The 67,226-nt window shown below is 50.4% G+C and overlaps 13 protein-coding genes and 1 non-coding gene across 14 annotated transcripts; 7 read left to right on the top strand and 7 right to left on the bottom strand.

Moving 5' to 3' along the window:
* Positions 1–597: 597 nt before the first annotated feature.
* On the bottom strand, positions 598–1,981 carry VTJ83DRAFT_6203 (uncharacterized protein; the record flags this gene model as incomplete). The annotated part of the gene is made up of 5 exons (XM_071012889.1): positions 598–641; positions 739–917; positions 986–1,201; positions 1,300–1,496; positions 1,565–1,981. The coding sequence occupies 5 exons, from the start codon at positions 1,979–1,981 to the stop codon at positions 598–600; spliced, it is 1,053 nt and encodes a 350-aa protein (XP_070863830.1).
* Positions 1,982–6,733: 4,752 nt separating this feature from the next.
* On the top strand, positions 6,734–7,882 carry VTJ83DRAFT_6204 (uncharacterized protein; the record flags this gene model as incomplete). The annotated part of the gene is made up of 1 exon (XM_071012890.1): positions 6,734–7,882. One exon carries the CDS (start codon positions 6,734–6,736, stop codon positions 7,880–7,882), a length of 1,149 nt encoding a protein of 382 aa, XP_070863831.1.
* A 1,619-nt stretch (positions 7,883–9,501) lies between these two features.
* VTJ83DRAFT_6205 (uncharacterized protein) lies at positions 9,502–11,575 on the bottom strand (the record flags this gene model as incomplete). The annotated part of the gene is made up of 4 exons (XM_071012891.1): positions 9,502–9,554; positions 9,628–10,461; positions 10,536–11,139; positions 11,207–11,575. The coding sequence occupies 4 exons, from the start codon at positions 11,573–11,575 to the stop codon at positions 9,502–9,504; spliced, it is 1,860 nt and encodes a 619-aa protein (XP_070863832.1).
* Positions 11,576–14,902: 3,327 nt separating this feature from the next.
* VTJ83DRAFT_6206 (uncharacterized protein) lies at positions 14,903–15,839 on the bottom strand (the record flags this gene model as incomplete). Its single annotated transcript, XM_071012892.1, has 3 exons — positions 14,903–15,091; positions 15,168–15,299; positions 15,729–15,839. The coding sequence occupies 3 exons, from the start codon at positions 15,837–15,839 to the stop codon at positions 14,903–14,905; spliced, it is 432 nt and encodes a 143-aa protein (XP_070863833.1).
* Positions 15,840–17,737: 1,898 nt separating this feature from the next.
* VTJ83DRAFT_6207 (uncharacterized protein) lies at positions 17,738–20,595 on the top strand (the record flags this gene model as incomplete). The annotated part of the gene is made up of 3 exons (XM_071012893.1): positions 17,738–19,155; positions 19,232–19,518; positions 19,586–20,595. The coding sequence occupies 3 exons, from the start codon at positions 17,738–17,740 to the stop codon at positions 20,593–20,595; spliced, it is 2,715 nt and encodes a 904-aa protein (XP_070863834.1).
* A 939-nt stretch (positions 20,596–21,534) lies between these two features.
* VTJ83DRAFT_6208 (uncharacterized protein) lies at positions 21,535–22,996 on the top strand (the record flags this gene model as incomplete). The annotated part of the gene is made up of 3 exons (XM_071012894.1): positions 21,535–22,425; positions 22,527–22,741; positions 22,816–22,996. 3 exons carry the CDS (start codon positions 21,535–21,537, stop codon positions 22,994–22,996), a joined length of 1,287 nt encoding a protein of 428 aa, XP_070863835.1.
* Positions 22,997–23,678: 682 nt separating this feature from the next.
* VTJ83DRAFT_6209 (uncharacterized protein) lies at positions 23,679–24,236 on the top strand (the record flags this gene model as incomplete). Its single annotated transcript, XM_071012895.1, has 2 exons — positions 23,679–23,725; positions 23,795–24,236. The coding sequence occupies 2 exons, from the start codon at positions 23,679–23,681 to the stop codon at positions 24,234–24,236; spliced, it is 489 nt and encodes a 162-aa protein (XP_070863836.1).
* Positions 24,237–25,303: 1,067 nt separating this feature from the next.
* On the top strand, positions 25,304–26,568 carry VTJ83DRAFT_6210 (uncharacterized protein; the record flags this gene model as incomplete). The annotated part of the gene is made up of 2 exons (XM_071012897.1): positions 25,304–25,940; positions 26,000–26,568. 2 exons carry the CDS (start codon positions 25,304–25,306, stop codon positions 26,566–26,568), a joined length of 1,206 nt encoding a protein of 401 aa, XP_070863837.1.
* Positions 26,569–27,274: 706 nt separating this feature from the next.
* On the top strand, positions 27,275–28,900 carry VTJ83DRAFT_6211 (uncharacterized protein; the record flags this gene model as incomplete). The annotated part of the gene is made up of 1 exon (XM_071012898.1): positions 27,275–28,900. The coding sequence occupies one exon, from the start codon at positions 27,275–27,277 to the stop codon at positions 28,898–28,900; it is 1,626 nt and encodes a 541-aa protein (XP_070863838.1).
* Positions 28,901–29,014: 114 nt separating this feature from the next.
* On the bottom strand, positions 29,015–30,127 carry VTJ83DRAFT_6212 (uncharacterized protein; the record flags this gene model as incomplete). Its single annotated transcript, XM_071012899.1, has 3 exons — positions 29,015–29,268; positions 29,362–29,971; positions 30,056–30,127. 3 exons carry the CDS (start codon positions 30,125–30,127, stop codon positions 29,015–29,017), a joined length of 936 nt encoding a protein of 311 aa, XP_070863839.1.
* Positions 30,128–30,722: 595 nt separating this feature from the next.
* Positions 30,723–31,577, bottom strand: VTJ83DRAFT_6213 (uncharacterized protein; the record flags this gene model as incomplete). Its single annotated transcript, XM_071012900.1, has 1 exon — positions 30,723–31,577. One exon carries the CDS (start codon positions 31,575–31,577, stop codon positions 30,723–30,725), a length of 855 nt encoding a protein of 284 aa, XP_070863840.1.
* Positions 31,578–32,595: 1,018 nt separating this feature from the next.
* VTJ83DRAFT_6214 (uncharacterized protein) lies at positions 32,596–33,329 on the bottom strand (the record flags this gene model as incomplete). The annotated part of the gene is made up of 2 exons (XM_071012901.1): positions 32,596–32,905; positions 32,995–33,329. The coding sequence occupies 2 exons, from the start codon at positions 33,327–33,329 to the stop codon at positions 32,596–32,598; spliced, it is 645 nt and encodes a 214-aa protein (XP_070863841.1).
* A 1,924-nt stretch (positions 33,330–35,253) lies between these two features.
* Positions 35,254–39,085, top strand: VTJ83DRAFT_6215 (uncharacterized protein; the record flags this gene model as incomplete). Its single annotated transcript, XM_071012902.1, has 3 exons — positions 35,254–35,848; positions 35,915–38,600; positions 38,662–39,085. The coding sequence occupies 3 exons, from the start codon at positions 35,254–35,256 to the stop codon at positions 39,083–39,085; spliced, it is 3,705 nt and encodes a 1,234-aa protein (XP_070863842.1).
* A 3,427-nt stretch (positions 39,086–42,512) lies between these two features.
* Positions 42,513–42,584, bottom strand: VTJ83DRAFT_t153. The gene has a single exon. It is a non-coding gene; the product is annotated as a tRNA-Thr (tRNA).
* Positions 42,585–67,226: the final 24,642 nt, after the last annotated feature.

The raw sequence follows: 67,226 nt of genomic DNA on the forward strand, positions 1-67,226 counted from the left end.
AAAGCCGAAGGAAAGGGTGAGGTGCGAAAGATGAATCACGTTCAATACTAGCACGCGAATGGGGCTTGTTTCCAAGTGAAAGCGTGTGGTTGTACATGATCAAGAGAGGAGGTAATAGTAGCCGATCAGTCATTCTGAAACAGCTCCCTATTGATAGAATAGTTATGCTCTTGGTTTCTGAACCAAACTCAACACAACGGGGAGCAACGGGCACCGGGAGGGTGAAGAGACGTTTGGGCAAGCTGATCACAAATGCAGTCCGCATTCTGACCCCAAAGCGGGTTTGGTCCGGTTGATTATGGAGGACGAGGAGGAGGAGGAGGAGGATGTTGATGGCGACGCTGATGGCAAAGAGGAAACAGATTCTGATGCTAAGGCCCATCAAACGAACAAACAGCGTGTGGATGAACTTAGGTACAATGCGGTGGAAAACACAACGGACGCCAGCTGGCGGAGCGGTTTGCCATTGGATCCACGACAAGGAGAAGAGGGTCCCCGCGAAGGGGGGCTGCGGAAAGGGGGGGGCCGAGACGACGAGGGAAGCCAGCGATCTATCTCCTTCACAACCTCCAGGGGCTGGTCCCGGACGCTGGGGTATTAAGCCCGGATCGCCATCTCGCCCATGGGCATGGCCTGGAGCCCTGTGTGGTGAAGCCGTCAGCATCGCGCGCGACGTTCGCTCGAGCGGCCCGGACGCGGGGTTGGGCGCAAGGGCGGGTCTCGTCCCGAGAAACTTACAGCCGTCGACGGGCTCGGGCGCCTGCTGCTTGATGGTGCAAGCGTTGTACTTCTCGGGCGGCTGCGTGGTGAGGCCGGCCCGAGGGCAGTCGTGGTTGAGGTTGCAGCCCTGGTCCATGGCGCGCTGGAGGACGTCGCCCTCCCAGCCGAAGACGTAGTCGCCGTGGGCAGCCGAGCCGCTGGCGGCGAGAGGAATCCACGTGGTTAGCAGCCACCTGGAAGGACGGATCGGGGAAGGAAGACGTACCCAAGGTTCATGCTGTAGACGAAGGCCGGTCCGGATTCGGGCCACCAGCTCCTGTCGGTGAAGGTGGTGACGTTCCACATGAGCTCGTACATGACCTGGGGCAGGCGAACGGGGTGGCTCGACGGGCAAGCGCCGCCGCCGTTGGCGCCGGTGCCCTGGCCGTAGGCGACGTGGGACTTGTGGTCGGGGGTGTCGAGGTTCTTGCCGTCCCAGCAGCTACGATCCGTTGCGTCAGCACCCTTCCCGCCCGGGCACGCAGATGGACGGGGAGATGACGCGGAGCCGACGAGAGGAAGGGGGGGGGTGAAGCTCACTGAGGGAAGATGATGGTCTGGCGGATCATCTTGCAGCTGGGGTTCTGAGGGATGGCAACGGTATCGCTGCCGGTGCAAGGAGCACCGCCGATGAACTGATCCTCGTTGGGCGACGTCCAGCAGCGGTGGCAGATGTTGCCCCGGGAGACCTTGCTGTCGTCCGTCTCGGCGGCGTTGCCGGCAAGCATGCGGAAGCCCTAAGACGCCAAGTCAGACGGAGCATGGACGAAGAATCAAAAGGCGGGTACGAAGAGCTCCCACGTACGGGCCTGAAGGCGGTGGTCCGGCCGCTGGGGATGTAGTAGACGTCGAGGCCGCCGTTGTTGATGAGCCTGCCCTGAGGGCCGCCGTTGCCGACCTGGGGCACGCGGTGGTAGGAGCCGTTCCTGTGCTTGAAGAACATGACGGCGGTCCAGTAGTTGGACTTGTCCTGGACGAAGCTGCACGACGTGCACGTCGAGCGCGCGGCGAGGTCGAAGGTGACGGGCTCCATGGTCAGGTTGAAGCTGTTACCGCCCACGATCTGGTGAAGGTGAGGGGTGTAGCGCATGCCGGGGTTGACCAAGGGGTCGACGCGGTCGACGACCAGCTGGGAGCAGGCGAAACGCAGCATGTTGAACTGGGCAACGGCGCCGTTGGCCAGCAGCGCCGCCGCCGCGGCAAGGGAAGCCAGGTGGTGCATCTTGACCGGGTGTCTGTCTCTTGCTTCCTATCTCTCGGGCTGGGATGGCGGTTTTCGTTTCGCGCGCTTCTTGGAGAGAGGCGAGAACGGGTTAGCGGCTCTCTGGGGAGCGACGACGAGGACGCAAGGGGGAGGAAAAGGCTCTGGGAGGACGACGAGAACCAGGAATCGCAGGGCAGTCAAGGTGGTTAATACCGGCGCACTTATACATGTTGGCGCCGCCCCATCGGCGTGCAGCTCGCACGGGAGGCGTGCTTCCATCCTCCATTTCTTTTCTTTCCCTAGGTCTCTCTCTCTCTCTATCTCTCACCCGTATCCGTACGTCCCCCTTGCCACGACAATTCCATGCTCGCCGGTGACCCGGTCGTGCTATGGATGGACCATTCAGGCGGCCCAGAACCCCGCAACTGCCGATGCTACCGAACAAGCTCAAGGTTCTGTTCGGTCATTTGGGTATAATATCGACGATTGGTGTTGAGGGCCTCGTGGTGGTTTATTGGGCGCCTGGCTTCGCATCTACAGACAATTGCCGGAGCTCCGGATGCAGCGCCTTGGCTGGCGACGTACAAATAAGGTGCTCACTCTCCACCAGGCTGAGCCCTCCGGATAAAAGCAGCTCCATGCCACCCCCCCAGAGGCCCAATATCTACAAATATTGTCCCTACGGTCACGCTCCTTCGCTACTCGCCTGCCTCGTCCCGCAGGCAGCTCCATGGGCGGATTATTGGACGCCGCCGCGAGGCCCTGTCAACGGACGTGCCGGCATCCGCCGAGACGCCCGCTTTGGAACTTCTGGAAGGCTTCAAAAAAGCGGCCCATGCGCTTGGCACGGCAACGGTTTGGGAAATTCTAGGGTCGTCTGGAGCGCCCGAAAAGCGCGGGCCGTCCGGCGCCGTGCCGTTCGGGGGCCGCCGGCGTTCACAAATATGTCCCGACGGTCATCTATTAGAGTGCCTCCTGGTGTTGGCCAAGCTCCTCTCCCTTTTCGGGCCTTTCCCGAGTCCACCAATCAATCCGGAATGTTTCATGGGCCGACAGAGTGGCAATGAAAGACGCATGGTTGACAGGGAATCCAACCAAGTCGCCAGTCGGCCGAGATCCGAGAGAGACCGTTGAACCAACGCCGCAAACCAGGAAGTGCGTCTTGCCGCCGGGCACGCAACGGACGGGCACGCCGAGATGCGGCTCAAATTAAGTGACATCCCACCGAGAGCGATCATCTGTTTGTCTCGATTCATTCTCCCACCATGGCCAGGTTGGGCGCCAAAGGGTCGCTTGAGGACCCGGTCAGGCGGTCCATGGAGGTGAGAATGGGGGTCCAGGACGGGGGCCTCCTTGGGCCAGAAGGAGAACCGGAGGCGCGTTTGGCAGTTGGGCCGTCGATACGGACCTTCTCAGCAGCGGGGTCGCTGTTGGCATGCAGACGCTTGACTCTCCTGTGTCTTTGGTTATTAGATTGCATGGCGGCGGGCTGCCGGCGGTTGCCGAGGGACGGCGTTGCCGTGTCACGTCACTCAGCCACGGACTACGACGACGATGATGGCGGTGATGATGGTGATCATGATAATGATGATGACAGGAGGGCCACCTAATGCTGTCACGAATTGAGTACCAAGACAGACAGGGGTCTAAAAACACAACAGAGGGTCTATCCGAGTGACACGTAGAAAGTTCTCGTCCTAGGAGAATACATCTGCCGCCATGCTGACAGCAGGAGGAAGCTCTGCGTCCAATAACTATTATAGCGCCTCAAGGTCAAGAACGGAGGAGACGGTAGTTGTGTCCCCGGAGGATATGGCTGCAAAAAAGAGCGGTTATTGTGGCATGCTGGCGAGAGATTCACCACGAAGTCAACAACATAGTGTTTGAGATTGCGTGGGTCTCTGGTGAGCCATGTTCACGCTGCCCCCTTGTCCCCCCTTCCCGGCCTGAGAATGAAGGAAGGGGAGGTGAAAGTCTCAAGACAGACATGTGCGAGCCATAATTACGGCCTCTATATTTCGGGCCGATTTTCCTGATGGCTCTGGAGATGATGTACAGATCCAAGACGTCGTGGCGGCGCCCCTGTTTTCATGAAGCTCAGCATCTTTACAATCTACCAGGCCCAAACCACGTTTCTCGTCAAGGCCAAAACGTCGTCGCTGTGCTCTTCTGGTCCACAATTCCAACATCTATTTTCATAAAGGGCTACAGCCATCATGCCTTGATGGGCTGTGATATCATGAAGGGTATTAACCCACTCCTACGTCACCCACCCCTTTCCAACAACGCCATTGGCGATCCAGGGTATCTGGAGGCATCCCTTCATGGAATTAGGCATTGGGCTCTAGGCACCATTAATCCCTCAGGATCACGAAGCTGTTTTCTTCTTTCTCTTTTCATTGGGGTTATTAATGACGCTAGCAAGAGTGCGCCTCCTGCCCGTTCAAGTTTGGATGGGTAGGCACCTAGATAGGTGCCGTAATTAGCACCGCGTCTTGGCTGTCATTCATCTGATGAAACCACCGAGACCTCATGCAACGACAACGAAATGGCTCTCTCGTCATCGTCGAACAGGAGGACGGGACGGCAGAATGCATCCGGAACAGACCTGCTCGGGACTCCGGATGGACGATCTTCTTCCAGAAGCCTTGCGGATCTGTCGGTTCCCGAAAACGCGGGATGCAGCATGTATGCACTGGTGGCGGTCGTCATGTCAGTCAGGTCGGCATGCCCAGCTAGCAAGAGGCACAGCAATGGTACGACGTTGGTGAGTATGGGCAGCCGATCCCATCACAAACAAATTGATTCTTTGTCATTCGAGGCCCCCCGCCGCGTGCTGCGGGGGCTCGGTGTCCAACTTAGAAAAACAGAAATGGTGGCTGATGTCCCCATCCACAAGGGGGAGCGTTTGCCCCGGGGCCGCATCGAGCTCAGTGCATAAGCAGGATAGAAAACCAAAGCCAGCGGCTTGCGGGAATGGTGCGGGAGCGCTGGACAGAAAGCAAGAAGAGCCCAGCCCGCAGAAAACGCCCTCCTCAAGAGGAAACTGGATTCTCTGGTCGCTTTTCTTTTTCCAGCTCTCTTCTTACCGTGTCTACTACGTGCCTATCGACGTCGGTGAGTCTTTGAGGCTACCTTCAGCCGGAAACCGAAGCCACACATTGTTCATGCTTTGCTCCGCAGTTTGTCGAGCCCTTGCGCCATCCAGATCGACTCGGCAGAAGACGTGGCTGGGCTCTGTTCAGCCAGGAGCCAAACGTCTACGATGCTGCCGATGATTGCTGTATTCGGAGTTTCTGCATCGGTAGATTATGTTGAGCTCTGTTCAGCTCAGAGCCATTGCTGCCAACCTTGTTGATATCACGCTGCATTCGGTGATGGGCTGCTTGACGGGTGTACCCCAGCGAAGGCTTGGCCGCCACCGCGTCCTGGAGTCCCCGTGATGCTACAAGACGTATCCACGGTAGGCGGTACTTTCGGGGGAAGAGATATGTTTGTCTGCTGGAGGCTCGGGTGAAGTGCCATGGGCAATGCAACGCGGTTGGCGCGTGGTTCCGTTGGCATGAAGTAGCCTGCACGAAGCTGTATTACAGCGGGCTTGACGACAAGGGTTATCTTTGGGAAACCTCCTTTTTGATGCCAACCGGGGCGTTAAGACAGCAGAGATGCGTCGAAGGCGCTGGCCGGCTTCAATATCATATGCTCCCAATTCGCCGTCGTCCGCCTTAAGTCCGAGCTTGGGCTCTCGAGCCAGGTGCGCGTTTGTCAGTCCGACGAGCATCCCTGGACGTTTAACACCAACGTCGACTTGCGTCTGGCCCGGCTTCCTGGTTTGCACTTCGCCAACCTCCTCTAAGACGTCCAGGATGCCATCAAGAACGCCGGAGCCAACAGCTTCTCCATCCACCAGCTCCTGTTTGGCCTCGCCATCGTGGCCGTGCGCAATACGGCGCCCGAGTCGACGCTCGCGCTCACCGACCTCAACTCCGCCGTGACGAATTTCATCGACCCGGCCTCCAAACGCCCCGTCGAGAAGCTCACCAAGACCCAGGCGACGCTCAAACACGCTCGACTACCTTTTTCCGTGACCAACAACCGCTCCCACCCGAACCCGACGCGCTTCGGCTGGAAGCTCACCCCTTGCGGTCGCTCGGCTCAAGGTGGTTCCCCTCGAGGGGCCTCGGAGCTTGGCCAAGGAAGGGAGCTGTCGTCGGTGGGTTTTCAGGGAGCCGGAGGGGGGTTCATAAGCATTTGAGCCGTCGTGGTTGTAGTGAGAGCTAATCAGAATTTGGGCTAGGTACCTAGGCATTAGCTCTATTACCTATTAGTAGGCGGCGGGCTGCTGAATGAATGCCCTTCTTGCTCAAAGGTGATCAATGGGTTCCTGGTGACATGATACTACTTAGTAGCGAGTACAATGTAACCCCGCTGCCTTGTATTCCCCGGCGGGCCCCCAGATCCACCATCCACACCATGGTGCCCAGCAGAACGGGATCCTCCGCGCACCCGATCCGATTGCACACACACTCGGGCACCCTAGGTATTCACTATTGTTATTAGCCGGGAAACCCTCGTCGCCCTGCACCGAGAACCCATTTCTTTCACAGCCACCCCTTCCGCCACGCTCCGGGCCAGGTCACTCTCGGGGGGTGTGAGCAGCCTTATCGTCCTTCGCCGCTGTTACCTCAAGCCTCCTCCGGCGTCGGACCCGGACTCCCATCTCCGCTTGGAGCCGTCATCACACGCTAATTAATAGTCACCAAAACCACCATGGACAGCCCGTACCGCCGGGAGCTCGAAGTGGCCATCGCGGCCGCCCAGACAGCCTCCCGCATCAGCCGCGAAGTGCTTTTGGCCTTTGGTCGTCCCGGGAACGGCGACGCTGCTGCTGCTGCTGCTGCTGCTGCTGCCGCTGCTGCCGCGTCGGCCGGCCCGCTCGACGTGGTCAAGGACGACCTGAGCCCCGTCACCGTCGCCGACTTTGCCATCCAGGCCTTCCTCGTGCGCACCCTCGGCCGAGCGTTCCCCGAGGACGGCTTCGTCGGCGAGGAGTCGTCGGGCGAGCTGAGGAGCCACGCGGGCCTCGCGGCGCGCGTGCTCGAGGTCCTCGCGCGGTGCGCCGGCGAGGCCCTCTTTCGCGACGCGCAAGACGTCTGCGACGCCATCGACCTGTGCGTCGCCCGGCGCGAGCCCGGGGCCGCGGGCGGGCGGGTCTGGGTCTTTGACCCCATCGACGGCACCAAGACGTTCCTCCGCGGCGAGCAGTACGCCGTCAACGTGGCCCTTCTCCAAGGCGGGCGCCAGGTCCTGAGCGTCGTCGCCTGCCCGCTGCTCTCTCCCGACGCCTCCGCCGCGACGCCGGTGAGGGACGGCGACGTCGACCCGACGGGGAGGGGTTGCCTCTTGTACGCGGTGCGCGGGCACGGCGCCTTCGTCCGGCCGCTCGTCGGGAGCCCCGACGAGGCGCAGGCCCGGAGGCTTCCGCGCCACGCCGACAGCGTGGCATCCCCCGCCGACCTCCGCGCCGTGACCTGCTGGACCCGGCTCGACTCGGGCGTCGACGTGGTGCACAAGGCCGTTGCGGAGCAGCTCCAGGTGCCGTTTCCGGGGTCCGACCTTCTCGGCTGGGTCCTGAGATGGGTCGTCTTGGCCATGGGGGTCGCCAACATGACCGTCTGGGTGTACAAGAGGAGAGATCGGTACGCCAAGGTGTGGGACCATGCCGGCGCCATGCTGCTGTTTGAGGAGGTGGGCGGCAAGATCACCGATGTCCACGGCAAAGACATCGATTTGACGGCAGGACGGACCCTCAAGGACAACTTTGGGTTTGTGGCCGCCCCTCCGAGTCTCCATCGTGTCGTGCTCGACGCGTTGCACAGCGAGCTCAAGGCCCAGGGCAAGCACGAGCTTCTCCGCTAAGCACCCGGGACGACGCGACAAGGACAGGAGGGCCGGGGCTTTGCGTGCCATCCGCGAGCTGGACGGGCGTGGGTTGAGCACTTAGCTCCATGCGACATAGACAGCTTCGTCGGTGGGTAAGCGAGCTCTGTCACCCGTCATGGAAGACATGAGAAAACCCAACCCGAGCAGCTGCGCCGGGGTACGTGGTTACGCAGGCGAAGAAGCAGTTCAGAGTGCACTAGTTATCGGCAATTTCCATGGGCCCTTGGGCGTGTGTTCTAACGAGAAAAGAGAGAAGGCTTGGAAACAGCAGATACATTAAACGTTGACGAACCGCTCCAACGTGTCGGCGGATACCTTCCAAGTCCGCAACACGGCACCCTCCTATCCAATCCAAGATAGAAACTTTTTCTTCTCATCTCTCGCCAAACATTACCTCGTCCACCGCCAGCCCACAGTCAAGGAAAAGGGGTAAAACAAAGCATGGCACAAAAAAAAAAAAACAACTCTGAACAAAACCGACAACCCATCTCTTTGAGGAACAAACGAAAGGATGAGAATGGCGAGGCGGCAGGGCGGTGGTATTAAAGCGGAGTCGGGCTTCGTTTCCCGCTGCGTCTTTTTCCCTCTATCGCAGCAGGGCAAACATATGGAATGCCAGCCAAGGGCAAGTTTGTCGTAGCTCTCTCTAAGACGTGACATCGTAGCACCGTAACGTTCATAAAACCTGGCGTGTTGCCGACGAGATCTGTGTGCGCTGGACGCTGAGCCAAGCGGGTCGTGGTGGGAGGGCAGACGAGGCCCCATGGTCGGGGCTTGGATTGGAACGGACGTTGGCGATATCCCGTCATCGGCCTCGCGGCCCCGATCGCTGGTCAGGACGTTTTTGCCGAACTTCGTCCAAGTCGTCGGGTAGATGGTTGCCCATGAAATGTTGTAAAAAAAAAAAAATCTCATCTTTCCCCAACCACTCTCTCTCCTCCTTGCGTGCCTTGTCTCCCGGAAGCCCGTCATGTGTCATCAACGTGAGTGAGGGTGAAACCAGAGAGGAAAAATACCGGACCATCATCATCGTGCCCCAAAGCAGGGGTGGCGGTTGAGAGGGTCCGGAGTCCCAAGACGCAGAGATTCGAGGGCTTGGCTCAAGGGACAAACATGAACTCGTGGCGGGAGGTTGAGGTCCAAAAAAAAAGTGTTCAGGAACAACAAAAATATTACAAGGCCTTTATTATGTCTTTGGGGTTTTCTTTTTTTGAATGAGACAGGCGAACGAGCAGGCGGCTGAAGCGATCAATTGGCATGGATCGGGACTGCATGGCATCGGGTCCGAATGGTTGGGTCCACGACTCGACCAGCGGAAAGTGCCCCGAGCCCAAGGGAAAGGTGGACGCAATCCGTCCGCCGGTGGTCGTCGGGCCCCGTTGAGGACGGATGCATGAGCGCGGTAATTGTGTGCGAGCAAGGCGACGAGGGCGAGTGACGGCTTGGAATTGGCGGAACAACCCTGGGTTTCTTCTTTCGAATCGATCGGATCGAAAGCTGCGGTGATGATGATGGTGGTGGTGGTGGTGGCGGCGGAGGTGGTGATGGTGGTGGTAGCCGCAGCAATGAATGGGGTTGTGTGTCGTGTACGCCCGTTAAAACCTCGATGCCGACGAAGAAGTTGTCCGCACTCCGTTGTCAGAAGAGTCTAAACGAAAACACGGGGGTATGTCAGTAAGCTGCTGCTCTTTGCGTCTTGGGGTGGCGCGATCAAGTCCTACCGCTGCTCCGCTGGATGTGGCCATTGGACCGATTGCGTGCCGCAAAGCCCATATTGTCACCCCAATCGCCGTTGGGGCCGTGAGGCTGGCGTTCGGGGCCGTTGCGAGTGCTGGAACCGTTCAGACCGGGTCGCTGGCTGCCGATGGCACCGGGGGTCTCGCGAGGGCGAAGGCGGTTGTTGTTAAAGGACTCCCCCAGGCTGAGGGACCCGAGATCGTTGATCAGCAAGGACGGGTCGTTCGGGGAGGACGTTGCCGGCGTCGTGGGGGTCGTCAGGGCGCTCGGCTGCCCGAGGCTCGCGCTATACTCGCCGAACTGGGCCACGTTTGGGGCGTGAATGCTGGTTCCCTGGGGGTATCCCGACGCCGTGGAAAGCGACGGGCTCGGCGTGTACGACCGCAGGTCGGCGAACGACTTGACGCCGCGCAGGGCGTTCAAACCGCCGTCGGGGCTGTCGGGGAGCTCCAGCGTAGGGCCGTGACGCTGCCTGCCCAGGGCGCTGTACTGGTTGGGGGCGCCAGCCCTGGTCTCGGCGAAATCGATGGTGGCAGCGCGGCTCAAGCCGCGGCGGTGGGCATCCGCCGACACCCCCGGAGGCATGTGAATGGCGGGCGCGGCCGCCGTGTCCTTGAGGACGTGGATCTGCCGGTGCTGGCCCTCGCCGACGGACCGATGCTCGAGGCCCATGTTGTGAGCCAAGATGTGGACGGTGCGTCGCTGCTGCGGGGTGATGGTGCTGGGGAACACGATAATCTCGCGGTTGGGGTCGTTCTTGAAGAGCATGAGCTCGGTGTAGAAGCTCAGGGTTTCGGGGTTGTTGAGATCCACATCCCCTGCAGAATCCGCGGCTATCAGCAGGCGCGTTTCGGACAAGTCACTAGAGGCTGTTGAACAGGACACGACTTACGCAACGGCGAGTTCCGAGACCGCGACGTCTGGGCAGCGTTCAGGGAGTGCATCGAAGACTGGTGGTGCAGGGGCAGGGGCTGGTGTTGCTCCTCGAGCTGGCCTCGCTTTTCGCGCTTTTCGCGCTCGATGCGCTCGCGTTCGTGCTCGGGCAGCATCTTCTTGTACTCGACCCTCAGCTTCCTCCCCTGCACCTCGTACCCGTTCAGCTGCTCGATCACGGTCTGGGTGTCGAGGGGGCTCTGGAAGTTGGCAAAGGCGAGGCCGCGGAAGATGCCATTGTCGAAGTGGTAGTTGAAGGCGTAGGGTTGGGGGAGTCCCAGCTCCGACATGATGGAGGTGAGCATCTCCTTGCGCACGTTGAACGGGATGTTCTTGATGACGATGGCCGTCGGGATCAGATCGTTGCCCAGCGGCTTGGGCTCGTGTCGAGGCTCGTACATGGGGGTCGGGTATCCGTGGCGGTCATTCTGGAAAGCGGACGGGCCGTCCGTGTTGATGAGGTTCATGGCCGGGCTGAAGTTGGCCAGCGGCTGGTACTGGCCCTGAGGAACGGGAGGGATGGGTTGGCTGCCGAGCCCGGCCTGCTCCGGCATGGTCCATTCCTGCAGCGACGCTCGAGTCAGCGGGGAGCAGCTCTAGGGGTGGGAGGGGAGAGAAGGAGGGACCAACCTGAGGGATCGCCCGGCGAGCGCCCGGACGAAGTCTCCCCTCGCCCAGCGCTCCGCTCACGGTGTTTGCGCTGCCAGCGTTGTAGGCCCAGGCCTGAGAGTTGCCGAGGAAGCCGTCGGCCGCGAAGGGTGGCGTCGGCTGCATGCGGTTGTGACGAAACGCGCTCCCGTCGTAGGTTCCGAAGCGGTCGTCGGTCGGAAACAGCGCGGGCGCAGATGCCTGTCCGATAGGATCCATCTGGCGCTGATCGAGTCGGCCGAGGCCGGAATGCGCCGTCGTGGTGTTGTAGCCCGGTCTCGACGAGCGGGGGGAGCGGTTTGCAGAGTTCATGGCGTACGGAGGAAAGTAAAGGTCGGGCTGCTGGTTCATTTCTGCGGCCGACCGACGCGTCCAGGGGGGGGGAGGGGGGCAAGCCGCCTCGAGGCCAGCAAGCAACCGCGACAAGACGCGGGGTGGGGAAGGTGGAGGAGCGGACTCGTTCGACCTGGCCGTTGGAGGCGAGGGGCACCTCAACAACACTCGGGGTCGGTCGGGTCCAAGCTTCGGTTCAAGTTGCGTTGATCAGGACAGACGGGAACAGCGGGCCGGACAGCTTCGGACTCGGCCGTCGTTCTCCAGCCCTAGTCGTCTCTCGCTCTTTTTGTCGCAGCGTGGAGCTTTGAAAAGAGAGCTCTTTTCGGCAGAAACGGGCGCGTCTCTTTTTTTTCCGCTGTTTGTCAAAAGGGGATGCGAAGAGCGTCAAAAGGGGGGGAGAGACAGGAGGAAAAAAAAAGAAAGAAATGATTATCAAAAAACTCTCCACAGTACATACAACGTCTCCAGGGGGGGGGGGGGGGTGAAGCGAGGGAGAGAGACGAGGAAATGAAATCGGAAACGGGTTCGTATCGAAAAGATCTCTCTAAGTCATCACGTCGTCTGCAGCGTCATGGAGCGTCGTGAAAGCGGTGCACGCGCAGGGCGTCGAAGTTTTGGAGATGGCCCGGGGGGGGGGAGGGGAGGAAGATGGGGATGGGAGCAAAGTCTCGTTCGGTTTGTCGGGGAAGATGGAAAGGCGTCTGGGGCCCAAGGCCCGGGCAATGCAATGCGGCGCCCGAGAAATTGGATGGACACGGCGGGCTCCAGGTCTACACCCTGGCCTGCTCACAGCTGAACCTGGAAGCAAGGAAGGGGGGGGGAAGGCGGTCTGGTGCTGCCAGTGGGGCCCTTGGTTGCTGTCGGTCCATCCACTCGCACGCATGGAAGTCTTTTTTTGTGTGCGGGAGAGATGGGGGATCCACACTCCTCTCCCCTTCGCCAATCCGTCTTTCCTCCCCGTCCGGGGCAATGGCAACCTGGAAACTCTGTTGTTTTTTTTTTTCTTGCTTGGGATCCAATGGTGTCGCTCAAGCAACAAAACAACAAACCACCTCGGCTCCTGACGCGCTACTGCATACATACACAGTACATGGACCACCTACCTACATTAGGTACCTTACCTAAGGTACCTGAAAGTACCTACCTACATAGGTAGCCAGGTAGTGAACTATACGGCTTTGGCGCAGCAGTACGCAGTATACGTACGGTGGTAGTCTTGGACCCTTCGTCGTTGCATCCGGGTTGCTATACTGCGTACAATTGAGGCACCTTATCCATTCGAGCTCGCTTCTTATGGCAAGGCACCTTATTTACCTACCACCTGGTAGGTACCGTGCCTGCTTAGGTGCAGGTCAGATCCAATAGTTACCTTCCCGCCGCCGACTCCCCTACCTACCTACCTAGGTACATAGCTACCTGGTACCGACCTCACCTTGGCCGGCCGTAGGTAGTGAACGTTATGTGCTGTGTGCAAGTACACCTACACCGTAAGTACAAGTAGGCTCCGGCCGCCCCTCTCTCCCTCTCTCTCGGCCTTCCGCTGCCCTGTCTCCCTGTCCGTCTCCTTTCCGCGCAGCCCAGAAATTTCCAAGACAACCCTGAAAGGGGGGAGCCTATCGCCTGCGGTAACTGGAGCCGCCGTTCAGTTGGGTCCCACCGCGAGGCGGAGACCAAGCGGCCAAGAGCGGGGCGATCCGCCTGTTCGGTGGGCGTCTCTTGGATGGACCAGCATCAAGCGACCCCTGGACCTCGAGCGAACCCTCTCCGAGTTTGGACATTGGCCCGAGAAGGATGGCTCCCTCCGAACTGGCGGGTACGCAGCAACAATGCCTTCGGCATAGCCCCCTCGTCATAACTCAAGGACCTACCTACACAGTACATAGCCGGCACGCGTACTTAGTAGTACTGCGTATGTATACGTCCCTCCCTAAGCCTGCTGCCGTCCGGGCATGTGTGATGTTCCGTCCCGGGGTCAGGCAGCCCGGGGGGGCCAAGATGAACGGCACCGAGGCACCCGGCACCTAGTTATTGCACAATTCCAAGGCCCCTCGATCCCTAGTTAACGTTATTGCTCCCCCCCATCGATTCCCGGTTTCTCATCTCTGCAAGGCAAAGCACGTGGACGGCCGTTGGGCATGGCCTATGTATTACAAGTAAGGCGGCAGGGGTTCGGAAGATTGACCTGACATCAATGAAAGATGACATGTTGAATGGCCCCAAACTAGGTACCGTAGCTTCCAGGGTTTCCATCTTGCGCGGTGGGTTGCATCTCGCTTGAGCGAACACAAGAGGACCACACAGGGGCTTGTTTAGTGTGTGTATACGTAATAGTACACAGTACACAGCAAGGCCGGACAATCAACCCCCACCCCAATAGAGCAGCTTGGGAACCTGATGGGAATTCCGAAAAGCGTCGTGGCCGTTGAGCAGCTTGAGGTCCTTGGCCCATAGCTACTCTATTTGTCCTGTGTTCTTTTCGAAGCCCCAGCAGCTGAGATGCCATACCTAGGCTCCCCCTCTTCATGCTTTCCGTCCTTCCCTGAACATGAACGTACTATGTAGATGCCAAAATCAGGTACCGAACCAGGGTCAGACGGCTGTGATGATGGCTGTTGATGTCATCGTGACGTCTCCCTTGGGCAATCGGCCTCACCCCCCCTCCCTCCCTTTTTTTTTTCTTATTATTTTTTGACAGCACCAGCATCCTCACAAGGGGTTTGACAACATCCAAGTTCCTTGGCCGCTTCCTGACGCCGCCGACCGCTCTCTAACCAACACTCAAATATTGGGATATTGCTCTGATTCTGCCAACCAGGATAGCCGCCAGTGTACATCCAACGTCTCAAAGATCCCGCCGTCGTCCTGCCCGGGGGTTCCATCCATAAGAACCCCAAGGGTAGGGGGAAAAAAACACACAACTAGTGACAGAAATGTACAGTAGATGAATGAACCGAGAACCCCCCCTTGGCATAAGAAGGCGCGAGAACCCGGGCCCATCAACTGTCACCCACCCTTCTCCCCTTGTCGCACCCCCATCATCATCATCGTCATCATCTGACTCCCCGCGTGATCCATATGGTCTCGGCTACTCTCGCGTCTGCCCGTAGGCGCCGCGAGCGCCCCTTCATCGCACACGGCCAGTTCCGGGTGCCTATCTGAATCTGAGCTCAGTCCCCCGACGGTCACGAGAGAAAGAAAAAAAAATTAAGCGCCAAGCGGGAGCGGGGCCTGTGAGCTGTCGCAACAAGCAAGCGTGAACCAAGACAGTCCCGCCAGCATCGCACCCATGAGAAAAATCCTCCTTCAATCTTCCAAATGCCCAACAGCACCGGCTTTGACAGCTTACGCCTCAGCAGACTTGGCCTTCTTCTTCTGTTCCACCTTGAGCAGAAGGGCGCGGTTGATGTGCGGAAGGACACCGCCGAAGGCGATGGTGGCGCGAATCAAAGTGTCCAGTTCTTCGTCGCCGCGAATGGCAAGCTGAAGGTGGCGAGGGGTGATACGCTTGACCTTGAGGTCCTTGGCCGCATTCTGAATGGCGAAAAGCGTCAGCAAGCGTCCACGAAAAGGTTCGGAAACGGCGGGATCCAGATGCAAGGTGACCTACCCCAGCCAGTTCGAGCACTTCGGCGGTGAGGTACTCAAGGACTGCCGTCACGTAGACGGCCGCCTTGGCACCAACGCGCATCTTGTTCTGGGTATTTTGCTTGAGGAAGCGCTTGACACGGCCGCAAGGGAACTGAAAGAGAAGTGATTAGCGAAAGCCGAGCGACGGGAAACAAAAAAAAAAAGCAGGACGGAAACGCGTGTGCGGAGATGGGACGTCGGCAAGCGCGGGGTTGCCTTCTCCCCCCCCCCCCCCTCCCTCCCTCTCCAAAAAAAAAAAGAAAAAATCATGGCCATGACGGGCGAGCAGGTTTGTAAAGGGTTATAGGATCGGGGGTTGTGCGCAAACATCCACGAGGCGGCGGCGCGCAGTTTGGCGACGCCGACATGAGTGAAGTAGGTAGGTAGGAGGTGAGGTGAGCGAGAGCGAGGGATGTGTTGAGGAGGCGCGTCGCGGCGGGGGGGGTGGCCATGGATGCGACGACTCGGTCCCGGAGGACAACGATGCGATCCGACACGGCGGCAGGGCGCAAGGACAAGAGATAAAACATGGGCGACGTACCTGCAGACCGGCGCGGGCCGAGTGGCTCTGCTGCTTCTTGGGACCCTCGACACCCGAAGTCTTGCCGCCGGAGCTCTTCCCGCCCGACGACTTGCCCTTTCCGCCGGCCATGGTGGATTGGTGGATATGCAGACGGAATCAAATGCGCGGGGCGTGCGGTTTGGAGGCGTTGAGGGGAAAAGAAAGCGGCAAGCAAGAAATGACGGCAGGCGGCGCGTGATCTTGATGCGAACAGGACGCGACAGCGTTGTGGGGTTGTTGGGCGGGTTTGGTGTTTGGGTTGCAGTCGCGGCGGCTGGCAATGTTGACGAGGCGAAAAATAAATTCGGGAGGCCGAACGGGTGGTTGCGCTGATGTTGCTGGTTCCAGTCCCCCAATAACTCGGTAGGTCCCCAAGCCAAACAAGAAAGCTTCCAGGTTCCATGGCCTCCTCCTCCTCTGGCCCTCCCTCCGGACCTCCAGGCACCCTGCCCGTCGGCTTGGCGCCCCACCTCTCAGGGCGGGCAGCCTCCTCGGTGCTGGGCCTTCACGGTCCCCGTCCCTCCAGAGGTGCTGGCTGCGGGCGGCCTTTGGGAGTGGTGAGCGACCAAGGTGGACGCGACAGCCTCGGCCTCGCTCGCCATCGGCGGGAATGGAAGCACCGGCGAGGTCTCAGACGGATCGCCTGGCCGCTGCAGAGGCGGAATGAGCTGGCATGGATGGCTCCAGGTGGCGGGGGTCCTGTTTGGTAGGTTCAGGCGGCCGAGCCGTTCTGCGGCGGCGGCGGGATCGAAGGGATGACAAACGGGTAGCTGCAGGCCCTCGCTGCGGTCGGCGGAGGAGGCGACCGGGAGCTATGGGGGGAAGCCCGTCAACAGGGACATGGCATGGGTAGCGTGACGAGGCATTGTCGTCAGTCGTGTTTCCCCGTGGCGGCGGCATCAAGTACGGTCAGCCATGGGGATCTGAGCCGTGGATTTTTGGATCATCCATGTTGCACGTGCACGGACCATCCTGTCCTGCCGTCCCGCCAGCCACCCGATCAAGCCATGCATCAGCCACAATTTCTCCCAAGGCTGGCCAAGTTCATGTACTGCGTATAGTAACTACTGTGTAAGTTCATGTGGCTGGCTTCCTCCCTCTCGAAAGTGGGAATATGGGTTGGGCGACAGCAAGGAGCAAAGACGCCCATGCAGCATGAGAACAATCTCCCACTTTTTTGAGCCCCGGATCCTCAGACGGTCGGTTCTGTCGGTGAACTTGGTGTGTCTGCGGGTTGCTTGAAATTGGTTTCGCTGGTGCACTACACCAGGTCGTCCAAGACAGACCCGGGCTGATAAGGACCGGCGTCCTGGCTCTTCCTCCTCTGGCGGATGGGAGAAACGCTGGACGCATCCATCAAAGGGACAACCCTACCCTACCTTACTATAGGTACCTAGCCACGGAGGAGGTGCGGGTGTTGTTGTTGGTTTCAACCGGCTCGCTGCGCACAATCAACACAAGTCAGCCGTGGCGAGCGCCGGCAGGATTTCGCCATGGTCAACAGCGCGTTGGATCGAGCCAATCATGGCCTCGTCCTCGCACGGTTGGTTCGACATAGCCATCGCCTTTGCAGGGCTTACATCGCAGCCGAGCCGCATATCGCAGAGCTGCCGTCCAACCAATCGCGGGCCACCAACCCCCCGAGCATGGCCGGCGGCAAAGCAGCCCGAGACCCGGCCTGGACGAGCTGGGAGCCTCGAGGAACAACAGGCCATAGGCAAGGTGAGGGGCTCCACGGCGCTTCACAGCAGGTCCTAGATAACTATCGGGGCCAATCTTCGTGCGTCCTTTGTGCAAGCGCGCATTGCCCGGACGCACGAAGCAGATTCACGGCCAAGTTGCGTTCTGTGTAACTCCAGCCTGACCTCTCCCCGCCCTGCCAAGATAGATCTCTACGACGTACACACGCATGCCGGTGAAGCCTTGCTGCGCAGCCGCTCATTCAGCAGTCGAGCCAACACACACCATCGGCTTTCTCGGCCGCGCGCATGGAGCACCCGTCGGCAGGAATGCCGGGCCCGGCCCGGCCCGCCCAGAAAGATGACGGCGATAGCGGCGTGGTCGAGACGCCTCGCCCGGCCGGCCTCCCGCCGGTGACGACCGGGGAAGGCGAGCTGATGATCCATAAAGAAACGGGCATGGGTGGTCTCCACCTTGGAAGACGAGACACCGACGAGAGCGGCATCTCCAGCTATACATATTACCGAACCAACACCACCTTTTCCGTTCTGTCCGCTGCCGAGTCCACGGTGACCGATTTCACCGAACTCAACAGCCCGGACGTTTCCGGGTTCCCTGGCGAGGCCGAACCCGACGTCGAGGCCGCAGCCTTGGCGTCATCTCCTCGCCGCGGCGGCTTGTTGGCGCTCGCCCTGCCGCTTCAAAAGAAACGTCTCTCGGTTCGCGGGCCGCTTGTGTCCTGGGACGACGCAGAGAAGCCCCGAAACTCCCCTTCCAGCCCTACGCCCGATACGCCAGCTTCCCATTGGCGTCGGCTCCTGGAACCAACTTCCCCGCGACCCTCAGGCCTCAGCAGATCCTTGGACCCCGGGAACGCCTCGGCACCGGAGCCGGGTCACGACGCCCGTACGGAGCCAGGCCCGTCGAAAGCTGTGGGCTCTGGAGAACCACGGGGTGTTTCATCTTCCGAGGACCATGAGGAGGCGGGAGAGGGCCACCGCCACAAGCACGATGCCGCAACCGGCGAGACCCGGTCTCCCAGCCCATCCTTTGAGCCATCTCCGCAAGGGCAAGAGGCTACCGCGGTGCAAGGCCGGAGAACAGATGATCTCCCCCGACCCAGCAGCCCTCGCTCGCCATCTCCTGGACGAGAGCTGGAAAAGCCGGCGGTTGCGGCACGAAGCCTGCGAGAGGACGACCTCGCACGAATCGGCGACGACGGCATCGTCCACGACACGTGCAAGTACGTCCTCAAGGAGGCATTTGGCGTCCGGCTCGACGAGGTGGCTCTCGCGGGAGCTGCCTCGGCGGTCCATGAGAGCGTCAGCTATTGCTTGGACGAGCTTGCCCACATCCTTCGTGCCGTCGGCCTGGGCGACGTGTCAAGCTGGAGCCGAGAGGCATCCCATACCTTTTCAGGGTGGCTGGCTCCCGCCGGAAGAGACGGGAATGGGCCCGGCTCCCACGAGGATGCGGGAGACAACAGCCTAAAGCGAGTCGGCGGCGGTGACGGCGGCGGTGACGGCGGCGACGAGAACGCCGATTCTGCCGGTGGCTCTGGAGACGGCAATGGCGGATCCAAACGGCGGAAAGCCTCGTCGGCCCAGGCCCAGCCGCCCGGTATCCGCTACAGCTGCCCGTTTCGCAAGAGAAACCCCCTGAGGTTCAACGTCCGGGACTTCCAAATCTGCGCCGTCCAGGATTTCTCAGACCTCTCTCTGGTGAAGTAGGTGTTCCTCACCCCCCCCCCCCCCCCCCCTCGTCTCACGCCCTGCTTGTCCCCGTCTTCTGACCCGTAGCAGACGTCACGTCAAGACCTTCCACAGGCAGAGCACCCTGCCCTTTACCTGCCCGCGCTGTCGGCGGTCAATGGGGTCCCCGGAGGCCCTCGACGAGCATCTCTCCGTGGATCCCGATCAGATGTGTGCTGTCCGAAAGGTTCCCGCCCCTCCGGACCCCGAGGATGGCATCACGGCCAGGATCGAGAGGGAGCTCAACGAACGCAAATCAAACAAGAAGATCGGTTCGTGGGAGGCCATGTGGAAGCTGCTCTTCCCCCGCGACGATGACCATGACATCCCTGAGCCTGGTGGGTGGCTCGACGCTTCTGTCCGAGGCGCTGGGGATTCGAAGCTGATGGCCTGTTCTTCTTTCAGATTTTATACCTCCTACAGAGCTGGAAGAGGTGTATGCTCAATTCCACGCCAAAAACCACACGGACCAGCTCCGACGGCATGTCTGGGAGGCCTTGTTGTCGACAAGCGATGCAGACAACATTCTCTCCGTGGTGGAAAGCCATATCGAGGCGGTATTTGAGGCCTCTCGAGAGGCGACGAGAAAGGCGGGTTCTAGGCGGCGCCAGCTTCGGCTTCAAACAGGATCGTTGCTTGTCCACCCCAAGCATCCGTCCTCCATGGAGCCGAGCTCCCTGCCGTTGGAAAGCAGCACGTCTCCCATCGCCGCCCCCGGCTATGCGAGTGTCAGGAGCTCCGGTCTTCCCCGCCTCAAGCATCCGGTCCCAGGGAAGCAGGGCTCGCTGCGATCAGAGAGCAGCATTTCTTCGCCCATCCTGCCCCCCGGCTGGACCCCGACCCTTGACGCCAATCGCGAGCGGCCCTCCGAGACAGGCTGGTCCACGCCAACCATGCATTCGCCGTCGGCCGTTGGCGTCTTTGGCATGGATCATGGCAGCAGTCCCCGGGGGTGCCTGGCGCCCTTCGCCAACATCCGCCGGGACGCCAGCCAGGGGAACGCAGCCGCCTCGGCCCAGGCGGCGGCCAACGCGTACGCCACCGCGCTCGGCCTTCTGGGAGAAAGCTATGCCATCCCATTCCCTGGGCAGCCGCCAGGCCAGCAGGAGATGGGAGGGGCACCCGTGATGCTGAACACGGACCTTGGAGCTTCGCAGGCACCAGCCGCCGTCCCTCCCGTGATGGGGCCTTTCGACACGCCGAGCAGCAGCCAGGCGCTGGGCGCTGGGCCGCAGATTCCGGGCCTCTTTTTGCAGCCATCCTGTCCTTGGATGCTGGGCGAGCCGAGCATGGTAGATGGGCCTGTTCATTCGCCGGCCGGCCAGAACGCGGCGTCCGCTGGCTTCTTTCAGCGCGACTCCTTGCCCTTGGACAATGGAGATTACGAGTTCGTCGGCCGAACGCCCGGCGTGTGAAGCTGGAAGCCGGCGGGCGGTGTTTGCCCTGTGGCAGGGCGAGGGGTGAAGAGATGGCAGTATTAATCATTCAAACAAAAGATGCCCGACGATCCGCTTGTTTTGCGTTTGGTGCTCATGTGGTTGTACGGTTTCAAAATCCCTCCATGGTGAATTACAAGCACGCTCCGGCCCATCACGTAAGATGTGGTATCCATGTTGCCGCCCCGATCTACAGGTGAATACCTGTACCTAGGTACGTCCCTCAGCGGAAGGCGATATGAATCAGCCCGGCCCACGTTGACCAACTGCATGGAAACGGTGCCAGATGTACGCAGTACAGCGGGTGCTTGTCAAGCATGACGTGATAGGCATTCGTTAACTCCCATCCCTGCAGGCTGCTGCTGGTCTCCGACGGAAAATATGAATAAGAGAGCACCCCGCATCGCCGCCGCCGCCGCCGCCGCTGTAAGCCCAGGCGCCCCTGTAACGTTTCATCCTTGAGGGACATAACCTGAAGGTTCGTCAAAGCTCTTGACCGCTTGGACACCCCATCATCGAAAAACACACAGTCAGGCCAGGCCTTTGCTAGGTCCTTGTCCCGGCCAGCCCAGTCCGTGGGCCCCGCAGGACCCAGCCAGAAAGCCAGTGCGGTGGCGACAAGGCCCTGTCAGCCGCAACAACCGACGCCAGGCTCCCCGCGTTCCGTCGGGCCCCTGTGTGCCTGAACATTTCCTTCCACCGATAAAACGTACCCCGGGGTTCAAATTGAGGGAGTCGGATGTGAGCAGAAACGCATCGCCTGCATACCTCTCCGTCCTCGGGACGAAAGACGGTCCCCCCCCTTTATCCGAGCCCCCCCTTGGGAGGCTTGCATCGTCTCGACCTCTTTTCCCCACCCGGAGCTTCCCCGACCACGTCCCGTCCGTCTTGGCTACGGTCGGAGCTCCAATTCTAGCCATGGCGCCTGCGTTGGTGGAGCGCTCCGCAACGCCGACGATCCCCCATCTCGCCAGCCCGGGAGCCGTCCCCGTCCCCGTCCCCGTCCCCGGCTCGGGCCCGACGACACCGGAGCTCACGGCCCAGGGAGCCAACTTTATTCACGGTCTCATCGGCCTGTCTCCCGGGGGCTTCTCTGAGACGGTCCGCCACTCCATCTCCTCTCGCGCCAAGAAAGACCATGATGCACCCTCGGCGGGCACGGCGATCTCACCGCAGCCGCCCGGGGCGGACGCCCAGTCCGGGCTCGCCGGGGTCGACAAGCCCCCGGACCCGCCGCCGCCGCCGCCGGGCCCGCGGCCGCGACATCTCCTCTCCCTCCCGCCCGAGATCTTCCTGATGATTCTCCGGCATCTCGACTTTGCCGACATTGTTCGCCTGCGCTGGACGTGCAAGCAGCTCCGCGCCCTGGCCAGCCCCAAGCAGGTCCAATCCCTCTTCGGGGCCGACCGCCTGCGCATGCAGCTCTTGTCCCACTGCAGGGTCTGCCTCCGCTACGACCCCTGCCGGTCATCGCTGCTGTCGACGAACCTGATGGACCTGGGGTACCCGCTGTCCAGCCGCTGCGTGGATTGCGCCATCGAGGCCCGCGATCCTCGCATCCGCGTCGGCAAGAAGATCGTCCTGGCCAACGCCGACTCGGTTTGGGTCTGCCGCTGGTGCGGGTTCCCCATCACCGAGGGCGCCGCGTATGGCTGTGAGCAAATGCATCGCGAGTGTTACAAGCATTACAACGACGTCCTCTTTGCCTTCTTCGTCCTCGGCTGGATCCAGCTATCCCTGGGAATCGTGGCTTCCGCCCTCGCCTGGAGATATTACCGCCACGACGTCTTGGTATTTGCGCCCACGGTGGTGAGTTGTTCCGAACCCTGGCTCCTCTCCGCCGAGGGAATGAGGTGGGCCGGAGGGGGAAGATGCTCGTCCGAGGCTGATCCCCTGTTTTCCTCTTGCAGACCAACTTTCTTCTCTTGTGGATATGTCTATCGTTTCTCGTCTTTCGCGGCCATTGGCACAGGACGTATCACTACACCCTGATCCTCGAGTCCCTCATCTTGGGGCTCTGGATCCCTCCCGTGTATCACATCGCCCGTGAAATTGCAGGTAATACGGGTCCAGGTTCCATCCCCGCAAGCGCAAAGGCGACGTTGGCCATGTTCGTCTTAAACATGTACGTTAATTTACCTACCGAGTGTCCGATCCTCTCTTTCGAGGGCCTGGCTCTTGGCTAACCGCGCGTCCCAGGCTCTTCCGATTGCTCAACCTTCTGGGTAACGTGCTCCTCGTCTCTGGCTTTGTCACCACGAAGTGGAAGCGGTCGACCATTCCCCGATGGTTGCGTCCTTTCCACGCCTTAGCAGCCGGCTTGGTGATGTGGACATACCCCCAGTCCTTGGAGCAAAAGTCGCTTGCAGACTATGAATAATAATATACCTTTCACGGCCTTGATCCTAACTGCCATGGGTCTCTTGCATTGCCACCTCAGGCCTGCTGGTGCCGGCCCAGGTCGGAGTCCGAGCTTCGTGGCTCGGTTGTATCGTAGTACCGCGGGCGTGTCGTTCGGTCTGGTGGTGCCAGCGGATGGCGTTCCCTGCCTCGATGCTTGACACCTCCGCGGCAATAATGCCACTTGTCACACGGCGGCCTCGTTCTGCAACTTCTACCACCTCGCCTGAGCATCAATACGAGATGAAAGGATGGCCCGTGGGAGGGTTGTAAACGCCAGGGTCTGTGTTGCTCGAGCTCCCCTGAGCAAACCTCGAGCCTGGCCAGTTCCCCCCGCCCGCCATCGCTGGTTGGTCAGCCAGGCGATGGTGGCCTTGGAGGTCTGCGAGGGCGCTGAATACGAGGTCTGGGGGCTTGGCCAACCACGCCCTTTTACTATATGCCGTGGCCAAAGAGGCGACAGGTCGGAGACGGCAGAACTTTGGGCCGCGTCAGCTCAGCAACTCTGTTGGCGTCGGGGTTTTCATATAACAGGCCTCGATAGTTATTAGAGTTGTTCTCATGAAAGCGGGAGCGTCTCACCGTCTTCATCCCGATTTTCTTCCATTGATCAAGAGACCAGCCTAGAGATACAAGAACAGGCGGAGAAGCAAATCGAGGCAATGAAAGCTCTCGTTCGGCTCAACATCGCCACGGCTGTGGCCATCCTGTGAGCGGCCGCCCCCAAGCGCCCTGATCTTCGTGCTTCGGCCAGGCCTGACCAACCCTTTCGCGGCAGGACGCCGTACGTCGTGGCTCAGTCATTCAACGATCACCATGGACACACCGCCACGACCATCACCGTCACCAACCTACCGACCGAAACAAGCGCTCAAACCGGCTGCCCGACCGTGACGGCAACCCGCGAGCTCTGCACGACCTGCCCTGTTCCGATGTGCCTCGGCCTGGCCACCGTCACGCAGTCATGCGGCTGCCCAACCCCAATCCCCACCGTCTATCTCGACTTCCCCTGCGCCTCGGGTTGCGCAGGCGTGCATTGCTCGACGAGCTACTCGATCGTGACGGTTACCGGCTGCGCCGAGGATGGCACGGGCTCCGGAACTACTTCTCCGCCGACCGAGTCAACGGCGACCTCGCAGCCCAGCGCAACAACGTCCACCAGGTCCGTTGTCGAGGTCAATGCCGCGGGAAGGGCAAGGGTGCCGTTCAGGCTGTGGTAGGGTTTGTTCCTCGTTTCCGCTCGGCACAAAGCTGTCTTGGTCTTTGGTAACTAGTCTTGTTTCGAGGTGGCTGTTTTTTCTTTTTCTTTTTTTTTTTTTTTTTTTGCTGCTCCTGGTTGATCTACAAGGTGAAGCTGGTGCTTGCTTGCTATGGCGCTTTTTCACCTTGTTGGCCACAGATCCTAGCAATAACAACATGGATGGCTTTCCGAGCAGCCATACCCAGAAGCCATCCGTCCATTCGTTACCCACAACTCGGTGATAATTAGCATGGCTTCTCGCCTGCTGGTTGAAATACCCACCCGAAGATCAACACAAGCCAGCCCAGCTCATTGCCTAGTTCCACTGGTCCTGATAACTAACTTGGATGCCGAACATGGGCTTCATCTTCCTTTGGCGTTCTGTATTCAGGACCTCCCATCGGCTGTACTTGGTGCCCGCTCCTCTCCTCAACAGCCTTCTTTGGACGATAAACACCCAAGTCCATCGCCCCGGGTTCTCCGGCAGGTTTAAAGGTTGACCAGGCGGTAATATGGGTCCCCTTCATCGTCAGAGGTTGCTTGCCAGGATCCCTGGCTGGAAGCTGGGGGAACGCATGTCAAGGAATCCACCAGTTGTCGGCTCCAGGCCCATGTCAATGTCGAGTCACGGCCCGAGGGACGGTTCTCGTGCATCCTGCATCCCCCACAGCCCCCGCAGCGATCCCACCGCGGCACGCTCTGGCTGAATGGAAATACCGGTCCTGGGGAAACACCTTAATTACCTACATAGACCGTCCCAACAAGGGACGCGGACAGGAGCAGGCTTGCCCCTCTGGGCGTGCATTATTGGATTAGTGTGGCATTGGTGGAATAATACCCCGCATCTATCATCGCACCTAGCGGTCCCCTGGAGCCCATAATACTGGTACTTTACATGATCCGACTGCCTCCCTTGCTTCAAGCTCCTGTCACGGTCTCTGCAGGAGGCCAGCTCTGTCCTTCTCGGTTGACCTGACTCTGTTCAAACCCATACCCAGCGCAGCACCCCTGTTTCACCACCACCCCCGATTCCTCCTCATCCTCAACATGCCGCCCTTCCGCGCCGAGCACATGGGCTCGCTCCTGCGGCCTCAGCGGCTGCTGGATGTCCGCGAGGCCATTCGCGAAAAAGGAATCAGCCCAGAAGAAGCCGGGTTGCCCGCCGTCGAGGAGGAGGCCGTCGGAAACGTGGTCAAGCTGCAGCAGGAGCTCGGCTACAAGGCGGTGACCAGCGGGGAGTTCAATCGCACCCGCTTCTGGGGCCTCATGTGGGACGAGTTTGAGGGCACCATCCGCCTCCAGGACGCCGAGGCCTCGCTGTTCCGGCTCTACCACCCTGACGTTGTCAGCTTGATCGAGGAGAAACGCCAGGTGATGCCTGGAGACTCCGTCATCGCCGGATCGAAGCTGCGCCACGACCCAGCCAAGTCGCAGTCGAACCTGCATGAGCTGCGCCTGGTGCAGAAGTTTGTTCCCCGGGAAGAATGGGGCAACATCAAGCTCACCATGATCACGCCGGCTTGGTTCCACATGCGGTACAGGCAAGGCCGTGCCTATACCAAGGAGGCGTACGCCAACGACGCCGACTACTTCAAGGACGTTGCCAAGGTCTATCAAGCCGAGCTGGACCAGCTCTACAAGGCCGGCCTGAGGAACGTCCAGTTTGATGACCCTGGACTGGCCTGTGAGTCTTGGCCGTGCGATGGCCTGCCCGGCGGAAACACAAGCTTACCGTCTCTCTAGATTTCTGCTCGGACAAGTTCCGCCAGGGGTGGGCTGAGGACACTGGGAATATCGGGACCGTCGACGATCTCCTTGACGCCTACATCGATCTGTACAACGACTGCATCAGCAAGCTGCCCGCAGACTTCCATACCGGCGTCCACCTCTGCCGTGGAAACTTCATCGGCGGGAGATTCTTCAGCGAGGGCGGCTACGACGTCATCGCGCAGAAGCTCTTCGCCAAGCTCAATGTGAACACGTTCTATCTCGAATACGATACCGAACGCGCCGGCGGGTTCGAGCCCCTGAAGTTCCTGCCCACCAACAAGTACGTGGTCATCGGCGCGATATCCACCAAGCTGCGTCAGCTGGAGGACAAGGAGGAGGTGAAGCGGCGCATCTACCAGGCTGCCGACTTCGTGGCCGAAGGGAGCGGTCAAACCCGCCAAGAGGCCCTGAAGCGCATTGCCATCAGCCCCCAGTGCGGGTTCAGCACCCACGAAAGCGGCTACCCGTTGACCGAGGAGGATCAGAGGAAGAAGCTGGCGCTGATCCGCCAAATCGCCGATGAGATCTGGGGCGAGCCTTGAAGCTGCGGCCCAATGAGCCACGAGCCTCGTTGGGTCTGACGGGTCGGGTCGGCAGCCACGAGGAAAAAAAAAGGGGGGGGAAAGGCTCTCTGGAATGTGTGGCGCGTGTAGTCAGCAGCAGCACCTTCAACACATGCTGAGCCACATCTATGTTGGATGTTCCAGAGATAGCCGGTTGTTCTCGGATCCCAGGCGTCGGATATCAACTTCCTGATATGCCTCTGGGGAAGCGAGATACATCGATAATCAACGGCAGAAAGAAGATGATCGGGCCTGGCATGACGCGGCCGCCTTGTGATGACCAGGAAAACTGCTGAGCATGCCTTGAGGAGCCCTTCCGAGTTCCCTTGGCAAATTACTCATGTTGTTGACGATCAACAAGGGTCATCTGGACTCCGCTTGACGATGTCAACCACGTTGGAACGCGGAAAAATGCTTTGCCCGTCCGAATGTAACAGCCGGCAGAAGAGCCGGGATCCACCGGATCTCCCCTCCGACGTCACCAACCCCAGATGTTCCCCGACTGCCGGCAGCCCTGCGGATTGGACCTGTGAAACACTGCTTCTCCTCCACTCCTTGTCTGCCCCCCAAGGAGGATTTAATTAGCGCAGCCCTCTCCAACGCCTAGACAGGACCAAAGCAAGCGTCCAAGACCCAAAGGTAGCCCAGCCTCAATCCCCCTACCTCTTCTTCCCAGCTCTCAGCCATGGCGGGAGACGGACCCGGCATGCTGTACGTCACCATGGAGCCCCGCGAGGGGCTCTCGCTGGACCAGTTCCACGAATGGTACAACAACGAGCATGGCCCGACACGGCTCCGGCTGCCGCACATCTTTACCAATGGCCTCAGATACCGCGCGACCGACGGCCAGAAACCGCACTTCCTGGCCATCTACGACGTGACGTCCATGTCGCACCTCCTTACGCCCACCTACACCGAGCTGCGCGCTAACCGGTCGCCGCGCGAGGCGGCCACCATCGGCCAGGTCGACGTTGATCGCAAATTCCTGGATCTGGTGGCCACGCAGCAGAGCCCGCTCTTCGCCCCCATCGAGCAGCTGACCGATGCCGAAGCGGAGGGCATCGTCCTGGTGTCTGTCGAGGTGTCTCTCAAGGCCGGCGTTGAGGGCGCCGAAAAGGCCGTGACGGACTGGTACCGTGAGGAACATCTCCCGATGCTGTCCAAGATTCCCGGGTGGCTCCGCAGCCGCATCTTCCGCACGCCGTCGGCTGTCGAGGGCGGGGGCGAAATCCGGGTGGTCACCCTGCACGAGTACGCCAAGGAGAACGGCCTGGGGGGTCCTGAGCACAAGGCAGCCATGTCCACGCCGTGGCGGGACGAGGTGTTTGCCAAGTACATTGCCAACAAGGGGCGCCGGACGTACGAGCTGTTCTACATCTTCGGGCCGGGCCCGCGGGAGCTGGGTGCGCTGTCAAGGTTGCCGCCGGCGGCGGCGTTCTCGACGACCGACGGGAAGATCTCGACCACGCCCGGCGAGAAGGACGCGGCCATCAACGCCTTCGCTACCACGAGCGACGGTCTCAACATTCCCTACCGCCTAGAGGGCAACCCTTCGCCCACCGCCCCGACCGTGGCCTTTTCCAACTCGCTCCTCACGTCGATGCACATGTGGGATCCCCTCATCGCCATCATCAAGACGAAGCGTCCTGATCTTCGCATTCTCCGGTACGACACGCGGGGTCGCCACGATGTGCCATCCCCCCCCGTCCCGGCCAATCTCGACATGTTGAGCGACGACCTGGCGACGCTCCTGTCGGCGCTGCGGATCCCCAAGCTTTACGCCCTCGTGGGCGTCTCGATGGGAGGAGCCACGACCCTCAAGTTTGCTCTCAAGTATCCCGACCTGCTGGAAAAGTTCATCGCCTGCGACTTCAACGTGGCATCCAGCGACGCCAACACCGCCGCGTGGAAGGACCGCATCACCGTGGCCGAGGGCCCCGACGGCGGCATCCGAAAGCTTGCCGTCGCCACGGTCGAGAGGTGGTTCCACCCGTACACCATGACCGAGAAGAAGGACGTTGCAAGCTGGATGACGGACATGGTGGCCGCCAACAGCGTTCAGGGGTTCCGGTATTCCTGCCAGGCCCTGTGGAACTACGACATGCGCGAGGCCATGAAGGGCAACAAGCTTCCGGGCCTGTTTGTCGTGGGTGACGGCGACGGAAAGGGCGCGCTTGTCAAGGCAATGGAGGGCTTTAAGGGGTTGCTTGGGCCAGGCGGCGCCGAGCTCAAGATCGTGCCCCAGGCCGGGCATCTCCCCATGGCTGAGTCACCAGAGGACTTCTGGAAGGCCATCGCAGATTTTCTCTAACACTCCCCCCCCCCCAATCAAGCACGAAAGGACGGGGCTACTTTATGAAAAAAAAAAAAAATATCGGTGTAAATACTTGCTCTGTAACAAAAAAAAAGCATCAATAATAATCCTTCATTTTGTTCGATATCCCCCCGCGCTCTGGTCCGACAGCTCCCCGTCAAACAAGGCTTGCTTATCCTCGTCCTGGACCGGGAGCGCGACAGCGATCTCTCCTCGCATAATCTCAATCACGGAAATGACTGGAAGCACCAGCATCAGGAGCGACAAGAGCTGCCCGAAACTCCACTGCTTTTCGCCTTCGTCGCCGAGCTTCACATCAGGCGCGCCGAATGCCTGGGAAAGCAGATAAGCTCGGGCCGTGGCGCCTAGAAGCCAGTATAGGAGGCTCGTCAGCAAGCTCCGAGAGAGAGAAAACCATGCAAAAAGAGACGGCTAATCATAGCAGGCGGTCCACTTACCGATGGCAATCCCCAGCATCAGGATCAGACCGACAACCTGGACGGCCTTGTACCATCGCTGACGGCGGCTCTGAAGGTACCACGTCGCCAACCCAAAGACCACGCAGTTTCCAGCAATGGTGACAATGGTTCCGACGTAGTCAAGGCCGCCGACGTTCGACTCGCTCGAGCTCAGCTCCCAGACGCAGCCGATGGGCAGGGTGTTGGGAAGGCCCCGGATCTTGCTCTGCAGGACGTAGATGCCGTATACGCATGACAGCACCAGGTTCACAAACATCAGGAACTGCCGCATCCACCTCAAGACCCAGTCCCGCTTGAAGTCTTGCACCAGAGCCAAGAGTGCTGCGTTGTGTGTGGCGGTGGAGAGGAGCGCCAGCATCCAGATGAGGAAGAAGTGATAGGGGACTAGCGAGCTGGATTTGACAAGGCCAACGCTCTGCAGCCCAATGCCAACCATGATCTGCTGATCGGAGTACCCGTTGAGAAGCTTCCGTCGAATCACGGATGGATTCCCGGAGGTAGGACGAGAAGACCGCCACAAATCTTGCAGCACTAGGCTGGCCGATATGCCCAACGCAAGCCCGGCGGTGATGGTAGAAGCAAGAAGGACCTGATTGCCGGCGTTTTCAGGTCAGGAACGAAACCGCGTATTGGAGAATGGGGTTTGGGGGGCTGCAAGTCCTGCGATACTTACCCCGGCGCCGGCAATACCAGCATCGCTTGGTACCGAATCGGGGGCAACGGTGCAACTTGGCTGGGCTAGCATTCCGTCTTGCCGTGACCGTGGATCGAGGTTTGGGTGACTGTGTTGGCGGAACGGCTGGGTACCCAAGGAAGACGGTGGTGAATTGAGAAGGGGCTGCAAGTATCAAAGCGCCTTGTTCTCTAGCAAAACGCACAGATGTCGCCAAACACCTGTACCCAAATAGGTATTATTATCCAGAGAATATCAGGATTCAAGACGTCGGAGAGATGTACTCCGTATGCCCCGGCATCTATCTTTTATGCGCTGGTCTGGCATGTTGGGACGTCGCGTCCTGAAACAAGGGCCATTGTCCGTCCAGGGGGCGTTCTTTGGGGCGAGTGGCTGAGATTGGACCACGCTTTGCCCACAACCGCTGGCCAAGCGGCAAAGACAAACGAATCAAAGAATGCCATTGACAAAGTTGCCATCTCCAAACATTAAGAGACACCAATGTGCCAAGAATCAGATACCTCCAGCACTTGCTCCCATGTCACTGAAGATTCGAGGTCCAAAGCGTCATTGAGAAGAGAAGAGTCCATGTTTGCCAACCTCGGAAATTTCAAGTCAAACACCAACGATGCATCCAGCGTGGTGTAATTACTTAAACTCCACGGCGTCACAGCCGAAAGGGCGATTGATCACTCTGTACTCCCCAGCATTTTGGCCATCCCTCAAGGCAGGGAGTGGTGTGTCTGACCGTGATCGCAGTCACGGCCAGGAGGACCCGGGGCAGGAGTAACGAAATCGACACACGACTCGTAGGTCTGTCCGCTACCGAACCAATACCACTGGATGACCTGTTTTTTTCGAGGCCGTTAGCACGTTTGCTGAAGTGCCTTGGGTGTGTGTTATTGAAAGAAAGGGCGAGACAGAGGAACGGGAAAAGATGTGATTCTTTGGAAGGAGGGGAATACAAGACAAAGAGCGGCTTGAGGTCATTGTCATCTAACAAAGCACTTACACAATCACCAGCCTGAATGCATTGGTTGCCCAGCTCAGGAATCGCGACGCTAAAGTTCGTCTGATCAGCCGGCGGGGGTAAGCTTGCGGCATAGTCGCTGGGCCAGGAAATCAGGGGCCCGGCGATGATGGTGTTGGTCCTGGTGTCAACGACCGACACATTGGCGTAGCCTCTATGTGCGATCCGAATAGAGACCTCAAAGTTGACCACCTGGCCGGGTGTGTAAGTCTGCACATTGTTGGCGCTTTCCTCAAACTGGTAGCCCTTGCAGAGCCAGAGGTTGCACTTCTCTGGGTCGTAGGGAGCCTTCAAGCCTCCGGGGTTGCTCCTGAGCAATGCTTCGGGGTACGAAGTTGGGTCTTTTTGGTAAAAGTCCACCAAGGTTTGGCCGCACACGGCTGCGGTGGCATCCCCAGGCGACCGAGTTGCTGGAGCCGTGACTCTGCCGTGTCCTGATGCAAGGCTGGCAAGGCTGGCAAGACCAGACAGCAAGACTAGGTTGACGCGCATGATGATGACTTTGAGCTGGACAGGAAAATACCAGGCGACGCGTGGAAGTATGGGCCCAAGTCTTCCTGTGTGGATGCAATCCGCCCCACAGGAGCGTTGTTGCTCTTTAAGTAAAGCCTCTGTTTTGATGCTGATGGAGGAACGGCGCAATAGCTGCAGGACACCGCGTCTCTTTTGCCTAATACTCCAGGTCCTGGTGGCCAATGATCGCACGAGGAATATAGATGGGCTGCTAGAGGTAATTTCTGTAAAGTGCCGGCCTCGGCAGTATGCCGTGCTATAGGATTCGCTAATAAATGCTTTGGTTGATGGTAGTTAGCAACAGTTGCGAAAAGGGGGGCTCTTTATAGGCGTTTCTTTAGGGGGGTGTCTACGACGATCGAAAGCTCCCCGGGCCAAGATCTTAGTATCCAAGACTCCCGGGTTGACCGGAAGTATGACTCGGAGCACTGAGACCTGCGTCTTGGAGTAATCGTGGGGATGCCTCTGGGCTGCCTTATTTGAATAATTCTGGCTATGATTGGGTCTCATAGGCCTACGGGACGTCCACGCCTGCCTAGAAGCTCACGGCACCTTGAACAAAAGCCGTCCCATCCGAGCAGAAGTCCTGGGACCCCTAATTATGCCGCTAGATTGGAGTTCGGAACTTGGAAGACCCGAGTGATCCAAGCGTCTCTTGCAGAGCTCAAGGTGACGGCCTATTATCTGAATGATATGTAACATCAAGTTCTGACTGGGATTATATGGTCTGAGACTGTGGAGGGAAGCTGTTTCCAGTTGTGATGCCCAGAGCGTGCACAAGCGGTCGACAACAAAAGACACACGACGCTAGGTTCTTGACAACCCCCAGAGACGCCAGTGAGATGTCACATCGAATGCCACTGGTTGAAGTAGCGCTCAGCTAACAGTATCCGGCGGACAGCGAACAGACATGATATAGAAGCTGCGACGCTCTTGCTCCGACAACCGCTGGCCCTCCATCCCATTGCCTCTTCCAACCTGTCGTTCAAACAGCTGCCTAGGCAGGGGTAAGGGCCTTCGCAACGAGCTCGGCGAAATCGGCAACCTGAGCACTCTTGAGATCGAGCATGAAGGTGTTTCTAGACGTGTGGATGTTGAAGCGGCTGGCGTTGTTGGCAGGTTGGAAGGGAGGCTGGGGAGCCTGGGCGTAGGCAAGCCTCACCGTGCTCGATGGGTCAAGCCTGGTGCTGCCCCATGAGCTAACACCCTTGGCAAGGACGCTGAGTGTCCAGTGGGTGTTGTTTGCGGTCGTGCCAGGGAGCACGGTGTAAGTTGCGCCAGCATAGGGACCAGGGTATGAGCGGGAACTAGATCCAGCAAACGAACGATTAGCACGGGGTCTACAAGACCGATTGCAACCACTATTAGCATCCCTCCCAGGGCAAGCATCACCGACCTTGCGCTCCGGCTCGATACCACCGCGGTGTTCCCGTTCGCCCAGCCCAGCGTCAGGGGGTTGTTCACCATGACACCACCCCAGGCAAGGCCGGCCCAGCCCACCGACCTGGGGGCGCTGATCTGGAGGAGAACAGAAAAGTTGCCCGGCGTGGCCGTGTCCGGAATGGCAAACCGAAATGCAATCCTCTCCGGGCTGGTCCATTCGGCATAGCATATCGTGGTGGCGGCATCACAAAACTTGGCAGGAGACACAGAACCTCCCTGGGGAACGGGGTTGGTAAGACCAACGCCCCCAAGAGCCAGGGCGCTAGCAAAGAGATGGAGAAGACCCATTGTATCGGAGGACTGAGAAGGCGCGGCGATGATGAGATGCGATGCGGTCAACGGGACGAGACAGGCATGAAGAGGAGCTGCGCTCGAGACATGCTCGTGGAGAAACCATGAGATATATCAAGTCTTGGGGCTCATCTCATCACGGTGTTTACCCGGATGCAAGATCGAGACCGCTTGCGCGTGCAATAATTATTCGGTGGCTCACCGAGTGGTAGATTTGAAGGCCGATACCTGCATGGCTACATCTCACAATACATCGGATTGATTGCTTGATTGCGGGGATGGGTGCTCGCTGCCGAATCGCTTCTCCTCAACATCATCCAGAATACAGGATAACAGGGCTCTGGTAATGAAAGACGTCCATGTTGCCTCCCCTGAATGTCGATTGTAGGGCCCATTCTTTATAACGCCGGCAGTGTTGAGAAGGTCGTCGAAACCCTGCTAGGGAGCCGATGTCATTGGAAGAGATCCAAGCCAAGAGCCCGTTTGGGAAGCGGGTGGACGGGATTACTACGCGAGCATACTTCCTGTTGATTACAAGCTCACATTTCCCCATTTCCGTCCAGTCTGGCAACAGGTTGGCCATACCCCCTTGCATGTTGCCGCTCTAGATGGGATGTTCTCTAGGCTAAAAGCCACCGGCGTCTTGCTTCCGAGGTAGCAGCCGGGCTGTGATCTGGAATTGACCAGCCATGAAGCAGTCTGGACTTGGACCAGCCAGGCAGCCAATGCGCCGGTCTTTAAAGGCTGAAGCTAGATGGCATACTATGGCACATGTGACTGCAGACTTGGTGGCCATGTTGGATGCCGGTGCGTGATTCGAGGTATAGCTTAACATCCAAACAGTCACAAGGTTCTTGGAATCTTCAAGCATGCCTCTGGGACGCTACCTAGCATCACCTGCTTGACATGGTTTGCACCCGGTGGCACTGGTGCATCGGGCTTCATCGGCATGCTGCATTTTTATGATGATGCCAAACCAGGCGGCCCTGGATAAACAGGGAGGCGTAGCAGCTCAACTTCTCACCCAATTATTTTTTTTGTTTTACAACCACTGTTGTAGTACTGGTGAACTTCTTGACAAAATGGGGAATAGAATAGACACAGCAACAAAGTTCGAATGCAGTTTCACCCTGGTATGTCAAGTCCATCACTTCAGTATTATCAGGTGCCCAAGATCGTAAATTATGGCCCGAAGCAGTGGCCCAACGGACAAACGAAATGCCGCTTTCCGATGTGTCGTTTCGGTCTGCCAATCACCTACCGTATATACCATTGACACATGTCGCCCATGGTGATCCACTGGAAATGCTCGTGTGTTGGTCATTGCGAGGAACTCGAGAAGCCCTCGTGTTGGGAAAGACTGTTCGGGTTATCTCATCTCCGACTTTCCGATTTGCTGCATTCAACCTCTGCGTGAGCAAGGCGAGTGTGGAGGGGTACGTCCAGGACGCTAGCATCTGTGGCGGGCCTCATTGCATCCTCCCAATGCCAGATCGTGGGGGTTGATAGGAACGAGAGAGCAAGAGGGGTTGCGATTATCTTCCTGCAAGGCGGGGTAGGTGGACATTGTCTGCAGCATGGGCGCAGCCTGTCCAATCCCAACGCGGATCCTCCGGGCTCCTCGGCAGCATGCATGGATCGCCCGTGTATTCCAACAACGACAGAAGGCTGGAGATGGATGATGAAAACTAAGAATGTATGTATATGGCGGCGCAGTTTTAAAACTGTTCGCCAACGGCAGAGTTTCGCGATCATTTGTCGGTCTCCGGACTACCTATCCAGGAGGGGGTCTCATGATCCAAAACCCTCCCTCGAGCAAGTCGAGACGAATCGCGAATCGGTCTGGAATTCACAGCAATCATTAATACCTACTATAGGCTTGGTTGTACACAACCAAGGTCCGCCTTTGGTCATCGCTGAGATGGAGGTGTTCTTGAGAAACCTCCCTCGCCACATTATGGACGAGGCTCTGCAGAAGCAGCTCCAGCCATATATGAACAAGCTTTCCATTGTGGACTACCAAGCCGAAAAGCAGCGCAACAAGGACTTCGGCGTTGTTACCTTTCTTCATGAAAAGGATGGCAAGGCATTTCTTCGGCATCACGGAGAGGTCCCTTTGCCCGCGACTCGGGGGCAATTGACGCTCCCTGGGCAGTCCAACCGCAAAAGATCCTCTCAGTCCACACAGGCCCGTCTCACTCTGATGGGGAGGCCCATTTACTGCAGAAAAAGTGACCGAAAACCGAATCAATACGCCTTGAAGGTTATCAAGCAAACTGCCGAGCAGCGGCACCAGGCGAATCACGAGACACCAGCCGAGGCAACGAAGGTTCTCAACGCAGTTGAGCTAAGCTGTGGCCATTATACCTTCGAAAACGGTCGCCTTATTTTCACTGCCGAGTGGACGACAGCAGAAGAGTGCCGGGTTCGGTTTACAAAGCGAAGTTTGCGCATCACAATGACAAACAAGGGGGTGGAGTTGCGCATTCCCTTCCAGGGCATTGTTGAGCTTGTGTGTAAGTCAACGTTACCTTTTTGTTTTGGACTTGAACGCCCTTCACTAACACTGCAGGTGGTTGGAGGGTGGGAGGACGGCACTGCTGCGGTGACTCTGTTCTGGGGCCCAACAATCCTAACCTCTCCACCAGGCGGTCAAGACCTTCTCGTCTCGACGTTTCAGAGGCTTGGGCTTGGTGGCTCCCCAAGTCCATTCTCGAATGGCCAGAGCAAGCGACTCCAGGCCATCGATTCACAACACGGCCGTATCTCTCCCTACTGTTTTGTCTATCATTTCAGGGTCCCCAACCCTGTTGTAAGGCATGCCGCCAGTGACTTCGAGAGCGAGATGCACCGGGCCGGTCGGAATCAGTTCTTCACCGTCACGCGCTACAACCTGGGCTTCCGTTACGCAGACGGCGTAAGCTTTGACCTCGCCCGGAAGTCGCTGTGGGACACTCTCAGCGTTTATAACACCAGAGCTGCCCTCCCATTCGGCCACCTCTTTCTGCTCCAGGCTTTGGTCACCAACGGATATCTTCACCCCACGACCGTCAGTGGCCTGGCCGCGGAATTGGTCCGACGTTTTGAGCTGGCGAAGAAAGCTGGACAGGCCGAGCTCCCCGTGTCCGTCGAGGCCTTCAAGAAACTATTCGACTGGATCGTCTGGCCAGCACCTGATGGTGACCCAAGCATGTTCGAGGTCGAGGGGATTGTCGAACGGCTGGAGGAGTTTGAACGGCAGATCAGGGAGGGGATCAACTGGGACTCTGGCCTCTCAGACAGCACGCAGGGTCGAACCCAGATCTTTAAGGCGGTGGTGACGCCCACGGCGATCACGCTGCATGGTCCAGACATTGAACCCATGAACCGCGTGCTCCGCAAATATTCCGACCACTCGTACTTCATCAAGGCACAGTTCTGCGACGAGAACGGTCAGGATCTCCACTTCAGCTCCAAGGTATCTCTCGACGTAATCTATGACCGGTTCAAGTCCATCTTGTCGAATGGCATACAAGTCGCTGGCAGGGTCTACCAATTGCTGGGTTTTTCTCACTCCTCGCTCCGGGCCCATGCAGCCTGGCTGACCGCTCCGTTTGTCTATCAAGGCGAGCTCCTTTGGCGTGACCGAATCATCAGCAACCTTGGCGACTTCAACGGCATACAGTCCCCTGCCCGACGCGCCGCCCGCATCGGACAAGCATTCTCTGAGACTCCCTACGCGGTTGACCTCGATCAGGCCAGGATCAACGTTGTGAAGATTTGTGACGTCGAGCGAAACGGCCGTGTTTTCAGCGATGGCGTCGGGACGATCTCGCCTACCGCAGCCAGTGCCATACACAAGGTCATCCCTCGTCGCAAGGGCCTGCCGACATGCTTCCAGATACGATGGGGGGGAGCAAAGGGCATGCTGAGTCTCGACCAACGTCTCGAGGGGAACAAGATATGCATCCGGCCCTCCATGACCAAGTTCCAAAGCAACGATCTCCGATATCTCGAGATTTGCGATATGGCTTCGGAGCCAGCGCCCATGGTGTTGAACCGACAGCTGATCAAGATTTTTGAGGACATGGGGGCTCCTGGAACATGGTTTCTCAACCGACAGCGCGAAGAACTCGAGCGCCTTCGCGGAATCACGGCCACGGTGTACAACACGGCGTGCTTCTTGAGGTCGCAAAAGATTGGTGAAAGCATTCAGCTATACAAGCTTCTTCGCAACATCGAGGCTATGGACTTGGACTACAGGAGAGATCGCTTTCTCCGTGGCGTCGTTGAAGTCGTGTTGCTCAAGGAGCTCCGTCTCTTGAAACACAAGGCCAGGATTCCCGTCCACCGGGGCATGACTCTCTTTGGCGTCATGGATGAGACAGGCTACCTCGACGAGGGCGAAGTTTACGTGACATACGATGCAGACGGCTGCCACTGCGAGCCTCCCAATGCAGGCCCTTGCATCATATCACGCTCGCCAGCCCTCCACCCCGGAGATGTGCAGATCGCGCACAACTTGATACCTCCCGAAGACCATCCCCTATCGCGCCTCCGGAACTGCATCGTCTTCAGCCAGAGGGGTTATCGGGACCTTCCGAGCCAGCTCTCTGGAGGCGACCTCGACGGGGACGTCTTCCATGTGATATGGGAGCCAGAGCTGGTGCGCACTGTGAGGACCTTTCAGCCTGCCGAGTACGCCCGCATCGCACCCCTCGAGCTCAGCAGGCCTGTAGAGTTGGGAGACATCGCCGCCTTCTTTGTCGACTTTATGAAGACTGACCACCTTGGGGTCATAGCCACCAGGCACATGATCTTGGCCGACCAGAAGGACAATGGCACACTTGACCCGGATTGCATCAAGCTCGCCGAGTTCCATTCGGCCGCTGTTGACTTCTCAAAGACTGGGAGGGCTGTTGAGCTGTCTCAGCTGCCCCGAGGCCTGAAATGGAGACCTGACTTTCTAGCGGGTGGTCGGCCGATAACGATACACGACAAATCCGTGGTCGACATGGAGGAGAAGTTAAAATCCCTTGGCATCGAGGACGATGAGGACGAGGGAGATGGACCTCGTCATAAGTATTACGCCTCGGACAGGATTCTCGGGCTGCTCTATCGCGCCGTGGACGAGGACCGGATTTGGGCCGATGACATCAAGACAGCGGTCCCAGAAACGGGCTCTGGCTTCTGGGAACACTTCACCAGGACTGCCGAAACCTGGGCAAGTACTTTTGGTCCGGTGGATTGGCGCCGCCGTGCGGACGAAGCTCGGCAGATCCGTTACACGTAAGTTATATCTCTCCGCGTCGTGATGCCCTTGACTGACCGCCTCCGTGACCATCCATAGATACCAAGATGCCATGAGGAGTTTGATGACAAATTTTGCCGAGCACCCAAATCAACCGCTCAGGGAACTCGAGGTGTTTGTTGGTTTCATCGTGAACAGAACCGGCGTGCAGACCCACCGCCAGCGGGATCGATCTGTCAAGCTCAAGGATGAGTTTGAGCTCCTCGCAGCATGGATTACTCGAGAATTGCGGAAACCCGCTCCCCTCGGCGGACAAGAGACCAGGCTTGATGGGCTGGAGCTCTGCCTCGCCTGTCTCTATGCAGATGCGGAAAGCGAAGTCAAACCAACCCATCCAGGTCGGTCCAGCTTGGGGCAAAATGTTGAAAGCTTCCGGGTTGTTGCAGCATCAGCGTTGGTGTGTGAGCTGAACGCTCTCGAGGGTGGTTATTTCCCCAAAGGACTACGACAAAGGGTGCGCTGAGGTGGAAGACGGGATACCGAGGGCGTTTTGGTAGGTATTCCTATAGAAATTAATAGGCCCATGACAAAATTTGGCTCATTCGGTGTAATAACTTATCTCCCGGCCCGTGGGCTTAGCAGACCGGGATGCACGCAGGTGTTAATTCGTACGAAAGCATCGTAAACTCTGTTCCTTGTAACTACTTGGGTCACTCTCCTCTTTTCCTTCTTACTTCCCATAAGCCCGGGAGCCAAGGTAAGTGGCATATTAGAGGCATTCCAGGGGACTGCTTACCGTTCCGTTGTATTTTCCATTCACACCCAACCAGGGGGTATAGCGAGTTGAGTGTTTGTCTTTGGTCAAGAAAGAGGCTTGTATTCTCCGGCAGCTCACTATAAAATTACTTAATCTAGCTCAACGCTCTGCCTCTGCTTTTGCATGGCCTCAAGACCCTCACGGCTCCGTTCCCGTTACGGCCGCTATATTCTGCACCAGACGCTTCCCGACGGCGTTCAATATAAGGGGCCAACATAATAGCACCAAAACGCTTGCACGATAAGCCCTACCGGCTGCAGCTGTCTGACCACGATCGCAGAGGCGGATATGTGATTGGTGTCAGAGTCTGGTGCCATGAAACACAGCTCTGCCATGTAGGTTTCTGAAAACAGTATCATAACAAGCCCGAAAAGCACAGGGATGTCCAATCACCCGAACCCATTACAACAATTGGCTGATAACATGCAGTGGTGTCGCCATGTTTGGCTAGGCGTCGATGTCGGCCGCACGACGGGGGGAGAGCAAGAAAACGGTCACAGAATCGATTTTCAAGTTTAGATTAAAGATCAACCCGGCCAGAATAAAACGTCTGGAATAACCTGGAAAGCTCCGTGTGGAGGCAATGTCTTCTACCAGCCTGGTGTTCCCTACACCTGAATATCAGCCGATGAAAGGTGTAGCTTCGTTCAGAGCCTCCTACGATTATTTTCATCTGTCCAGCCTCATGGCTAAGCCTAACAGTCTTATTTACTGTGCGTTCTCAATCTGTTTAAGCATTCGTTCTACAACGGCACACTGCCGAGTAGTTAAGTGGAAAAAGTTTGGATTGCCCATCTCAGCTAAGATCTCGGATATCTAAACCCTTTAACTATGCACCGTGCCCGGTATTATGTATAGTACACTACTTGCAACCCCTTCGCAAACACAAGTAGACCGAGACCCTCCAAAAACTTCCTGGTGGAATCAGCATAGCGCAGTAGCAATCAGAGCTGTTCGGATTTCTCTCACCATTTCCCCGTATAAATGTTTTTTCTGTCCGCTAATCGACATTTAGTCTGCCGATTTTGTCGCAACTGTACGGCAATACCTAATATAACTGGGATACGCGCCAAGAATATATGTATCTGTACATATATAATTCAGGGTGCGGGAGAAAAGAGCAACTTACATGCTGTATCGAATGCTTCGGATATTGTAGGAATAATGTGGGAAGTGAAAACGAATGTTACCTGACATGCTTAGGCGCAGTTATCCAGCAAGCTAGGTAGAGCGCTGTGTATATATCCCAGGCTCCCTGATAGCTACTCGGGCTTCTTATTCTCGATAGAATTAAGGATCCATTTCAACACTCAGCAAGACATAGATAGTTAATAAATACATAGTAATAAGCCTACCCACGTAAGGAAACCGCTCTAGGAATTTGTTGCGTACATGTGATAAACAAGGAAACCTAAAGCTAAAGATAAAAGTTCTCTAGAAGCAGAGGCCTAGCTAGGGAGGATGCTTAGGCTTACCTCTTGCTTCTTGTTCCACGGCCATTAACATTTGTGTACGGTATCTTTAATCGTATACAAAGCCGATAGTACTCTCTTGTAAAGGGAAGTCTAGAAAGAGTATAAATGGTTTAAGGAAAGCTCGGAGCCTCTAACAATGTTATTTGAAGTATATAACTCTATTCTAGACTAAGGGTATAGCAGAGAACTTTAAGATACTAGAATTATACGAGGAAAGAAATGGAAGAATTAACGATACATTACGCGACAAAGTAGTAAAAGCTAAAACACAGAAGATAAAAAGATAGTAGGATAAGGATACTACCTAGAAATTATATTACAATTGGGCGTTGTCTTTATAAATAGATTTTTTAAACTTTACCAAAGCTTAAATCGTATTTGTAATGTAAGCGCAGCCTTAAAGCGTATTTACTTAAACTATATAATCCTAAGACATCTATATAGACTAGATTTATAAGGAAAATTATAAGATTATTTGCAAACTATTAGCGTAAGAAATGTATAAAGACTTAATCTAAGCGCTATGTAAGGTAAAGGCTAGGCGTAGAAACGTATAAATAATAAAGCTAATAAGTTAGATATTAGCTAGCTTAAGAGTATAAGCAAGTTAAGTGTAGGGCTGTAGGAAGAAGCCTTAGAAGCGCTGTAGTATACAACCTTGACTATACTTATTTAGCAAAATTAATACGTAGGAATTCGAAAGGGCTTAAAGCCTAGGTATAGCTTTTGATAAGCTTGTAGGTATAGTATTCTAGACAAATTCAGTGTCAGGAACTGGGCCTTGCCTAGAGGTGGGTCCCGAGGGCTCCGGTCCTGAGAATATCGACGCGGACAACAGACCGGTGCCGGCCCGGCGAAGCCCCGGGAAAGTCCCGGTAAAGTGCCGGAGTCGGGCAGGATTGGGCATCAACAGGAACATCAAAAGGCAGGCCGCCGCCCTGTAGATAGGATACCTTCTTTCTTCTTCCCCCAAGGAAGTTCAATACTATTCAGTGCGCACGTCTGCAGCCGCCACGAGGCCAGCACTCAACAATTTGATAGAGAACTATATATCAACTACTAAGCTCAATCTATATATACCCTTTACTTAATAACGCTTCCCTCTTTAAAGATACAAGAGGGAATAGTAAAAATTATTACACTAAATATTTCATACACTTAGAGGAAAGCTTCGATCTATTATTAAGAGGTATATATATTATACTTACACCAATAAAACGAAATAACATCTACTATCGTTAATTAATATATATATCTTCTACCGGAGATACTTTAGTTACAGTACAATTAAAAAGGTATACTACAGTTTAACTAAAGTGTAACTAGTTTATGTAGGATATAATAATTTTTATATCCTAGATATAATAGCTTACCCAAGATTTTCTATGGTTAACTGCTAACAGTCCCGAAATAGCCTTTGTTTAAAAAGATTATAGCGCTCAACTTTAATTAAAAGTAAGATAAGAGATCTCGGAGCTTACTTTATAAAGTCTTTCAATTCAGTATAGTTATAGTACTTAGAAAGAAGGACCAGTGTAGTAGTATTAACGGAAAAAGTTAGCATAACTATAGTATATCTATATTCTTGTTCTTTTCGGCCATTTAATAATTAAAGAATATACAAAGGTAAGGAATGCAAAAACAATGCAAAAGAAAATTGCCCACAGCCAGAATCGAACTGACGACCTTGTCATTACTAGTGACACGCTCTACCACTGAGCCATGCGGGCTCGCTTCCGTTTTCGAGATTGGCTTACGTGAGCCTTTATGCACTTAGCAGAGATATTGCTTACGGAAATAAAACTATATTAATAGCTGTTGATTATACCTGCAGAGAAAGCGCAGTGCTAAGTTTTAAACTTTACCTACGAAAATAAGTAATACTTATTGTTATTTAAGATATATACTTGGCCAACCAAAATTCATTATGAGCCGTTTTCGAATTCCTACCGGAAAAGCCTATTTTAACAAGGAAAACAGCAAATAAGAAAACTAATAGTCGGTAGCATTTGGAAGATAAGACCAGCGGTTAAACGCCTACTATAATATAAGTATAAGAAAACATAAACAGATGATATAGTGCTAAGGAGCTTAGCAGCTCTACACTTTAGCATATATACAAGTCTAATAATAAGGACTCTATATTTAAAACTATCGCTTCCCCGGATATATAAATATATATACTTATAGATACCGATGCTTAAGATGTTTGCATTAACTTTTCCTAAAGTATATCTGTAAAGGAGTATTTTAAGTAGTAATGTTGTACTTTGGGATTTTAGCATAAAGGCTTTTAATGTATAGAGTATAACTGGACTTAAAGTAAGAATAAATTAAGTTAATAGCTTACATTTAAAGGCGGCAAAGTTCCGTTAGATAGAGTAAGTATATATATAGCGTATAACTATATAAGCCAAGTAGGAAGACTACTAGCTGGGTATACTAGAGGTTATAGTAGATATATCTTACAACACGTTGTTTCTAGGCTACTAACTTCTTAATTTACTATCTCTTTCTTTTAAAAAGCATTTATTTCCGGGTCCTACCAATATAAAATAACTTCTACCAAGTTAAAGCAGCTAGATATAGATTTCGGATCACAAACGCGTTGTTAGGCAACATCCTATTAGTTTGCTACCTAAGCTTAGTATACGTATTCCATAGGAATACAAAGGGATCCATATACCCAGATAAATCTTATACCGTTTCTAACGTACTATACCCGATTTACTTCTCACGCAATTACAAAGTGTATAGAGCTTCAATCACTTAAACCTTTGGTTTAGTTGTTTCCGTTTCTAAAATACCTTCGAGTTTGTCTGCCCTTTGTATCCATCGCAAGGGAATGGCAATGGAATTTTTAAATACAATATGAAATATTGTAGTTAGACAACTGTATGATTTGGAATGTAGCGATTCATACATAGTAGATAGATATAGTATTGATTAAAAATAGCTTGATTTATACTTTAATATATTCATCATTATAAACTATATATGCCTTTAATACAGAGATAAAGAATATATCGTTTGACTCGCAGGAACACTACGAATACAGTATTTACTATGTGAAAAGAGCCCGAGTCGTCTTCAGCCCTCTGGCCCATCCTTCCCTTTAGATCCCTCTATATTATACTGCTTTACCCGCTAGAATATAGTAGGTGAATATCGGCTTCGGCTATATCGTCGTTTCGGCGGCTCAGGTACATTCGAAATGTTGATAATTAATTGTATTTGCCGAGTTGTAGCTAGTTGACATCGATGTCGAAGTGTGTTGAAGGATACTGTTGGGGAGAAAACAAGGAACTGTTCCTGTTGTTAGGGAAGATGTTGATTTGGTAAGTGCTCAGGGCTAATCTAAGGCTATCCTGCGCTGGTTTAGTTGGGTGGTTAAGAACATTGGCTGGCTAAAATCCCTGTCAGAGACATTATACTCTAAGAAACAAAAGGCTATGTATTGGTTCATTAATATTTTCAGCATATTAGTATTCAGTATATTGCCTGTTGCTTCCCTTTCGACCAACGTACGTTGTGTAGCCAGGGGGGTATTAAATACACCAGCTGATATTCTCAGTTTACAGTATTATGCTCCAAAGCAGAACGTCTACCCACCGAAGGTTTACTTCGTTTCTACCCAGCGTACAAGACTTAGGGAAGCTAGGTTTTGGTATCTTATTTAGAGAAATATTCGTCGCTTTTTGTGCTCTAAACCCTCGATGAAAACAATTATCTAAGTTGTTAACCTTTACGCATTCGCAATTATTCTGTCCTGTACCTTATGGATATAAGTTCGGACTGTTCACCAGATCCTAGAAGATCTCTATGATGTTGACTCTTAATGTATTGTATCTCCATTAAGTTGTGTACAGGCTTAACCTTGGAGGGTATTGCTGTCAATGCTAAGCTTTCTTTTATAACTTCCTAATGCGTTCAGTGTTATTTATGTTAGGATGCAATTGCATCCGAGGTAATGTTGTCGCGATTACCTTAATTGCTCAGGTTAGCTAAATTGTGGTTATATAGGTACGGTTATTACAATGATGTAATCTTATTTAAACCCGTTTACAGATAACAGTTCGCGATTATTTTATCCTATATTGGATATATCTGCTTAGACTTTGCGCTCTATATATCCCTTTAAACTGTATAGAAGATTGTTCAATGATAATTCAAATCTAAGTTGTGTACTGTAATACTATAGGTCTTTTATCAGATATTTGTTTTGGTTGTAATATCGCAGGTAATTGTCTCAATAAAGGTGCGCGATACAAATGGACGGTGGCAGATAGGTTGTATTGTTGTTGTCCGGTCATTGGAGCTACGCTTATTATTAATAACGCTCTCCTAGATCAATAGGTAGAAATCAAGTCCACTAATATATCCAAAACTTAAAGTACGTTTTATCATAGTCTGGAACTCCACGTTTTGACCGTGTGTATCTATTATTGCTGGTAGGAGGGAACTGTGGATTTTGTATTTAAATCACCGATGGCCTTGTAGATCAGATCGACAAGTAGGTACCTCGTTACTCTGCAAAGCAGCATCAGCGGCAAAGTTTAAAAACTAAGCTGCCACTACTTCACGCTAATTCAATGGCTCGCAATGTCGAGAGTCACATATCAAGGCAACGCTTTTACGGGTTTTGGATGCATCCGAAGCTTCAAATGTATAACAACCCTGCAGCAAGACCTTGATATATCGAATATAGTTAAGCCTTCACAAAAACACCGAATCTTCTAATCTTTAAAGTCGCGTATATCTTTATAGTCTTCAATTTACTTTGCACGATGCTAGAGTGTTACTATATTGGATTATCCGATGATTTGACTACGTTTGGTGCATACTCTATTGTGGAATAAACGGGTCGACAAACCATTTACTAAGGTAATGGGTAGGGTTAGCATACAAGCATTGTCATTATTTCAGAAATTCTCTAGCAAGAGTAAAGCAAAGGATAACAACATAGCTATTACGCTATCCAAGTACTTGCTGAAGAAGACGTAAGTTCTTTCGGAGGGATTAGTATAAAAACTTAGTTGTGCTGTTGATTTCAAGTGATGGAGAATTAGTACCATAGTCCAAACTTGGAAGCATACTTCTGACTACGATACTGTAAGCTATAAGCTTAATCATGTCTGTACTTACCTGGAGGTATACAATCAGTCAACCTACCCACTTGAGGAACGACCTACTTTGGGAACACCTCGCAACGTCTGCTGACCTCTACACTACTGCGACAACTATTACCTGCTTACACCCTCCTCGAATCAACTACTATAGAGGAGGCAGTGGAATAAGTACTTTCTCTATCACTCTTTTCAATAGGGCTCTCTTCGACTTGGCTAGCCTCCTCTTAAGCTATAAAGATTTGCTTAATATTTGTAAAAACCTCGTCAAGATCTAAACGTACCTTCCTTCTTCTAATTGCCTCCGAAAGCCTGAATACGAGTCTTTTAGTACCTTGTTCTCCTTTTCAAAGTAAGCTAACTGGAAGTTCTTTTGTTAAGGGCCTTCTGGGTTTTACAGAATAAAAGCCTACATATAGGTAACCCGTTAATGTCGCCCCGTATTTTAACTAGACTCTTCTGCATCTTGAATCTTTTATATAATATTGAAATAATTATTAAAGAACCTGAACGAGTAGATAAAATACGTTACTAGGTTACCGAAGTATCTTTTAGGTATAGAGTTTATATATTGTACGCTAGATTATTTAGGATTTCCGATTGTAAATGGTTTATTAGAATTTTAGAAGTATAGAATAGCTATAAGCTTAATATTTACTACCTAGATTTAATATTCCGGCTCGTCAACGCCTCTGTATATATAGATATGAAGTACCAAAGTGTCATCCGTTTACTAATAATAAATAAATCGGTTTAAAATACTTAACAGTTAAACCCTTTACAATAATCCTTTTTATAAGGACAAAACATTGTTACGTTAAAAGGCTGGAGTATATAATAGGTGTACGGCGGGAGGCAAATAAGGGGGATGGTATTAATAAAGTATTATTAGATTAAGATTGCTTTGATCTGTAAGCATTATATATAGGATAAAGACCTCATTAAGCTAGTGGAGAATAATAATTTGCCCTGCCTTTCTTAATTGTACTAAAGACCCAGTCCTTGAAATCGCTGTTTTCTACCGGAAACTATTATTGTGAGAGGTGGTTACCTCTAGAGATTATAGTACGAGGAAGACATACTTTTGCTCCCGAGATATATTTAAAAATGAGGTTCAAGTCCTGATATTACGCTGCTTTCGCTAAGTAATATAGATTTTAATATTGCCGACTACTAGATTATTAGTATTAATGCCCTTTAATAAAGCTGTCTTCGTCTATATTCTAATAGTTAGCTAGTTGTATCCGGTCGATAGTTGGAAGGTTGAAGTAACGGAACTACAGCCGGATAACCTCTGCTTTAGCCCCCATAATACGAGCTGAGTTGATTATTCGAGGCCTCTGGGTTTTAAAAGCAGGACATTTGTATAAGAAGCGTTTTATCCAGCTAACGCCTACAGAATCGTTAGATCCTCCGATACGTAGTAGTCAGGTAGCACACTCCCGGAGTTGTATATAAGTCGGAGGGTAGCTAAGGGCTTATTGGCTTAGAGCTCAATATACAAGACATTTTTATTAGATCGGACTAAGGGCCTGCAACATCTGGAAGGCTTTGTGTTTCGCGAGGTACGGAGGTTGTGGTGCCGATTGTAGAGGGTTGATACTGGTATACCAAAGTCGCGGGCGATCTTACGTAAACCAGACTTTCCAGGCCGCAAAGCCTCGAGAGCTAATTGCAAATCGATTTCTGAGTAGGCTATCCGTATATCTATCCACTGTTAGATTTTTGAAGTCAAAAAGTAGTTATATTACTTGCCTTTTGGAAGTTGGAAGTGGTATAGTGAAAGTTAAGGTGTAGGCGTTGCGAGGCGTTCCCAAAGTAGGTCGTTCCCTAAGTAGGTAGGTTGACTTATACGTAACAAAGAAGTAAATAATACTGACAGGGATGGCTGAACAAAGGAATAGAGACACACTAACCGACTATTTTAATGCTGTATAGGGATGTATATCATAGCTGGTTTAACCACACAACTTTCACTGTAACTTTAATCTCGAATATATCTTCGGCGGCGAGTAGCTCTTGCAGTTTTTATTAATGCGCTGGCGGAGTTCGGTATACACTAGTATCACGTATAAATCAGTTTCAATTTATACGCGTAGTATTAGCACTCTTAAATCATATAAGGAGATTGAAAGGGGTAACTATAGAGATATCTCTATGCTTTAATACTTTCATTTCGGTACGAACTCCGTTACTAATGCCGCGTACATACACTTAATAGCCCTATACTAAATTGTATATAGTATTACTACTATTAATCGGTTGTTTTCAGTAACAATTTAAGATTAATTGAGGGTTTCCCTGTTCTTAATTGAAGGGTTATAATCTAACAGAGGCTAGTGGTTATATTATTAATGATTCAAAACACCTAGATCCTTCCGAATTTAGGAGAATTAACAACAAAGTGTACAAAGATACGTTGCTTATCGGGATCACTGCTCACTCCTTCGGTTTATATACGTAAGTTAAAACAAGAGCCAGGAGCCCTACCTCCGTTATATAGCTTACTAATAGATATATGTTGTTGGTATAAAAGAAAAAAGGACAGGTAAAGTCTTAGTATACCGTACCTATTACTATATCCAACTACTTTAAACCACTTTAACGTAGTTAAAACATAGTGAAAGAAGAGAAAATAACTACTTTAAAGCTCTAAATGTAGCCTTTAATATTTAATAGTTATGCCTGGCCTTCGCAGCCCGGACTGCCTGTAAGCGGCTAGGCGTTGAGTCTGTAAGGTTATTAACCTGGATCTATAGCATATTATCCCGAATACTGAGCAATGTGACCTTAAAATTCCGGCTATTGCCCCGGTTCTAGGCAATTGATAGAGGTTGGGGAAGTCCCAACGCAGTAAATCCTTTATAATAGCCTATATATATACAATCGGGTTGAGATAGGGGCTGTGCTTTTGGCAGTCTTAGATCTAGATACTATAAGTCGATAGCCCCCCTATATGGAACAACCTTCTTTTGAAACAGCCTAGAAGCGTACTCCAGAACACCTAACCACCCGCTTTTTGAGGATAAAAAGTACGTTTTCCATAACTCTTTTACTACAAAACTAAACCTATTAACAACCTTGCTAAAAACCTACAGAGGAGCTAATTGAAAAGCCGTAGTGTCTAGATTAAGGCCTAAATATAAAGATACCGTATGGTAGCTGCCTAGTTCAGAATTTCTCCAACTATTCTCTTTAACGACGTTAAGAACCGCTACCAAACGTAGATTAAGGCCTTTGAGCTATTCCAATCCCTCTCAGCAGTATAAAAAGAACCATCTTCCTAACTAAGGTTTAACCTAGTAAATCCTTAGCTTTCAAGCAACTTATATTTATAGTTAACTACATTATCTTATGGTAGCGGGCATCGGGTCTATAGCTAATATAAATATCAAAGCCTAGATTCAGCAGTTTATAATCAAAAACTCTAATAACGTAGATAATATAGGTTAGCTAAACACTCCCTGTATACAATAGGCACTCTTAATACTATCTGGGCTACTACTGGGCATTTAAAGGTTATTATTCTAAACGCTATCTACGGTAGTAGCCCGAGGAAGTGGCTAGTCATAAGAAATATAAAGAAGGGTTTAGATAAACCAGTCTCCAAAAAAGCCTGCCCTACAGCTAAAATCAAAGCTTTAGGAGCGTAGTTGGAAGCTATTAACTCTACTTTGAGAAAGAAGGTAGCTACGAAGACGAACGAGCTCTTCGCCAGCATTAAATACGTAAAACTTTCTGGGGAGCAGTTAACAGGGTTAAAGAAAGCTCTGATTAAAAGAGCGAGGTTCAGCCTGCAGAACTAGGAACTAAATTTATTATAGTTATATTAGCCTGTTAAGCAGTAGTATTACAAACCATAGGGGTTACACCTTTAGTGTTGGTCGTTTAGAGCATTTCACAAGAGGGTGATTGTATAAGGTAGGATGTCGACTTACTCTATATGTAGCCTTATATATATATATCGCTAACCAATTATTATAATGTCTGGTATAGTGTAATACTACACGTTTGTTACTTTATAGTTAATGTTGTATATAAATCACCAAGATCATACATAGCTAACATTATGTATTACATACTGCTAATATACGAAACGCTAAAGCCGTACTCTGTGTATAGCCTAAGGGAGTTTGCGTACAGCGACCATTGATGGCCATTGAATATACTTGTAGCCTAGTCTAATATAAATAACAGAGAAAGTGACAGCGCCGGTAGACCGCTGTCCATATAAACCGTACATTTGACAATACCGACAATACCCTACATGACAAATCATGTAAGCACTATAGAAACACCAACTGCATTACCCAGTGTTAAAAGTTGCAGATACCAGCTTTCCTAAAACGACCAAAGTTTCCTCGTCATCGGAAGCATTTGGAATACAGTACCTTGTCTGAGCATTATCCTCTGAAACAGGGCTTAAATAAAGCTAACGTAACCCGCATAGAGTTCGGCCGACCAGGAAGTTCGGCCGCCCACTATCTCGCTTGTCAGAGGGGGGAGGGCCGAGACACTACACTAAAAATAATCTATCACGATAAGCAACGGCAATAACAAATGGATGTAAATTTATTTATGCCTTAATAATACACTAAAAAGAAGAAAGTACTAATGGTTAGAGAGATCATTTAAACACATCGGGTTTCATTCGGAAACCCTACTGCTAAACGATCTTAACGAATCTGACTAGGGCAGCTACCTCTATAAAATGTTCGTTTGCTTCACGTTCCTTAGTCTCCTTAATCTCTTATTCACATATCTATTGAAAACTCAGGAGTTCTTAACGGTTAGCACGCAAGCCCCGTTGATCCCTTTCGACTTACCCCTCTTCCTAGCGTTTTTCTATTTATCGACAAGCTTTTTATTTAGATAGCTAAGATTTAGGTCATCAACGCAGAGGCTTTTAACAATTAACTTAGTAACTAGAGTATATAGCCTTACTAGGCTACTCTATATTTTATTTAAATTACAGAAAGTAAAATCGATCTTGGTAGCAGCCAATAGCTTAGTAACTATAACCTCCCTAGACTTATTTTTCGAGTCGTCGGTCGGAGCTATAGACCAAAGGGTCGGTAAGGGCAACGAGGCTAGAATCTTATTAGGGTTGCAGAGTATAAGCCCTACGCTACGCCAACCGTTCGCAATATTTTTACGTTATTATTTTCCTCGCCTAGAAATAGTATTAAAGAACTAGGTATTAGTAACCTCTTTACACCCACAAAAGCCTCCTAGTTAACAAGGGACCGGTATAAAGTCGCTGGCGGGACGTAAATTCTAATATCAAAAGACTAGGAGATATAGGGAGCATTCGAAAGGAGGTAAAGAGCTCTAGTATTGTAATAAATACAGTATTGGACGAATCTAGAGGAAATATACACACTATAGCAGTCGAAGATTTAAAACCCGGTATTTCGATAGCTTCCCGAGTATAGTATAACGGTCGAGGTATTTCAGCTACTCGATAGTAATTTTACTATCGGTCCAGCCGTTTAAAGAAGTTTGAATCACTGTTTAAAAGGTCGATAGATATATTGTTAAGGATCCAGCTTCGTTATACTGTCTTACTTTAGAAGATAATAAATAGTAGAAGAAGGAATTTGCCGTCGGAAATACACTTAATAATGAAAACATAGTCCCGATTCCCCGGTTAAGTAACATATACCTTTAAATTACAGCGGGGAATAATAACCTTTTATGCTATCCTAACGCCCTGTATATACATATCCCTTCTTATCTATATTATAGATGTCTTCGCTCGGATTATTATAAGCAAGCTGTACAATTAAAAATAAATAGAACTACTCTTTTACTGTCTTATAGCTAAGAGTATCCTTCTAGGCTTAATTTATTATACGTATATAAAGAATCGCTAAAAGGCTTAAAGTTGTTTTTTATATAAATTAGGTTTTAAATAGCTTTAATAGCGATAGGCTAGCCCTAAGTATTTCGCTAATAATAGGTTTTAACTATTGCCTCTTCTTCGGCTAGTGGAAAGCGTTGCTTATAGTTAGAAGCGTTTCTACGACTCATATGCTTACCGTTAATATAATCTTATAATATACTCCGGGGAATATTATACAGACCGGCTACCTTTTCTATAGAGAGATTTCTGTCGCTAATTACGTTAAATACGTACTATATTTAGTTCTTTAGGGTCGGTATCGTCAGCTATCTTTCAAGATCCTCGATACATTATAAAAAGGGAAACCCTACCTGTTAAAGCGAGTTATTGGTATTGATATTGTTCGAGTTGATCGAAACAATATAGCTTAGAAGAAGCAAGTTAATGCAATTCACACTTAACCGAACTCCCTTGTCGGCCGAACTCAATGCAAGTCACAATATCCTGTATTTCTACTAAAGCAAGATAGCAAATTTACTGGTGGTCCTGCTAGTAACACACGTTATTCGATTATGTGTTCTTCTATGTTGCGCGATATAGTTTCCGTTGTTGCCCTTGTTATCACTCTTATCAACTTGTTTTCCATTTAAACTGTAATTTTTAACGTTGATTGTAGGATTTATATAGCCCCGCTTGCTCCGTTAACGTCGTGTACCTATCTGTCTATACTGCAACAACCCTTACATGTGGAATTATGCTCTATAGCCAACGTATAATACACTTTAATGCCAGATCTGGATCTCCATGGAAGATAGCACTCAATGTAGTGTAATGCTGTTAGACTTTCTGCTTTCCAAACCTGTGACTAGGATATCCTGCAGTCAACTCACGAATACAACAATAGATACTAGTTTGATAATAACGGGTAAACCTGCGATAAGAAATACCTGCGTTGCAATCACCCTACTATTGCCTATCTCTGGATGTCTTCTGTATACCAACCGTAAAGTGTGTAGCAAGCTAAAATTCTCCGTTGTTTAATAGGGTGTATTTGATTCTGGATAGCAGTGAATAATATATAACTCTCGGCAGTATCTTAGCACTTTGCCAGGACAAAATCATTATAGCCAGCTGCTGTGTAATACAAGGTATCAAAATGTCATGCAGAAGTAGAGTATTCTGTTTGAGATTAATATTCCCTCTCTAGAAACTCGGTTTAACCCGATCTATTCTTTCTGGGTAGCATATAGGAACTACCATCATGCCAACTTTCTAAAGCACTACCCCTACTCACGCGTCCCACTTACCCGACGCAACGCGTTTATATCTCCTATCCATTCTCAGTAATGTATTTAAACGTCGTTCACTCGAAACTAAACGCGTAAATCTAAAGGTAATTGCTGCCCAACATCTAACTTTTCGTAGAAATCACAGAGTTGAATTTCTTTGATTAAAGGGCAGCTATTGTAGCAGATTAAAGAGCTAGTACTTTCTATATGTGTTAAATTCTAGCTTCGAAGCGACTGCAGACGAGCGCACTAAATAATATTATACTTCCTTAGGGGAAGAGAAAAGAGAGTACCTTATCTACAGGGCAGCAACGTACCTTAATATTCCTATTAGTACCTAATCTTACTCCACTCCCGGCACTTCGCCGGTACTTTTTCGGGGCTTTACCAGGCCAGTACCGGTCCGGGCCCGCGTTACAACTCTCAGGGCAAAGGCCCTCAAAGCCTACTTTTAAACAGAGCCTGGTTCCTAACATTAGGTCCTCATAAAAGAGCTCAATAGCTCTGTTACAACCATCTCCAGTATAGCAATACAAAAGTTATTAGCTTCTTAATTCCGGTATAAATGGAATTCAGAACTAAAGGATAGGACAGCGGGTATATCTAACTCCTCAGCAAACGCAACTCAAATATCACGATTGGTACCCTAATACCTGACAGTACCGGTTAGCAGTACATCTTTCTTTAAACCCGTTTCCCGCAATTACTAGTATTATAACTAATACTCATCTACTCCTCGACGGAGGCTTTAGCAGTTAAGCCGGTTCGGCTTCCATACCGAGATCTATCTCTGCAGCTTGTTAAGGTATAAGTAGTACAAAGTGCAATAATACATAGTTAAGTTGCCTAAGGCCTTTTTATCGGTAGAGTCAACTAATCCTTCTATCTAGCTAGTCTATATAATAAAAGTCGTACCCTTTTAAGGTAGATGACGGTTAGAGTCCAAGAATCCCACCTATACTTCGATAGAGAATCTAAACACTACTTTGAACGACAGAGAAATATGTCTAAAATCCCTTTAGAAAGTGCCCGTAGGTTAATGGTTATCATACCCGAAATTTACTTACGTTGATGTTTATCATCTCAACCATATAGGGGCTTATAACATTAGCTTTATTAAGATGTTGACTAACGTTCCCTAGGGTTTACATGTCCGTTAATTCAATTTCTAATACAACACCGATAATTAGAACAATAGTAATTAATCCCTTATTACATTATAACTGTACTTAGTATAATCGCCCAATTGGTGCTAAATCAACCTATCTACTTAAGGAACGACCTACTTTGGAGACACCTCGCAACGTCTATACCGCAACTTCACCGTACCACTTCCAACTTTCGAAAAGTAAATAAAACAATGACTTTCTGGCTATCTAACAATAGATATATCTACGGATAGCCTAATTGGAAATCGATTTGTAATGATCTGTCAAAGCTTTACAGGCTGGAAAGTCCAGGTTACATAAGATCGCCCGCGACTTTGGTATACCAGTATCAACCCTCTACAATCGGCACTATAACGTCCTTACCTCGCGAAATAAAGCCTTCTAGACATTGCAGGCCCTTTGTCCGGTTTAAAAAAACCTTTTGGATACTAGGTTCTAAACCAATCAGCCCTCGGCTACCCTCCGACTTGAATATAATTCCGGGAGTTTGCTAGCCGACTACTCTATATCGGAGCATCTAATGATTCCGTAGGCGTTAGCTGGATAAAACGCTTTTTACGTAGGTATCCTGCTCTTAAGACCCAGATGCCTAGGAAAATCGACTCGGCCTGTATCGGGGGGGCTATAGTATAGGTAATCCGGCCGAAGTTCCGATACTTTAACCTTCCAGCTATCGACCGGATACAACTGAGTAACCAATAGAATATAAATAAATACGGCTTTATAAAGGGTATTAGTATTAATAGTCTAGTAGTCGGCAATGTTAAAATCCGTACCATTTAACGAAAACAGCTTGGTACCAGGATCTGGATTTTAATCATCGAATATATCTCGGCAATAGGGGTATAACGTCTTCGGCATAGTCTTTACTAAGACAAGGAGTTCGCTAGCATTTTAGGAATAGCAATCAATACTAATTTAACTAAACAAGCTATTTTATTTCTACTAACTGAACAGCTTTCAACACTAAAATACGTCTCTTAAGGTACGTTTTTCTTCCTTTCCAATACATCAACAGCTTTAGAAATAGCTGACGACCTTGCAACGAAGAAGCTGCGTATACAGCATACAATTAAAGCGATGCGTACCAACCTATCTCTCTCCATCTCGAGTGCCGCCAAGCTCTTCAAGGTTCCTCGGACTACTCTACGCAACCGCTTTAAGAACAAGTACCAACCGGTAAAAATCGCTTATTCCTATAAGCAACGCCTTTCGCCTGCCGAAGAAGAAACGGTAGTTAAAGCCTGATACTAGCTAGATGCCTAGGGCTAGCCTATAACTATCGTTATTATTCGGAACCTCGTTATATAGCTGCTCCTCTCTAAAGGAGATACAAAGCCTTTAGGTAAACGTTAGTATAGGAACTTCCTTTCTCGCTACCCAGATTTATAGATATAAAGAGTCCGTACTATAGACTAGAACCGTAAAGACGCTTTTTAACTATAATATAGCGAACTATTAGTTTAACCTGTTCTAGACTACCCGTCTTCTTTATAACGTACCCGACAGCGATATCTATAATATAGATAAGAAGGGCTTTATAAAGGGTATTAGGATAAGCTAGAAGGTTATTATCCCTCGATCTAATATAGAAGCGTCTATTACTTAACCTAGTAACCGGGACTGGGTCTCTATTATCGAATATATCTCTATTAGCGGGTATCTTCTTCTACTATTTATTATCTTTAAAAGGAAGAAACTCTAGTAAAATTAGATACCTAATAATAGTTTTAACGACCTAGAAGCAGTTATCTATACTTTTCCGAACGGCTGGACCGATAATAAAATTGTTATCGAGTAGCTTAAGTATTTCGATCTTTATACTACGCTCCGACGATTATTTAAATACCGCCTTCTTCTCTTCGACAGCTATACTAGCTACGTCTCGACCGAGTTTATTAAGTTCTACGTTACCTACGATATTATAGCTTTTACCTTCCTTCCTACGCTACTTATAAGCTCCAGCCTCTCGATATAGGCTGTGTTAATCCTTTAGCGACTAAATATCAGCGTTTAGTTAACAAAGGCGCCTTCCTGGGTACTAAGAGGATTATTAACGCCTAGTTTATTAAATACGATAGTAAGGCTAGGCGTAAAGTAATAAGGAAAAATATCCCTAGCATTTAGCGCAGCGTAGGGCTATTGCTCTACAACCCTGACAAGATCCTCGCCACGATACTACGCCCGGCATCTCGCAGTCAGTTACGCCCAGCATCTCGCAGTCAGTTACGCCCACAAAGTCGGCACGCTAACTTCCTGATTCCTACGCTATCGCTAAAGAACCGGATTAACGACGTACTCTAAGACTTGATCTTCGATTATAGCAGCCTTGTCAAGTCCAACGTCGCTTAGATCAAGCAAAACTGCGAGAGTCTTTACGCCGATAACGTTATTATATACAAGCTGAATTCTAAGCTCGTCCTTAAACGCTTAGTAGCTAAGAAACAGAAGACTAGAAAGCACTTTAACAATACGCGACTACTCTCCTTAAAGGATACCAACGAAAAGAAGAATCAAGACTAGGCTAAGGAGGAAGCAGTACGCATTGCAAAGGAACATTGGGAGGCCTAGCGTAGCCGGGTACGTTTTACTAGAGAGGTCCTTTATCAGGAGATACCGATGCGTTTTGGGCTATTTAATTGATTCTGCTGCCTCAATACTACGTTTTCTTTTATTTATATGTATTACTAGCTTGTGAATAGCCTTAAATCTTGTGTTTGTTATTGTTGTTGTTGATGTGATGGTCCTGGTAATGGTGGTGATTCGACCCCTGTAAGCGAGATTGTGGTGGCTTGGCAAACTCTGTGCCTTGGTAAACTCTGTGTCGGAGACGTTAGTTCCCTCCTGCTGTATCCGTTAAGGGCGAGTACCTTTAAAAATAATGGTTTCCGGTAGAAAAGAGCGATTTTAAGGACTAGTCTTTACTATAACTGAGAAAGGCTGGACTAATACAACTGGTACCCTTTATTACAGTCCCAATCAGAAAAAAGGACTGGTACAGGCTTGGCACACCGCACCCATCATTACACCTGACTACTTCAAGTCACCACAACGCAGTTAAACAAAGTGAAAAAATACGATAAAATAATTAATTTAAAGCTCTGGATCTAGCCTTCAATATGTGGTGTACCACCCCTTTGCAGCCCGGACTGCCTTCAGGCGACGAGGCATCGAGTCGATAAGGTTATCAACTTCAGCCTGTAGGATACCATCCTACATACTCCGCAATGTTATCTCAACCTTTCGGATATTTTCTTCAGTCCTGGGCAATTTGTAAAGGTTAGGGAAGTCCCTTCGCAGTGTATCCTTTATAATCGCCTGTATGTATTCGATCGGGTTCAGATCAGGGCTATAAGGCGGATGGTTTTAGACCCAGATACTATATTGCTTAAGCCAGTCCTTTACAACCTGCATTATATAGATCCGAGTGTTATCCGATATAGAAAAGGTTCCAGACCTGTAATAAGGTGTAAGACCTTTCTCTAGAGCCTAGATATACGACTATACCGAATAGCCTTAACGCGGGGAGGTATCGTCACGGGTTATAACCATAAAGGGGACCTCCCCCCTCCAGATATATCCCTATACTATAATTGTAATCGTTGCTTTGCTATAGCTACGGATATTAATAACGGACCGATCGTATTTATACTCTAGAGTACGTAAAACCAAGCCGGTTCGGTCGTTCGGTATTAGAGCAACGAAAATATTTATTAGAGTAAGTAACTATTAGTAATAACGTTGACGGGGCAGATCTAATACTTTATTTTTAGAGAGATATACCTTAGTTACCTTGTCGAGTCTTTCGATTAAATCGTACGAATAGGTAAGTCTGTATCGGGCATCGTCTTTGTTAAGCCGAACTATATTATAGGCCTTCTATTTACGCTTGACAGATACCCTTAAGCTGCTCTCCTTGATTAGGGCTTTCTACTAAACATAGCTGTTGCGTTTAACTAAAATCGTTACGTACTAGGCATCTCGATTAGTAAAGGCCTCTTCTCTACTGTGGCCGGGCTTCGATTCGCAAGTCTCGTTTTCCTTCAAACGTTTTATTATAGCGGTAATGGTTTCAGGATAGTATTGGAACTTGTATGCTAATTGCTTACGGGGTACCCCGGCTATTTGTAGCGTCAAGATCTGCGCCCTCTCAGATGCAGTTAACTGCTTGCGGTAGCTATTAGGAGTAACAATATTGGGCAATAATTCGAGGCCGAATTTGCGTATTTTGTTGTTGCTTTCAGAAAGTTTTGGTGGTTGGAAAAAAAGTGGTGGGATTTTGGGTGTGAGCGCGAGACGCGAAACGCGGTGTAGGGTCTGCGCGGTGCTAGTCCTTTTTTTCTGACTATAGCTATAGCTTAAGGAGGTCTTTATCCTACATATAGTATTTACAGATCCAAACGAACTTCGTCTGTTAATACTGTACGGCTACGACAGCTATACGGATTACGATTTTGTAGAGTAGTGCTTTATTAATAAAATTTACCTTTTGTACCTCCCGTTGTATACCTTTTATATACTGTAGCCTTTTAACTTATTGATATATAGTTCTTTTAAAGAGGCTTATAATAAAGGGATTAACTATAAGGTATCTTAGACCTATTTAGCTAGTATTAGTAAACAGATAATGCTTCGGTACTTTATATTAGTATATAAAGAAGCGGTAACGAGCCGGAATGTTAAGTCTAAATCGCGAGTAATAGGTTTGTAGCTAGTCTGTACTTCTAAGCCTCTGATAATCCGTTTATTATTAGAAACCTCGAACGATTTAGTAAAGAATATATAGACTATATAGCTACGAAATAATTTTATAACCGAGCAACGTATTCTATCTATTTGTCTGGGTTCTGTAATAGTTGTTTTTATACTATGTGGGAGAATCGAAATACAGAAGAGCCTAGCTAAGATAAAGCGCGATTTTAACGGGTTACCTATACGTAGGCTTTTATTCCGTAAAATCTAGAAGGCTTTTAACGAAAAGACTTCTGGTTAGCTTACTTGGAACAGGAGAATTAGGTACTGAAGACTTGTATCGAGGCTATAGAGTCGACTACAAGAAAAAGGGTACTTCTGGATCCTAAGGAAGTCTTTGTAAATATTGAGTAAATTTATATGGCTTAGGAGGAGGCTGGCCGAATTTAGGAGAGCTTTGTTGAAAAGAGCGATGGAGAAAGTACTTATTCTACAGCTTCCTGTATTGTAGTTGATTCGATGAGGGTGTAGGCAGGTAATGGAGTCGTAGTGGTGTGTAGGTCGGCAGACGTTGCGAGGTGTCTCTAAAGTGGGTCGTTCCTTAAGTCGATCGGTTGACTTATAGAGAGCACTCCTCGAGGTACTAGGATACGAAAATAATATAACGCTGAGAGCGGTTCGGGGTTAGGGGTTTGTATGGATTGTAACATCTAGCCCATCATTGTACATTGTATCCATTCCATTTTATTACGTATTTAGGCGATTCAGCCTCTGTATGGTTAGTTAAGACTGTTATAATCATGGTGGTAATGGCTTTATACACGCAGTCGACAAAGTTCGAGGTGCAAGGGCCAGGGTTAGCGTAAGAACATAGTGTACAGGGACCAGCGATATAGTAGTGCTAAGAGACCTTCTCTAATAATAAGCCTGTACCGCGCCAACTGCTAGTAATATTCTTTTTGTTCATTTTTATCTGGGTATAATATGTAATGAACTACACATTCAAAACTTTTATAAGGTCTCGGCTAGTGCCTTCATTGACCGGGGTTCTATACTTGGTTGTAAGAGGGCTGAATATATTGACATTACGAGGCTGAAGCGTCTAGATAATAGTAGGAGAATGATAAGTATCTATAATATTATAGATAGTATAGTATTTAAATAACCTGCAGCAATATATATCTGCAGCAGCTATACAGGATAAAAGGCATTGTTTTATTAGCTTCCGCAGCGTATTAAAGCAGTTAAAATATTAAATATACTCTAAGGCGATCTTGCTATTAGTCCAACTACATAGCAAAATGTAATACCCCCTAGGGGTAAGTTTCTCATCCTAAACATATTACTTTTTGACCTACTACGGTTGACAGGGGCTACAGGCCAATAAAACCAGACCTCCCATTTCACTAGTTTCCTCCATTTTACTATATAAGTTTCAGTAGAGGATATACATCCCATCCACAGCGATTACAGCCCAGCAACGCTCTAGCATCGAAGCCAGCAAGTCCTTCCAATACTCATTAGGCAACTCCTCCCAAAGCTCTTTAACCCAGCCGCGTAGAGTATTATAAGAAGGCTTCTTATCTATACTATGCTTATCTTTAATATAATCATTCACCCAGTTCCAACAATTCTCGATTAAATGAAAATATAGGGAAAAAGGCGGTTATTCAACAACCCAGATCCCTCGCTTTTACAACTCAACCTTTATTGTCGTTGCTGTATAGCTAGGAACGTTATTCTACATCAGAATAAGATTAACGCTTTACTCTCTTTAGGAGAGCTAAACCTAACTACTAATAATAGGAATAATACGTTATTAGTATAATTCTATATAAATAGTTCTCTAATCCTTCTCCCAGAAGATTCTAGGGCCCTTCCTATAGCTAGAGAACGAACCCCAGAACATTTTCCTTTAAGACGTTAATACTTTTCAACGATACAGGTAGGATCGAATTCCTTATGTAACTGCTGAATAATATATTATTTATAATACAGTTTACTATTAACCTAGGGTATATCGGTCTAAAGGATATATATCTGTTATTTAATTGATTAATTATATATAAATATTCAGTTTAGCTGTATTTACTATATTGTTTCTGTAATCGGAGGTTTCTTCCGTACAACTCTTTATTAGAAGCCTAGTCGCCAGAGCGTTCGTTTAATTGCCTAGACTCTAAAGACTCCAGTAAAAAGAACAGATCCCAACTTAAGATAGGTTATTCTTCGATACTTAGCTAACTAGCAGACGAACTCTTTAAATTTCTTATATTACTCGTCGGAAAGAAGTTATCGCCGACCGGATGAGGGCTTAACATCAGAAGTACCATCGCGGATAGTGTATCGTACTTAGTGTTTCGAGAACCCAGTGATTCGTATATTTTCGGCTTGGCTTAGACGGCTATCATTAAGCAAAGTCAAAGTCCGTACACGATCGTTACAGGAATAGCGTTTACGGCCAGCCATTGTTGTTATTATCATTGTTATTGCTGGAAGGATGCTTACAGCTAGCCATTCTTACTGTCAATGTCCGAGTGTTAACTAAAAGACGAAGCAGCGGTGTATTTTCCAGCCGTAAATAGCTGTAAGTTACACATGTGGCTTATATGGTGGGTCCTGACAGTAACCTAACCGGGTACGCAAACTTATGTACTGCACTACATTAGATAACCGTCTTCGAGTTGACGGATATATTGTAAAGCATCTACTTTAGTTCGACTACTTTACTTTAGAAAAGGTAGCTGTTAGGAGAAATACATGTAAAAAAAACCTATTCCCGGTTACCTCGTTATATAACAAGGGCCTTATATTGCAGTAAGGCATAATAAGCTTTTGGTTTATTCTAATACGTTTTATATACCCCTTTTTTATTTATATCTTAATTATCTTTGGTGGTAATAGGCCTCTGGGGCTTTCCTTTCAGGGCTATTGTCTCTGGGGTTAATACCCTTCTCTACGTATACGGGGAGAGTTTGGAAACAGTAGAGTATTTGCTGGTTTAGTGCTAGTACCTCCGAAGGCCTAGACCCTGGAACCACCGGGTAATTCGGACCTGCCCGGACCTCTGCTACGTACTTAGTAGTGGAGGGGCCCGGGCCCGGAGGCTTGTAAAGGGGGTGATCAACTAGCTCCTACAGTCGGGGAGGCTTCCAGAGTTTAGGCTAGCCGTGCTACAGAGGCCTACAGAGCCACTGGGCTAGGGTACCCCAGAGACTCTATACTTTCTTTTATAATATAAGGATTCTCCGCATAGTTCTAAAAAAGGGAAGGTATCGGTCTTTTAACCAGGCTAAGGGTACAGTATTCCTATAAGTCGACCCTCCCTTCCCCCGGCCTACCTCATCGAACACCCCGTTTTCCAAACGCTCTATACAGCCTACATCAGAAGCCACCTAACCACCCGCTTCTCCACTACAAAAGGCAATATTATGCTTTAATCTTTTATAACGACATGAAACCTGCTAATAGCTTTACTAATAGCCTATACACAGGAAGATCTAAGGGCTGCCGTAGCACAGACTAAAGCCTAAAGGTACAGGTACCATAAGGCAGCTGCCTAGTTCGGGACCATTCCAACTACCCTCTTTAGCCACGTCAACAGGCGCGATAAAACGCGGAAGAATGTCTTTAAGCCATTTCAAGCCCTCTCAGGAGTGCAAAAGAAACGTCTTACCGACTAGATTTTAACCCAGTAAGCTCTCGGCCTTCCACCAAGTAGGTTATATAAGTCCAGAAGGCTGCTAGCTGTATCGCAAGGACGACTAGAACTGTTTACTATATAGTTCGACGCTAGCTAAATAGGTTTATTACTTATAACCAAGCCTTTAAGATCTAGAGGCCTAGGAAAATAGATAATAGCGTTATAACCGAGGTAATACAGCTTTCACTTAAATACTTTAACCTCCCAGCCGTTACCCGTATCCTACCTAAAAATAAATAGAATATAGATAAGTTAAGCCTTATAAAAGGCCAGGGTACTAACGGTATAGTTATCGGAAGCGTTAACACTAATAAAACATAGGAGCAATATCCTAGTACTTGTATATAGACCTCTTCGATAAAGTATACATCAGTAACTAGCTAATCTCTACCTCCTATCGTTATTATTAAGAGCAGCGTCGTACAATAATTATAGTTTCCAATAGAACTCTCCTCATTTATAGATTAGAAGTTAATAGCAACTGAGAAAGGCTAGATAAATAGCTATATTTCATGAACAAGATTAACTTACCGTTTTCTACCGCTACATACCTCCTATATATACTCCAGCTGTTCAACTTGTTATATTCGGCCCTCTAAAATTAGTCTACCGTTTAAAACTTAATATTTATGCCTCTTGGTCCCATTTTACTATTATTGGTAAACGGAATTTACTCATCTACTTCCTGTCTACTAGAGAAGAAGTAGTTGTCGCTAAGACTTTTATTACAGGGTAGCAGGCATCGGCTTTGTAGCTGGTATATATATCGAAGCGTCTGATAAGTAATTTATTACTAAAGAACTTTAATGACGGAAATACTGGAAATCAATTGAATATCCACCTATATATAGTAGTAACCCTTGAACGTAACTAGGCTACTACTGGGCCCTCGGAAGTATCTATTTGAATGCTATTGAACGATTAAATATCTGGGTAAGCCTAGCTCTTTTAGGAGTTACCTATCACGGTAGGTTAAGGACGCGGCTAATTCTTGAGAAAATAAAGGAGGCTTTAAATAAAATAGCCTTTAAAAAGGCTCGTCTTAAGACTGAAAACAGAGCTTTAAGGGCCCAGTTGCTCTTTATCATATTCGGAGGAAGAAGGTAGCTACAGATCCGAAGAAGCTTTCCCGCCAATATTATAATTATAAAACTTGCTTAGGAAGCAGCTGGCAGCGTTAAAGAAAGCGCTAATAAGAAGAGCGAACCCTATCCTACAGAACCAGTAGCAGAAAGTATCTAAGCTATATCAAATACTTAAAGAGTGGTGGTATGAATTACAAGTATTGTACTTCTGGTATAAGCTGTGCAGAGCGTTCGGAAAGGATATGTTTCACAAGGTAGGAGATCAACTTAGGAGATATACAGCGGAAGGTAAAGGCGAATATTATAAATAAAGTATTAGTATATAAATCTATGATCTATATAGCTGTCGTAGCTGTCTATTACTAATAAATAAACCTCGTTTAGATATATAACTGTTGTATATTGGATAAAGACCTTTTTAAACTAGTATAGGGGTTATAACGGTTGTATTGGTCCAGTCTTTCCTAGTTATAGTAAAGACCCAGCCCTTAAAATTGCTTTTTCCGGCGGAATCTAACATTATTAAAAGTATTTACATTTAACAATTACAGTAAACAACAAGATGTACTCTTATTACCACAATATATTTGAAAAGAGATAAGTTTTAGACCCTAATACTAAGCTATTTTCGCCGAATAGTATACAATTGAGTATTATCAACCATTAGACGATTACTATTTATACCCTTTATAAGACTGTATTCGTCTATAATTTAACGGTTAGCCGGTTATATCCCATTGATGGCTGGAGTAGTAAAGTAACGAAACCACGGCCGAATAACTTTTGTTATAGTATACCCCCCCATAAAGCCGATTCGGCTTTTCCGAGCCATGTAAGTATTAAGAGCAAAATGCTTATATAAGAAGCGTTTTATCAAGCTAACGCCTACGTAGTCGTTAGATCCTCTGATATATATAGTAGTCAGCTAGTACACTCCTAGAGTTGTAGATAAGTTGAAGGCTATCCGAGGGCATATTAGGTTAGAGCCTATTGTAAAAGACGTTCTTCATAGACCGGACTAAAAGCCTGTAATATCTGGAAGGCTTTATCTCGCAAGGTATAAAGGTTGTAGTGCCGATTATAAAGGGTTGATACTAGTATATTAAAGTCGCGGGCAATTTTACATACGCTGGATTTTCCAGCTTATAAAGCTTTAAAGGCTAATTGCAAATCGATTTCCAAGTAAGCTCTCTATAGATTTATGTATTATTGTTGAGTGCTGGCCTCGTGGCGATTGCAGACGAGCGCACTGAATAGTATTGAACTTCCTTAGAGGAAGAAGAAAGAGAGTATCCTATCTACAGGGTGGCAGCGTGCCTTTTGATGTTCCTGTTGATGCCCAATCCTGCCCGACTCCGGCACTTTGCCGGGACTTTTCCGGGGCTTCGCCGGGCCGGCACCGGTCCGTCGTCCGCGTCGATATTCCCAGGGCCGGAGCCCTCGGGACCCACCTCTGGGCAAGGCCCAGTTCCTGACAATTATTAGACTTTGAAGCCAGAAAACAGTTATTTCATATACTTTTTGGTAGTTAGAAATAGTCTAGCGAAAGTTGCGGTGTAGACGTTGTGAGGTGCTCCTAAAGTGGATTGTTCTGTAACTGGGTAGGTTGATTTAAACGTTAGATTTATATCTGCCTCTTCAATTATTCGTTCTTTTCTTTTCCTCTTCTATTCTTACGGTATCTTTATATATCGTTATTTACTAAAGCTCTTCTTTCTGTACTAGCGTTTCTAGCTGTTCTGTAGCTGCGATATATTATAGTCTCTCCTCTAGTACAGGTGGGAAGTTCGTTATTATTTACTACTTAATCTACTGCTATTTATTTAATCATATTATAACAGGCATTGGTTAAAGCCGTTAGTCCGTCTCACAGCCTCTTTCTGACTTTTCTTTAAGTTTCGACGTAATTATTATATAAATATTGCTCAAGAGTAACCTTATCCGGGTTTTTTAATCGATACTTCGTTTTAACTACCTATCTGTTAAGTGGATGTCTAGTAGTAGGACCTGGGTTTTGTTTTTAACGTTAGTATAGGTAACGCTCTATATATATCTTTCACGATTTTAAAGTAACAGGTTTATACCTTCTATAGGCTTTATACTATACCTTGAGATGTTCTCGCTGATACGGCAGCTATATACTAGGCCGTTGCTTTGAATAAAAGGATCCTCTAGAAAGCCCTTGTCTATATCTCCTTTGGGCAGGAGATATATACTTTATACGTCTTTAGTATAAGCGTCATAAATACTACAGTTTAAGTAGCTATCTTTACATAGATTATATCTTTGGGGCTCTGTCAGTTGTATCTGGGCCTACACTGCCTAGTCTACTACTAGTTCCTTATTATCTTTCGAAAAGCTTTTTGTAGACGTTACTTTAATATTATTAGTACGCTTCCTGTAGCCCCTGTACTACTACTAGTAGCGATCTTAGCTTAGCTGTTCAGTCCTTAAGTATTTTTCGGTTCTTGTATAATATTAATAATCTTACTAGCGATATATTCGATTGATTCACGTTATTTACATACTTCGTTATTGCTAATATTATATACATAGGTCTGGAGGGTTGTTTAGCCCGGTTCCTAAAGTTCTAGTCTATAGAACGATTACGTTGCCGAAAGCGTATTATTCTATAGCTCTATTGTTATTAGCTATCTATATACTTCACAGTATTTAGCTTGTATACCTTTTATATTTTCTTTGCGTTCTTTTTATCTTTTTACCTTCCGGGTAGTTTTATTGGCTCAGTTATTGTTACTTTATATCGCGGCTACAGGTAAACTCGTTATATCCCTAGCATCGAGTTCTATTAATTTGTAACAGGTACTTTGGATATAACTTTGCTGCGATATCGCGGCTAGGGCGAGTCAATATTCTGAATCGATAATCAGTTTTAAACGTGATTTGAAAAAGCTGTTACGGTTTCGTATATTCTATATACCGATAGGAAGTCAGTAGCCGGAAAAAGGTATATATTTTTCTACTCCTACTAACGCAACCCGCGCAGAGTTCAACCGACTAAGGATTTCATAGCCCACCATCTTTCTTGTCAGGGGGAGGGGGGGTGTCACTATACTAAAATCATCCATTATAATAAGCAAGAGCAACAACAAATGGATATAAAGTACTCTATACCTAAATAATATATTAAAAGGAAGAAGGTACTTGCAGTTGAGTAGATAATTAATCATTTAATGATATCGGGTTTTATACGGAAATCCTTCTACTAAGCAACTATAACGAATCTAACTTGAGAAGCTACCTCTATTCATTGGTCCTTTATTTTACGTTCCTTAGCCTCTTTAATATTTGATTTATATATCTAGAAATTGCTCCCCTTAGCGATTAATACCTAAAAGCTATTAATCCCTCTCCTATACTTCTTGATACATTCTATTTCATAATAAATTATTATTTAATTAACTAAAAGTAAAGTTATTAGTATAAAGACTTTTAATAGTTA

This window comes from Remersonia thermophila, chromosome 6 (genome assembly GCF_042764415.1).
Source record: "Remersonia thermophila strain ATCC 22073 chromosome 6, whole genome shotgun sequence".
Lineage (NCBI taxonomy): Eukaryota > Fungi > Ascomycota > Sordariomycetes > Sordariales > Chaetomiaceae > Remersonia > Remersonia thermophila.